This window comes from Triticum urartu, chromosome 4A, assembly GCF_056163025.1.
Source record: "Triticum urartu cultivar PI428250 chromosome 4A, HENAU_Tu73, whole genome shotgun sequence".
In the NCBI taxonomy this organism is placed as follows: Eukaryota; Viridiplantae; Streptophyta; class Magnoliopsida; order Poales; family Poaceae; genus Triticum; species Triticum urartu.
In genome coordinates, this window is record NC_141876.1 from 37,978,180 (window position 1) to 38,050,268 (window position 72,089).

A 72,089-nucleotide genomic window follows, 5' to 3' on the forward strand; every position below is an offset into this window, starting at 1 on the left:
AATAAAGTAAAGTAATTTACATGGCGTTTCTCAATGACACACAGGTCATACAAAAATAAAGACAACTCCTATGGCTCCTGCCGGTTGTCATACTCATCGACATGCAAGTCGTGATTCCTATTACAATAGCATGAACATCTCATACATCACATATATATCATTCATCATTCATCACAACTTTGGCCATATCACATCACTGAACACTTGCTGCAAAAACAAGTTAGACGTCCTCTAATTGTTGTTGCAAGTTTTACGTGGCTGCAATAGGGTTCTAGCAAGAACGTTTTCTTACCTACGTGAAAGCCACAACGTGATTTGTCAACTTCTATTTACCCTTCATAAGGACCCTTTTCATCGAATCCGCTCCAACTGAAGTGGGAGAGACAGACACCCGCCAGCCACCTTATGCAACTAGTGCATGTTAGTCGGTGGAACCGGTCTCACGTAAGCGTACGTGTAAGGTTGGTCCGGGCCGCTTCATCCCACAATACTACTGAAGCAAAATAAGACTAGTAGGGGCAAGAAAGTTGGCAACATTTACGCCCACAACAAATTGTGTTCTACTCGTGCAAAGAGAACTACGCATAGACCTAGCTCATGATGCCACTGTTGGGGAACGTTGCAGAAAACAAAAAAAAATTCCTATGGTTTCACCAAGATCCATCTATGAGTTCATCTAGCAACGAGTGATCGGATTGCATCTACATACCTTTGTAGATCACGCGCGGAAGCATTCAAAGAACGGGGATGAGGAAGTCGTACTCGACGTGATCCAAATCACCGGAGATCCTAGCGCCGAACGGACGGCACCTCCGCGTTCAACACACGTACGGTTAGTGTGACGTCTCCTCCTTCTTGATCCAGCAAGGGGGAAGGAGAGGTTGATGAAGATCCAGCAGCATGACGGCGTGGTGGTGGATGCAGCAGTCACCGCAGCAGGGCTTCGCCGTTCTCTACGGAGGAGGAGGAGGTCTTGGAAGGGAGAGGGAGGCGCCAGGGGCATGGGTGCGGCTGCCCTCCCTCCCACCTCTATATATAGGGTCCCCAGGGGGGGCGCCGGCCCTGGAGATCCAATCTCCCAAGGGGGCGGCGGCCAAGGGGGGTGGAGTGCCCCCCAAGGCAAGTGGGGCACCCCCCACCCTAGGGTTCCCAACCCTAGGCGCAGGGGGAAGGCCCAAGGGGGGCGCACCAGCCCACTAGGGGCTGGTTCCCCTCCCACTTCAGCCCATGGGGCCCTCCGGGATAGGTGGCCCCACCCGGTGGACCCCCGGGACCCTTCCGGTGGTCCCAGCACAATACCGGTGACCCCGAAACTTGTCCCGATGGCCGAAATAGCACTTCCTATATATATTTCTTTACCTCTGGACCATTCCGGAACTCCTCGTGACATCCGGGATCTCATCCGGGACTTCGAACAACTTTCGGGTTACTGCATATACATATCTCTACAACCCTAGCGTCACCGAACCTTAAGTGTGTAGACCCTACTGGTTCGGGAGACATGTAGACATGATCGAGATGGCTCTCCGGTCAATAACCAACAGCAGGATCTGGATACCCATGTTGGCTCCCACATGCTCCTCGATGATCTCATCGGATGAACCACGATGTCGAGGATTCAAGCAACCCCGTATACAATTCCCTTTGTCAATCGGTACGTTACTTGCCCGAGATTCGATCGTCGGTATCCCAATACCTCGTTCAATCTCGTTACCGGTAACTCACTTTACTCGTACCGTAATGCATGATCCCGTGACCAGACACTTGGTCACTTTGAGCTCATTGTGATGATGCATTACCGAGTGGGCCCAGAGACACCTCTCCATCATACGGAGTGACAAATCCCAGTCTTGATCCGTGTCAACCCAACAGACACTTTCGGAGATACCCGTAGTATACCTTTATAGTCACCCAGTTACATTGTGACGTTTGGTACACACAAAGCACTCCTACGGTATCCGGGAGTTACACGATCTCATGGTCTAAGGAAAAGATACTTGACATTGGAAAAACTCTAGCAAACGAACTATACGATCTTGTGCTATGTTTAGGATTGGGTCTTGTCCATCACATCATTCTCCTAATGATGTGATATCGTTATCAATGACATCCAATGTCCATAGTCAGGAAACCAAGACTATCGGTTGATCAACGAGCTAGTCAACTAGAGTCTTACTAGGGACATGTTGGTGTCTATGTATTCACACATGTATTACGATTTCCGGATAACACAATTATAGCATGAATAAAAGACAATTATCATGAACAAGGAAATATAATAATAATCCTTTTATTATTGCCTCTAGGGCATATTTCCAACAATCACTACTCTAAGTACTGTTGAAAACCAATTCATATTTTGTTTTTGCATTGAGTCTACTGTAATATAACTTTTTCATGGCTTAATTCACTGATATAAATCAATAGTTTCATCAAAACAAGCAAACTATACATCAAAAACAGAATCTGTCTAAAACTGAACAGTCTGTAATAATCTGAACATTCACCATACTTATGATACTTGAAAACTTCTGCCAAAATTAGGAAAAATAAACAATTTGTATAGAAAGACAGTGCAAAAAGAATTAGAACCATTTGACGTTCCAGCTAAAAGTGTAAAATCGCGCACTACAGCCAAAGTTTCTGTCCTGCACCGTACAGACCATCAAGCAAATGTAAACATCCTAAAGGCAAACCTGGGAACATTATTTTTATAATACAATGGAATTGTACAAGGGGATAATTATTTTTGTTGAAAAGTTTCTGTAATCAAGATTCACAAAGTTTCAGTGAGCATGAACAAAGTTCAAGGAGCTCCCCACTTCAACAATGCTTGTCTTTCTCACTTTCACTTTCCTTTTTGAAAATTTTTTGGGTTCCCCTCTTTATTTTTGTTGTTTTTAAACTATATGAAAGCACTCAACCGAAATAAATGACTCTCTAAAACTTCCGGGTTGTCTCCCTGGCAGCGCTTTCTTTAAAGCCATTAAGCTAGGCATATAGTGCTCAAGTAGTGAATCCACCCGGATCCCAAGGTATATCAAAGCCAATTTTAATTAGCAATGATTTGTAGTTTAGTAGTGAGCACAAAGTAACATATATCATGTAATGACGAAGTCTAACTCTCTTCCTATGCATCGGCATGTCATAAAAGAACAATTCATGCACACATAGTAAAGGCCAATACATAGTATAAACAGTTTCTTGCAATTTTATCGTATTGGAAACATAGAGAGGTGGAGATATTGTTCCTCTCTCATAATAATTGCAAGTAGGAGCAGCAAGCACATGCATATTATATCTATCAAAATCATCATGTGTAGTAGTAAAACACAACCCATCAATATAATCCTTAATAAGCACAAACTTCTCCGATATAGTGTAGTTTGGAGAATTCAAAAAATATAATAGGACTATCATGTGTGGGTGCAATAGCAACAATTTCATGTTTAACATAAGGGACTATAGCAAGTTCATCTCCATAAGCATAATTCATATTGGCATCTTGGCCACAAGCATAGCAAGCATCATCAAAAAGGGATATTTCAAGAGAATCAAAGGGATCATAGCGATTATCATAGCAATCATCCTTCGGTAAGCACGAAGGGAAATTAAACAATGTATGAGTTGAAGAGTTACTCTCATTAGAAGGTGGGCACGTGTAGCTAATCCGCTCTTCCTCCTTTTGTTCTTCGCTCTCCTCATCATCTTTTTCATCCAATGAGCTCACAGTTTCATCAATTTCTTCTTCCATAGATTCCTGCAAAATATTAGTCTCTTCTTGGACACCGGATTAGTCCTCAATATATGGTTCAACATAGGCATTAGAAGCATAATTATCATAGCAATATTTAAGTATGGCAAAATTCTCAGATTTGTAAAGAGTAGCATCATGCTTTTCAATCAAAGAAGCAATTTCGTAAGCACCCTTAAAAGCAACAAATTCTTCAATTTGTTGAACATCATAGTAACTATAAACACCTTTAGCATACGAAGATATGATTCCATTATCACTAAACTCACATTGATAGGGAAGGTGTTTCTTAGGGTTTTCAGAACAACAAGTAAAATCAAATATTTCACATAAATTCCAAGCATAGCATTGCAAACGATGAATTTGACCCAGTAAAAGTTTCCCTTTTTCAGATATACGGTGTCGCACATAACAAGCATGCTCATCTAAGGATTTGCCCTCAACTAAGCTTGTTGGGGTTTCAGCACGAGCACATAGGGATCGAAGATGATCCAAGTAATAAGCTTCAGGAGTGTGATAGATTTTGAGTGGTTCTTCAACCATTGGTTCAGTAGGTACATTATCAATCTGACGTGAATGCTGGATCTGGTCACCAATTTGTCAAGAAATTAACACTAATCCTTTGTTTCATGTAAAGACCAAGCATCGATCCAGACTTTGCACTTTTTAACAGCATGTCAGCATCAGCAACAGAAGTACTGAACAAGGTACCATTAGTACATTGCCGGAGCACGTACGTACTGCAGAATATTTCGGCCTGATCGATCATGGATTGGCCCGCTCTCACCTGCTACACTGTGGTCCTGATCATTCTCTTCCTGCCATTGCGGGCATCCGACGACCGGCTTGTCCCTGGTGAGCGGCTCTTCCCTGGCACCACCATCATCTCCAATGATGGTGCCTTCACCTTGGGCTTCTTCAACCCCTCCAACTCCACTCCGGCCAGCCTGTACTTGGGCATATGGTACAACGGCATACCGGAGCTCACTGTTGTGTGGGTCACCAACAGGGAGACGTCCGTCACCAACAGCACTTCGTCTGCACCGACACTCTCCCTCACCAACACCTCCAACCTCGTTCTCTCTGATGGTAGCAGCGGCCGTGTCATTTGGACGACTGATGTGGCCGATGCCTCAAGCTCCATTGCAGCAGCAGCAGCAGTGCTTGAGAACACCGGCAACCTCGTTGTCCGGTCACCGAATGGCACCATGCTGTGGCAGAGCTTCAACCACCTCACCGACACATTCCTTCCTGAAATGAAGATACGGATCAGCTATGCCACGCGCAGCACCGGCATCCGCCTGGTGTCCTGGAAGGGGCCCGACGACCCATCATCGGGGTGCTTCTCCTACGGAGGCGACCCGAACACGCTCCTCCAGTTATTCCTCTGGGATGGGGCCCGCCCGGTGGCCCGCAGAGGGCCATGGACGGGGTACCTGGTGAAAGGCGAGCACCAATACCAGCAGGTTAACGGCAGCTTGGCCGTCATCATCTACATGGCCATCGTCGACAATGAGGAGGAGATCTACACCACTTACACAGTCTCTGCTGGCGCCCCACGCACGAGGTATGTGGTGACCTACTCTGGAGATTACCAGCTCCAGAGCTGGAGTACCAACTCCTCATCATGGGTTATCCTCGCCAAGTGGCCATCCCTTGAGTGCAACCGGTATGGCTTCTGTGGTCCATATGGCTACTGTGACCAGACAACAACGCCCATGCTGACATGCAAGTGCCTTGATGGCTTCGAGCCAGCAAGCACAGATGAGTGGGCGGCTGGTGGTTCTCGGCAGGGTGCCGGCGAAAGGAGGCATTGCACGGATGCGGTGACGACTTCTTGGCCTTGATGGATATGAAAGCGCCAGACAAGTTCATGTTTGCTGGAGGGAACATGAGCACAATGGAGGAGTGTGCGACGCACTGCACCTGCAATTGCTCCTGTGTGGTGCACACATTCGCCAACCTGGGCAGTGGCAGGTCTGGATGAAATGTGACAAGGTGCTTGGTGTGGGCGGGGGAGTTGATTGACACTGGGAAGTTCGGCGAAGGACTTGGCAGCACCACATTATATCTCCGGCTTGCAGTACACGAGCCCTGGCCGTACGTATGCACGAGTAGGCGTTCGAGACCCCACCCGTATGTACACATACGTGGCCGTATTTTCTTTCTTGCACCCTGGCCACTGTACGTACGTGTACATGCTACGTGCGCGCCTCTACTACGACACGTGCGCGCCTCTACATCGACCAGTATGTACAACTATTTTTTTTGGTATTTTGCGTTTCCTACCCATAACTGAAGATAGAAAACAACTAAGAACAGTAAATAAAAATTACTTAGTGATAAAGCAAACAACCACACGCGAGAATATTCACCCACGCTATTGCTCCCCGGCAACGGCGTCAGAAAAAGGTCTTGATAACCCACAAGTATAGGGGATCACAACAGTTTTCAATAAGTAAGAGTGTCAAACCCAACAAGGAGCTAAAGGCAGAACAAATATTCACTCAAGTTCTATCGACCACCGATACAACTCTACGCATGCTTGATATTCGCTTTACCTAGAACAAGTATGAAACTAGAAGTACTTTGTAGGTGTTGTTGGATAGGTTTGCAAGATAATAAAGATTACGTAAATAAAAAGTAGGGGCTGTTTAGATAAAGAAACAATATAGTAAATATGGCGAGTGTGGAAAAGTGGTGGTAGGAGTTGTGAAATTGCCCCTAAGCAATTGACTACTTTACTAGACCGACAACAAGTTTTATGTGGGAGAGGCCACTGCTAGCATGTCATCCCTGACTTGGAATTCTATGCACTTATGATTGGAACTATTAGCAAGCATCCGCAACTACTAACGCTCATTAAGGTAAAACCCAACCATAGCATTAAGATATATTGGTCCCCCTTCAATCCCGTATGCATCAATTTCTATGCTAGGTTGAAGCTTCTGTCACTCTTGCCCTCCAATACATAGTCCTATCAACATACAACTAACCCTATGGTGTGATCCACGCGCGCGCTCATATGATGGGCACCAAAGGACATCAACATAACCACAAGCAAATTAAATCAATCATAGCAATTCATCAACCACCGATAGGACAACGAAAATCTACTCAGACATCATAGGATGGCAACACATCACTGGATAATAATATGAAGCATAAAGCACCATGTTCAAGTAGAGGGTACATCGGGTTGCGGGAGAGTGGACCGTTGTAGATAGAGGGGGGAAGGTGATGGAGATGTTGGTGAAGATGGCAGAGGTGTTTGTGTAGATCACGGTGATGATGATGATGGCCACGACAGCATTCCGGCGCCACCGGAAGAGAAGGGGAGAGGGGGCCCCTTCGTCTTCTTCTTCCTTAATCTCCTCCCTAGATGGGAGAAGGGTTTCCCCTTCAGTCCTTGGCCTCCATGGCATGGGAGGGGCGAGAGCCCCTCCGAGATTGGATCTGTCTCTCTGTCTCTCTCTGTTTATGCGTTCTCAGATTCTACCCTTTCACCGTTTCTTATATTCCTGGAGATCCGTAACTTCGATTGGGTTGAAATTTTAACACGATCTCTATCCAGATATTAGCTTTCTTGCAGCGAAAGAAGGGCATAAACCGCCTTACGGGGTGGCCACGAGGGTCAGGGGCGCGCCCCTGCCTCGTGGCCCCCTCGGGCACCGTCTCGCGTGGATTTTTCTTCCCAAAAATCATATATATTCCAAAAAAATCTCCGTCAGTTTTTATCCCGTTTGGACTCCGTTTGATATGGGTATTCTGCGAAACAAAAAACATGCAACAAACAGGAACTGGCACTGGGCACTGGATCAATATGTTAGTCCCAAAAATAGTATAAAAGTTGCCAAAAGTATATGAAAGTTGTAGAACATTGGCATGGAACAATCAAAAATTATAGATACAACGGAGACGTATCAGACACCTCGACACAGGTAGTAGAGGTAAATTCTCTTACAAGATTTGATGAAGGTGATATTCCTTATAATTAATCTGCTAGTCAATGCCTAGATGAATTTGATAACTATATTGTTAGGAAAGAACATTTTAATACGTATGTTAGCAAGCAATTGAAAGATAATGCTTTCATGATTAATCGTTTGAGTGACTTGATGTTTAGAATTGCTAATGGTGATAAGGGCTTAAGTAAGCATTCATCCATGGTTCATACCCAAATAGAACAAGTTACTAAATCACAAAATGATTTGCTTAATGAGTTGAATAATAAAATGAATGATCACACTGTTAGAGTTGTGACTAGAGGGGGTAAAGTGACCCAGGATCCTCTATATCCTGAAGGTCATCCTAAAATAATTGAGGAAGATTCTCAAAGAACTAATCATGACGTGGCTAGTTCATCTAAGAAGAAAAAGAAAAAGAAATGATAGAACTTTGCATGCTTCTAGTGAACCTGAGGTAGAACCCCCCCCCCCCCCCCCGAGAATAGTAATGATGTTTCTATTTCTGATGCTGGGACACAATCTAGTAATGAACATCCACCTAGTGACAATGACAATAATGATGTTGCTCAACAAGATAATGATAAAAAACTTGATAATGATGTAGAAATAGAACCTATTGTTGATCTTGATATAACCCACCTCCTAAGAATATAAGATGTGATAAAAGAGATTTCATTGCCAGGAAACATGGTAAGGAAAGAGAACCATGGGTTCAGAAACCCATGCCTTTTCCATCTAAACCTTGAAAGAGTAAGGATGAAGAAGATTTTGAGTGCTTTGTTGAAATGCTTAGGCATTCTTTCTTGCGTACTCGTTTGACTGATATATTGAAAATGTCTCCTTATGCTAAATACATGAAAGATATTGTCACAAATAAAAGAAAGATACCTAAAGCTGAAATTTCCACCATGCTTGCGAATTATTCTTTTAAGGGTGGAGTGCCTAAGAAATTAGGAGATCCAGGAATACCAACTATACCATGGTCCATTAAAAGTTGTGTCAAAACTGCTTTATATAGAAGACTTGATTTGAATAAGGTTACACCTACTAAAATATCTTTGCAAATGGCTGATAAATCAACTGCTATACCTATTGGAATTTGTGAGGATGTGCCTGTTGTAGTTGCAAATGTTACTATCTTAATAGACTATGTTATATTTGATATGCGCGAGGACGACGCTATGTCGATCATCCTTGGTAGACCTTTTTTGAATACTGTAGGGGCTATTATTGATTGCAATAAAAGCAAGGTTACTTTTCATTTCAATGGTAATAAGCATATGGTTTATTTCCCAAGGAAACAAAGTTCGGTGAATAGTATCAATATTATTGAAAAGGTTTCGACAATCACTATTGGAGGCTTCAAAGTTCCTCCCCCTTCAGTAAAAAGTAAATATGAAACTCGTATTGTTGGGGAGATGCATATCCTTGTTGAGGTAACTTAATGTTAAACGAAGATTCTTCGGTTTCATTTCATTCGGAAATGGTTTGTTAATAAGACTTGATCAACCTTATTAATGGATTATTTTTGAGGGGCATGTGGTTGATGAATTTACTAAGAACAACCTACTATACCTACTTTTTGGTTCTCTATTATTTAAAGTTAATAAAGTAGAAATGCCATATTATCCTGTTTTTCTGAATTTTCCATGCAATAAAAAATGTTCCAAAAATAAAAGTTCTCAGAATGACATGAAAATTTAATATGATTTTCTCTATAATAAATACGATTTTTTGGCACTCGACACACCCCAGGGGGGTGCACCTGTGAGCCACAAGCTCACATGGCACGCCTTCCCCCCGGGCATGCCTAGTGGGGTTTTGTGTCCCACAGGGCCCCCCTCACTTAGTGCACTAGTCCAGACCTTCTCCTTCCTCCAGTCACTAGCTCCTTCAAACCCATGTTCTTTCTTATTTTCCTGCAAATTTCGATCTCCTTGCTGATGTCAACTACACAACCTTCTTCTTGTAGATGTTGCTGGGCCTCCAAGTGCAGAGGTTTGTAGGACAGTAGCAAATTTCCCTCAAGTGGATGACCTAAGGTTTATCAATCCGTAGGAGGCGTAGGATGAAGATGGTCTCTCTCAAGAAACCATGCAACCAAATAACAAAGAGTCTCTTGTGTCCCCAACACACCCAATACAATGGTAAATTGTATAGGTGCACTAGTTCGGCGAAGAGATGGTGATACAAGTGGTATATGGATAGTAGATAAAGGTATTTGTAATCTGAAATTATAAAAACAGCAAGGTAACAAATGATAAAAGTGAGCGTAAACGGTATTGCAATGCTAGGAAACAAGGCCTAGGGTTCATACTTTCGCTAGTGTAAGTTCCCTCAACAATGATAACATAATTGGATCACATAACTATCCCTCAACATGCAACAAAGAGTCACTCCAAAGTCACTAATAGCGGAGAACGAACGAAGAGATTATGGTAGGGTACGAAACCACCTCAAAGTTATTCTTTCCAATCAATCCAGTGGGCTATTCCTATAAGTGTCACAAACAGCCCTAGAGTTCGTACTAGAATAACACCTTAAGACACAAATCAATCAAAACCCTAATGTCACCTAGATACTCCAATGTCACCTCAAGTATTCGTGGGTATGATTATACGATATGCGTCACACAATCTCAGATTCATCTATTCAACCAACACAAAGGACCTCAAAGAGTGCCCCAAAGTTCTACCGGAGAATCACGACGAAAACGTGTGCCAACCCCTATGCATAGGTTCATGGGCGGAACCCGCAAGTTGATCACCAAAACATACATCAAGTGAATCACGTGATATCCCATTGTCACCACAGATATCCACGGCAAGACATACATCAAGTGTTCTCAAATCTTTAAAGACTCAATCCGAAAAGATTACTTCAAAGGGGAAACTCGATTCATTACAAGAGAGAAGAGGGGGAGGAGAAACATAAGATCCAACTATAATAGCAAAGGTCGCGATACATCAAGATCGTGCCAAATCAAGAACACGAGAGAGAGAGAGATCAAACACATAGCTACTGGTACATACCCTCAGCCCCGAGGGAGAACTACTCCCTCCTCGTCATGGAGAGCACAGGGATGATGAAGATGGCCGCCGGAGAAGGATTGCCCCCTCCGGCAGGGTGCCGGAACGGGTCTAGATTGGCTTTCGGTGGCTACGGAGGCTTCTGGCGGCGGAACTCCCGATCTATTGTGCGTTCTGGAAGTTTTAGGGTATATGGAGTTATATAGGCAGAAGAAGCACGTTAGGGGAGCCACGAGGGCCCCACGAGGCAGGGGCGCGCCCTAGGGGGGTGGGCGCGCCCCCCACCCTTGTGGGCAGCTCTCGTATCTTCTAATGTGGGGTCCAAGTCCATCAGGTGTGTTTCCTTCCAAAAATAACTTCTCCAGTTGATTTCGTTCCGTTTTGACTCCGTCTGATATTCCTTTTCTTCAAAATACTAAAATAGGCATAAAACAGCAAATCTGGGATGGGCCTCCGGTTAATAGGTTAGTCCCAAAAATAATATAAAAGTGGATAATAAAGCCCAATATTGCCCAAAACAGTAGATACTATAGCATGGAGCAATCAAAAATTATAAATACGTTGGAGACGTATCAAGCATCCCTAAGCTTAATTCCTGCTCGTCCTCGAGTAGGTAAATGATAAAAAAGATAATTTTTGATGTGGAATGCTAGTTGGCATAATTTCAATGTAATTCTTCTTAATTGTGGCATGAATATTCAGATCCATAAGATTCAAGACAAAAGTTTACTATTGACATATAAACAATAATACTTCAAGCATACTAACTAAGCAATTATGTTTTCTCAAAATAACATGGCCAAAGAAAGTTATCCCTACAAAATCATATAGTCTGGCTATGCTCCATCTTCACCACACACCATATTTAAATCATGCACAACCCCGATGACAAGCCAAGCAATTGTTTCATACTTTTGATGTTCTCAAACTTTTTCAATCTTCACGCAATACATGAGCGTGAGCCATGGACATAGCACTATAGGTGGAATAGAGTGGTGGTTGTGGAGAAGACAAAAGGGGGAAGATAGTCTCACATCAACTAGGCATATCAATGGGCTATGGAGATGCCCATCAATAGATATCAATGTGAGTGAGTAGGGATTGCCATGCAACGGATACACTAGAGCTATAAATGTATGAAAGCTCAACAAAAGAAACTAGTGGGTGTGCATCCAACTCGCTTGCTCACGAAGACCTAGGGCATTTTGAGGAAGCCCGTCATTGGAATATACAAGCCAAGTTCTATAATGAAATATTCCCACTAGTATATGGAAGTGACAACATAGGAGACTCTCTATCATCAAGATCATGGTGCTACTTTGAAGCACAAGTGTGGTAAAAGGATAGTAGATTTGTCCGCCCTTTTTTGTTTGTCCTTTATTTTTTTATTTGGCCTTTCTTTTTTATGGCCTTTCTCCTTTTTTTGGGACAATGCTCTATTGAATAATGATCATCACACTTTTACTTACTTACAACTCGATACTTAGAACAAGATATGACTCTATATGAATGCCTCCGGCGGTGTACCGGGATATGCAATGACTCATGAGTGACATGTATGAAAGAATTATGAATGGTGGCTTTGCCACAAATACGATGTCAACTACATGATCATGCTAAGCAATATGACAATGATGGAGTGTGTCATAATAACCGGAACGGTGGAAAGTTGCATGGCAATATATCTCGGAATGGCTATGGAAATGCCATAATAGGTAGGTATGGTGGCTGTTTTGAGGAAGGTATATGGTGGGTTTATGGTACCGGCAAAAGCTGCGCGGTACTAGAGAGGCTAGCAATGGTGGAAGGGTGAGAGTGCGTATAATCCATGGACTCAACATTAGCCATAAAGAACTCACATACTTATTGCAAAAATCTATTAGTTATCAAAACAAAGTACTACGCGCATGCTCCTAGGGGGATAGATTGGTAGGAAAAGACCATCGCTCGTCCCCGACCGCTACTCATAAGAAAGCCAATCAATAAATAAATCATGCTCCGACTTCATCACATAACGGTTCACCATACGTGCATGCTACGGGAATCACAAACTTCAACACAAGTATTTCTCAAATTCATAACCACTCAACTAGCATGACTCTAATATTACCATCCTCATATCTCAAAACAATCATCAAGTATCAAACTTCTCTTAGTATTCAACACACTCATAAGAGAATTTTATTATTCTTGAATACCTAGCAGATTAGGATTTTAAGCAAATTACCATGCTATTTAAAACTCTCAAAATAATATAAGTGAAGCGTGAGAGATCAATAGTTTATATAAAACAAATCTACCACCGTTCTCTAAAAGATATAAGTGAAGCACTAGAGAAAATGACAAACTACTCCGAAAGATATAAGTGAAGATCCATGAGTAGTAGAATAATTATGCAACTATGTGAAGACTCTCTAACATTTAATAATTTCAGATCTTGGTATTCTATTCAAACAGCAAGCAAAGCAAAATAAAATGGCATTCTAAGAATGGCAAACATCATGTGAAGAAGCAAAAACTTAGGATCAACCGATACTAACCGATAGTTGTTGAAGAAGAAAGGTGGGATGCCAACCGGGGCATCCCCAAGCTTAGACACTTGAGACTTCTTGAAATATTATCTTGGGATGCCTTGGGCATCCCCAAGCTTGAGCTTTTGTGTCTCCTTAATTCCTCTCATATCAAGGTCTCCCTAAATCTCAAAAGCTTCATCCACACAAAACTCAACAAGGACTCGTGAGATAAGTTAGTATAAACCATTGCCAAAATTTTATCATACTCTACTGTAGCAAATCACTAAAATTATTATTCAAAATTTCATACTAAATGCCTCTGCATATTTAATAGTACTATCCTCAAATAGAATCATTAAAGAAGCAAACATATGCAAACAATGCAGTCATAACAGCAATCTGCCTAAACAGGACAGACTGTAAAGAATGCAGCAACATCCATACTTCCCTAGCTCCAAAAATCATGAAAGAAAATTCCCACTGTAGTAAATTTATCAGATCTTAATATGCAAAAGGTTTCAACATTTTATCACATTCTGAATTTTCTATGGAATTATTGCAACAGCGGTAAACTTTCTGTTTTCAAACAGTAACATGTATACTTGTAACATAGGCATAGTAAAGGCTATCAATGCCACTTTTATTGAAATAAAAGATGCAAAACATTGTTCTAAATAACATCAAGCAAATACTAACAAAATAAATTGATGCTCCAAGCAAAACACATATCATGTGGTGAATAAAAATATAGCTCCAAGTAAAGTTACCGATGAACGAAGACGAAAGAGGGGATGCCTTCCGGGGCATCCCCAAGCTTAGGCTCTTGGATATCCTTGAATATTACCTTGGGTTGCCTTGGGAATCCCCAAGCTTATGCTCTTGCCACTCCTTATTCCATAGTCCATCGAATCCTTACCCAAAACTTGAAAACTTCACAACACAAAACTTAAAGTAGAAAACTCGAAGCTCCGTTAGTATAAGAAAGCAAATCACCATCATAAGGTACTGTAATGAACTAATTATAAATTCATATTGGTGTAATATATACTGTATTCCAACTTCTCCATGGTTCATACCCTCCGATACTACTCATAGATTCATCAAAATAAGCAAACAACACATGAAAAACAGAATCTGTCAAAAACAGAACAGTCTGTAGTAACCTGGATCAAACGTATACTTATGGAACTCATAAAATTCTCAAATAAATTGGTGGACCTGAGGAATTTATCTATTAATCATCTGCAAAAAGAATTAACTAAATATCACTCCCCAAATAAAAATGGCAGCAATTTTCGTGAGCGCTAAAGTTTCTGTTTTTTACAGCATGATCAACAAGACTTTTCCCAAGTCTTCCCAAAGGTTCTACTTGGCACAAACACTAATTAAAAGCATAAAACAACATATAAACAGAGGCTAGATGAATTATTTATTACTAAACAGGAGTAAAAAGCAAGGAATAAAAATAAAATTGGGTTGCCTCCTGTCGGTGCACTAGAGTAGGGGTACCCTAATACCCCGAACTTGTGCACGGGCAGTCGCAGCGTCCCACGGCAAGGCTTGCCGAGTGGCCGCCAAGACCCTCCGCGGCTACTTTGAAGACCATTCAAGAACAAAGTACTCAAACTAAGATCCCGGCAAGAGGAGCTTGCCGGGGAGGCCAACCAAGGCCCCGGCAAGAGAAGCTGGCCGGGAAGAAGACAAGATCCCGGCAAGAGGAGCTTGCCGGGAAGGCCACTCAAGGCATACCAAGAAAAGCTTGCCGCGACGCGCCGCGCGTCCCGGCAAGGCCCAGTGAGCGACAAGCTCCCGAACACGACAAGACGGCGACCGCGGCAAGGAGCTTGCCGCGGGAAACCCCCACTTCGTGCCCGCGCTCCAGCTCACCTGCCAACGTGTCGCTCTAGGACTCTCCCAAGCACACGTGGCAGGAGGCCGTGCAGCTAGGGGTGCGCGGTGGCAAGCAGGCGCTGACAAGATAACCATCGTGGCAAGCAGGCGCTGACAAGGTAACCATCGTGGCAAACGGTGGCGTCCCTAGCGGTCCATTTCGGTACTGTTTAGGCGACACAGACGGGCAATTAATGCCCTTGTCCCCTGCCGCCAGGGTTAGGTATGATAACACTGTACAGGTAGCTGTACCAACCACCACTCTTCCATTTCTGCCCTTTACCTCCGTTGCCACCTGTCGGTAACCCCTTGAGCATATAAAAGGAGGCCCGTATGCAACGAGGGGGGGGGGGGGTTAGCCAGTTCGAACCCTCACGCTCGGTCCTGCCAGCCGCCGGTGTGTACTGTAGCACTCCGCGCTCCCGAGCTAGAAATCAATACCAAACCACAAAGCAGGAGTAGGGTTTTACGCATCCGTGCGGCCCGAACCTGGGTAAATCGCTCGCGTGCCCCGCCTTGATCTGCTCTTTGTGCGACCTCCGCCCCCGCCGAACCGAAAGGGACCCTGTCCGCCGGTCCCATAGGTGCCCGGGGATCAGCAACCCCGGCATCTCTGGCGCGCCAGGTAGGGGGCGTCGAAGTTGTGTGAACCAGATCCGGCGTTCTCGCGAGCTAGATCTTCAGCATCTTCATCAACATGCCGCCGAAGAAGAAAGTTTCGGAGGCAGCTGCTCCGTCCGCGCCAAGCCAGCCACCGCCGGAGCAAACGGTTGGTGGGGCAGGCACCGGCGGAAGGGCACACGTCGACGAGGGAACTCACGGTGCTGCCAGGTCCCAGGACAAGGCTGCGCTGCCCATCGGCGGCGTAGCCGGCTCCCACAATGACCGGGCACACTCCAAGACCTCGGCGTCCGTGCATGCACTGCGCTCGTCTCAAGAGGCGCGGGACCGGCAGCGTCATGGTACTCACGGTACCATGCGTTCGCTAGATCAAGATCGAGCTGGTGGATCTCGGAGCGCTCAGGACCACCATGCACGTCAACCTGCTGGCGCGAGCGAGACACGGTCGCCTGGACGAGATACTGCTCCTTCTAACGTAGTTAGAAGTCCGAGCATGTCCCGCTCCTCGCACCGTTCGCCACCGCCACCCGCCACCGCAGCAGAAGCTTTGGCGCGAGATCAACTGCTCCTAGACTACCCTCCAGCGGCGGACAAGGTCGACGACTGGAGGGCCACTATCCAGAGTCTCATCGGCTTCGCCAACGGCGACACTCCACGGCAGCCGAGCGCGTCTCAGCCGCGGCAAGCCAGCCAGGCACGAGCCAGAGATGACAAGACTGGTGGGGGTGCAACTACTGTGCACTCTCCACCCCGAAGGCCAAGGTCGTCGACTCGCCGGGTCCGCCTCGACAGCGACTCCACCGCGTCGTCAGATCCGCGAGCTCGTCGCGATCAGCGCCAAGTTCTTCAAGAACGACAACAAGAAGACGCTCGTACTCGCATCGAGCGCCGGAGAGAAGCGCGGCTTCAATCAGACCAGCGCGCTGGGCCCTCTGTTGACATGCATGCGCCGGAGGAGCCAGGCGACTTGCCGTACGCGGTAGGTTGCCCTGCGTTCACTCGTGAGCTGCGGCAAGTCCAGTGGCCCAGTACGAAGAATTTCAAACCAGATGTACCCGAGAAGTATGACGGCAAGTCGCATCCGTCAGAGTTCCTCAGCATCTACACCATCACGGTGCAGGCTGCTGGGGGGCGGGACGATAAGATCCTTGCCAACTACTTCCCGTTGGTGCTCAAGCCCAACGTCAGGTCCTGGCTCATGCACTTGCCGGACAACTCCATATCCTCCTGGGCTGATCTACGCCATCAGTTTGTCGGCGCCTTCACAGGCGGCCACAAACCTCATGGCCAAGAGAGTGATCTTCATCTGCTCGTCCAGAAGGAAGGAGAGCCCCTGCGCAAGTATATCCAGAGGTTCAGCCGTGTATAGCACAACATCCCAAATATCCACCCTGCTGCGGTAATCAGCGCGTTCCATCAGAACGTGCGTAACCGCAGGATGCGGGAGGAAATGGCGATGTGCAAGATTCGGGACGTCAGCGAGCTATATGCCCTGGCCGACAAGTGTGCACGCGCTGAGGAAGGGAGGAAATTCCCCGGAGAAAGCACTGGAGCAGGGGGATCTGACAGCGAGGATGCCGCCCCGGTAAAGAAAAACCGGCGGCGCAACAACAGGAAGAAGCAGAACAAAGAGGTGCTGGTCGTTGAGCAGTCCAGCAGCGACGGTGGCGCCAAGCGAGCCAAGGTCAGTAGCTCCGGCAAGGAAGTTGCCGCATGCACCAACTGCCAGGCTGTGGCGGCCGCCGACAAGCAGGACGGCTCCGACCACCAATACTGCAAGATTCACCGCACCAAGGGCCATGACCTTCGGAGCTGCAAGAAGGTCGAGCAGCTTGTCCAGCAGCAAAGAGCTGAGTACGAGTGGCGCGACAAGGAGAGGGCCCAAGGGGGTGCTGAAGAATCCGGCAAGAAGCACGCCGGACTGGGAGGACGCCGCGGCAAGGCCAAGCAGCGGCAAGGAGACCGGCCTCCCCACGGCCGCGACGACGATGAAGATGACGACGACGAAGATATGGATGATGTTGAGACCAGTGAACAGGAGTTTCAGAAAGCCACAGAGGTCTTGTGCGTTGACGGCGGTGCTTCTCTTCACACTTCACACCGCCAACTCAAGCAGTGGGCGCGGGAAGTCAATGCAGCAGAACCGCCTGTCGAATCGCGCAAGCTTCTGAAATGGTCCAGCACGCCTATCATCTTTGACATTGAGGACCACCCTGATCGCACAACTGCGGTCGGGTGCCTGCCGATGTTGGTTTCACCAACTATCCGCAACCTCAAGGTCACTAAGATGTTAGTTGACGGCGGGGCCGGCTTGAACCTGATCTCCTCCGCAGTACTCCAGAAACTCCAAATCCCTGACAGCGAGCTCGAAGAGACCGGCACATTCCAAGGAATCAGCCCGGGAAGGAGCAAGCTGAAGGGGAAGGTCACGCTGCCGGTAACATTTGGCAGCGAGCTAAACTTCAGGACTGAGAAGGTCACATTCGACGTTGCCGATATCCCATTGCCCTACAATGGGATACTTGGCCGTCCAGCACTCGCCAAGTTCATGGCAGCCTCTCACTACGCATATAACATGCTGAAGATGCCTGGCCCGATAAGCGTCATTTCTGTCCCTGGCGACAAGAAGGATGCTCTTATCTGTGCCGACAAGATCTACCGGGAAGCAGCAGCAACGGCAGATCGCAATCCACTTGCCGCTGAAGCTCCCGGGGGGAAGAAGACCAAGTCCGGCAAGAGTTCTGATGCCCACTCCGGCAAGCGCACCCCTTCGGAGTGCTGCGCTGCCGTTGAGGACGCACCATCGAGCTCCACCGGCAAGTACAAGAAGACGATGGCAGCTCCGCCAGAGACGAAGAAGGTATCCGCCAAGGAGTACGGCACTGGTGGTACCTTCACCATCAGTGCCACGCTCGGCCCTAAATAGAAAAGCGCGCTCGTTGCTTTCCTGCGGGCGAATGTCGACGTGTTTGCATGGCAGCCGTCTGACATCCCCGGTGTTCCCAGGAAAGTGATTGAGCACCACCTTGCCGTTTGTCCTCATGCGCGGCCCATCAAGCAGAAAGTCAGGAAGCAGGCAGTGGAGCGCCAAGAATTCATTGCAGAAGAGATCAAGAAACTAGAAGCAGCAGGCCTTGTCAGAGGAGTGCTCCATCCCACATGGTTGGCCAATCCTGTAGTCGTGCGCAAGGCAAACGGGAAATGAAGACTTTGCATCGATTTCACCGATGTTAACAAAGCTTGTCCCAAAGACCCATTTCCTTTGCCGCGCATTGACCAGATTGTTGACTCCACAGCCGGATGTGATTTGCTTTCATTTCTTGACGCATACTCAGGATATCATCAGATCTTCATGGCAGAAGAGGATGAGGAGAAGACCGCATTTATTACTCCATGTGGCACGTACTATTTCGTACGGATGCCTTTCGGATTAAAAAATGCTGGTTCGACATTTGCAAGGGTAGTCCACATTGCTCTTGAGTCACAAATGCACAGAAATGTGGAAGCCTACATGGATGATATAGTGGTCAAGAGCAAGGACAGAGCAACCCTGATTCAAGACTTAGACGAGACCTTCGCAAATCTGCGCAAGATCAGCCTCAAGCTCAACCCAGAGAAGTGTGTGTTTGGAGTTCCCTCCGGCAAGCTTCTCGGGTTCTTCGTGTCTCAGCGGGGAATTGAAGCCAACCCCGACAAGATCAAGGCCATTGAGCAGATTGAAGCACCAAAGCGCGTCAAGGATGTACAGAAACTTGCCGGTTGCGTGGCTGCTCTCAGCAGGTTTATCTCTCGGTCTGCTGAGCGCGCCCTGCCGTTTTTCAAATTATTGAAAAAGGCAGGTCCAATGAAATGGACTCCGGAAGCGGAGGCTGCGCTGCAAGACCTGAAGAAATACCTGTCCTCCCCTCCAATACTTGTCGCACCTAAGCCACAAGAGAAGTTGCTGCTGTACATAGCGGCAACCAATCAAGTGGTTAGTGCTGTGTTAGTAGCAGAAAGGGAGGCAGATGATGAGCCAGCAACCGCGGCAAGCGCATCCAGCGACAAGCAGGGGGCTTCCCCGACAAGCTTTGGTCCCGACAAAGATGGATCTGTGCAGATGCACGAGGAGACACGGAAGAAAATGGTGCAGCGCCCAGTTTACTTTGTCAGTTCCCTGCTGCAGGGGGCTAGGTCAAGGTATTCTGGTGTGCAGAAATTGCTTTTTGGCCTTCTCATGGCCTCGAGAAAGCTGCGCCATTACTTCCAAGCACATGAGATCACAGTTGTCACTCGCTTTCCGCTGAAGAGGATACTGCAGAATCCAGAAGCGACAGGCAGGATTGTTGAGTGGGCACTGGAACTGTCAAGCTTTGGCCTCAAGTTTGAAAGCACTTCAACTATCCAGAGCAGAGCATTGGCAGAATTTATAGCAGAGTGGACGCCAACACCAGATGAAGAAATTCCAGAAACAAGCATCCCCGACAAGGAAGCAAGCAAAGAGTGGCTGATGTACTTTGATGGTGCCTTTTCGCTGCAAGGCGCCGGCGCTGGTGTGCTGCTTATCGCACCCACCGGAGAGCACCTCAAGTACATAGTCCAGATGCACTTTCCCAAGGAGCAAGCAACAAACAATACTGCAGAGTATGAGGGATTGCTTGCCGGTCTCAGGATCGCGGCAGACCTTGGGATCAAGAAGCTCATTGTCAGGGGTGACTCACAGCTTGTCGTCCGCCAAGTAAACAAGAATTATCAGAGTCCATTGATGGAAGCTTACGTTGACGAAGTGAGAAAGCTAGAAGAGCGCTTTGACGGCCTACAAATGGAGCACGTTCCAAGAGCTCAGAACGCCATTGCTGACGGCCTGTCAAAGTGCGCCGCACTTAAGCTACCTGTGGAACCAGGGATCTTTGTGCTCAAGCTGACTCAACCGTCCGTAACACCATCAACTGGACAGAGCAAGAAGAGGAAGTTGATTCCTGGTGACTGCCTGCCGGCAGAGCTTCCCGAAGCCGCCGCCAAGAAGGCCCCTAGGATCAACGCCGAAGGCGCTGAGGAGCAGTCTGCTCCGGCAAGCCCTAGGGTTTGTTCCGTTGAAGCAGAAGCTCCCGATAAGTTTTGCTCCGGCAAGCTTGTCGGGGAACGTCAAGCTCCGGCAGAGGTGCAGCTCCTCGCCGTAGAAGCGGACGTTCCCGCAGCAGCTGAGAACAACACCGAGAACGCTGAGGAGCAAGATGCTCCGGCAAGCCCTAGGGTTTGTTCCGTTGAAGCAGAAGCTCCCGATGAGTTTTGCTCCGGCAAGCTTGTCGGGGAACGTCAAGCTCCGGCAGAGCCGCAGGTTCTTGCCGTAGAAGCGGATGTTCCCGCAGCGGCAGATTTGCCTTTAGTCCTTGTTGTCGAGCCACAAGCTCCAACATGGGCGCAGCAGATTGTCCGTTTCCTTCAGATAGGAGAACTTCCCGAAGAGCAAGAAGAAGTGGAAAGAGTAGCCCGGCAGTCAAGTATGTACCAGTTTGTCGACAAGACACTGTACAGAAGAAGACTCAACGGTGTGAAATTGAAGTGTATTCACCGGGAAGACGGACAAAAGCTGTTGGCAGAGATACACGGAGGCATATGTGGTCACCACATTGGCGCAAGAGCCCTTGTCGGCAAAGCGTTCCGGCAAGGTTTCTTCTGGCCAACAGCCCTCCAGGATGCAACTGCACAAGTAACCAAGTGTGAAGCGTGCCAGTTCCATTCCAAGCAGATACACCAGCCAGCTCAAGCTCTCCAGACGATCCCTTTATCCTGGCCATTTTCGGTCTGGGGGCTCGACATCCTCGGCCCCTTTCCCCGAGCTGTCGGGGGCTTTGAGTACTTGTACGTTGCAATCGACAAGTTCACAAAATGGCCGGAAGTGGAACCAGTGAGGAAGGTGACCGCACAGTCAGCAATCAAGTTCTTCAGGTCGATTGTTTGCCGCTTCGGGATCCCTAACAGGATAATCACCGACAACGGTACGCAATTCACGAGCCGCACCTTCATGCAATACGTCCAAGATCTTGGCGCCAAGATCTGCTTCGCTTCTGTTGCTCACCCGAGAAGCAACGGTCAAGCGGAGAGGGCAAATGCTGAAGTGCTGCGCGGGCTCAAGACCAGAACTTTCGACAGGCTGCACAAGTGCGGAAGTAACTGGATCGAGGAGCTGCCGGTGGCTCTTTGGTCGATCAGAACGACGCCAAATCGAGCCACTGGACAGACACCCTTTGCTCTAGTCTATGGAGCAGAGGCAGTTACCCCCTAGTCTACAGACTGTAAAGAATGCAGCAACATCCATACTTCCCTAGCTCCAAAAATCATGAAAGAAAATTCCCACTGTAGTAAATTTATCAGATCTTAATATGCAAAAGGTTTCAACATTTTATCACATTCTGAATTTTCTAGGGAATTATTGCAACAGCGGTAAACCTTCTGTTTTCAAACAGTAACATGTATACTTGTAACATAGGCATAGTAAAGGCTATCAATGCCACTTTTATTGAAATAAAAGATGCAAAACATTGTTCTAAATAACATCAAGCAAATACTAACAAAATAAATTGATGCTCCAAGCAAAACACATATCATGTGGTGAATAAAAATATAGCTCCAAGTAAAGTTACCGATGAACGAAGACGAAAGAGGGGATGCCTTCCGGGGCATCCCCAAGCTTAGGATCTTGGATATCCTTGAATATTACCTTGGGTTGCCTTGGGAATCCCCAAGCTTATGCTCTTGCCACTCCTTATTCCATAGTCCATCGAATCCTTACCCAAAACTTGAAAACTTCACAACACAAAACTTAAAGTAGAAAACTCGAAGCTCCGTTAGTATAAGAAAGCAAATCACCATCATAAGGTACTGTAATGAACTAATTATAAATTCATATTGGTGTAATATATACTGTATTCCAACTTCTCCATGGTTCATACCCTCCGATACTACTCATAGATTCATCAAAATAAGCAAACAACACATGAAAAACAGAATCTGTCAAAAACAGAACAGTCTGTAGTAACCTGGATCAAACGTATACTTATGGAACTCATAAAATTCTCAAATAAATTGGTGGACCTGAGGAATTTATCTATTAATCATCTGCAAAAAGAATTAACTAAATATCACTCCCCAAATAAAAATGGCAGCAATTTTCGTGAGCGCTAAAGTTTCTGTTTTTTACAGCATGATCAACAAGACTTTTCCCAAGTCTTCCCAAAGGTTCTACTTGGCACAAACACTAATTAAAAGCATAAAACAACATATAAACAGAGGCTAGATGAATTATTTATTACTAAACAGGAGTAAAAAGCAAGGAATAAAAATAAAATTGGGTTGCCTCCTGTCGGTGCACTAGAGTAGGGGTACCCTAATACCCCGAACTTGTGCACGGGCAGTCGCAGCGTCCCACGGCAAGGCTTGCCGAGTGGCCGCCAAGACCCTCCGCGGCTACTTTGAAGACCATTCAAGAACAAAGTACTCAAACTAAGATCCCGGCAAGAGGAGCTTGCCGGGGAGGCCAACCAAGGCCCCGGCAAGAGAAGCTGGCCGGGAAGAAGACAAGACCCCGGCAAGAGGAGCTTGCCGGGAAGGCCACTCAAGGCATACCAAGAAAAGCTTGCCGCGATGCGCCGCGCGTCCCGGCAAGGCCCGGTGAGCGACAAGCTCCCGAACACGACAAGACGGCGACTGCGGCAAGGAGCTTGCCGCGGGAAACCCCCACTTCGTGCCCGCGCTCCAGCTCACCTGCCAACGTGTCGCTCTAGGACTCTCCCAAGCACACGTGGCAGGAGGCCGTGCAGCTAGGGGTGCGCGGTGGCAAGCAGGCGCTGACAAGATAACCATCGTGGCAAGCAGGCGCTGACAAGATAACCATCGTGGCAAGCAGGCGCTGACAAGATAACCATCGTGGCAAACGGTGGCGTCCCTAGCGGTCCCTTTCGGTACTGTTTAGGCGACACAGACGGGCAATTAATGCCCTTGTCCCCTGCCGCCAGGGTTAGGTATGATAACACTGTACAGGTAGCTGTACCAACCACCACTCTTCCATTTCTGCCCTTTACCTCCGTTGCCACCTGTCGGTAACCCCTTGAGCATATAAAAGGAGGCCCGTATGCAACGAGGGGGGGGGGGGGGTTAGCCAGTTCGAACCCTCACGCTCGGTCCTGCCAGCCGCCGGTGTGTACTGTAGCACTCCGCGCTCCCGAGCTAGAAATCAATACCAAACCACAAAGCAGGAGTAGGGTTTTACGCATCCGTGCGGCCCGAACCTGGGTAAATCGCTCGCGTGCCCCGCCTCGATCTGCTCTTTGCGCGACCTCCGCCCCCGCCGAACCGAAAGGGACCCCGTCCGCCGGTCCCATAGGTGCCCGTGTATCAGCAACCCCGACATCTCCTCCCAACAAGCGCTATCGTTTAACGCCCCTAGCTAGGCATGATGATTTCAATGATGCTCACATGAAGGATAAGACTTGTAACATAAAGAGAGCATCTTGAAGAATATGACTAGCACATTTAAGTCTAAACCACTTCCTATGCATTGGGATTTTGTGAGCAAACAACTTGTGGGAACAAGAATCAACTTGCATAGGAAGGTAAAACAAGCATAACTTCAAAACTTTAAGCACATAGAGAGGAAACTTGATATTATTGGAATTCCTACAAGCATATATTCCTCCCTCATAATAATTTTCAGTAGCATCATCAATGAATTCAACAATATAACCAGCACCTAAAGCATTCTTTTCATGATCTACAAGCATAGAAATTTACTACTCTCCACATAAGCAAAATTCTTCTCATTCGGAATAGTGGGAGTATCATAAGAGACTTGAATACTATAAATTGTTTCCACATTAAAAGAGTAATGTTCAGAGAAAGGGTACTCATAATCATGAAAAGTTTTATAAATATAATCACTACTTTTTATAGCATAAGTATCATCACAATAATCATCATAAGTAGGAGGCATGCTATCATCATTATAAACTTGCATATCAAAACTTGGGAGACTAAAAATATTATCTTCATTAATCATAGCTTCCCCAAGATTGGGAAAAACATTAATTGCAGCAAATATATTCTCAAATATGTCATCCTCATCAAACATAGCTTCCCCAAGCTTGGGCCTTTTCATATCATAAGCATAATCACTCTCATCATTAATAGTATAGATAGCACCGATAGTATAGCAATTATTATCTTCTTCCAAGTAAGTACCAAAAAGATTTTCAAGATCATAAGAAGTATCATTATCTTCCCAATCATAATCATCACAACAAGCAATAGGCATAACGAGATCATCATCAAGTGTATCATCTTCATTTTCATGAGGCACAACAATAATAGGAGCAACTTTATTTGGGAGAGATACCTTTTTACCTCTCTTCCTTTTTCTTTTCTTCTTCTTAACCACATCATGTGTGGGTTCAATCCTCTTTTTGGAGCTCCTTATTAATGAGATTGGTTGAATAGGAGGCTCCTCCTCGTTACGTGATTCATCATAAGAAATAATAGGAGGATACTGGGAAGTCTCTTCCCTTTCAGTAGTATTCTCTTCATCTTCTATTTGTTTTCTTTTCTTTATGTAATTGGCAATGTAAGGATTTTCAATGCAATTCACCGCACAATACATATAAATCTTCTCTAGATCAAAACCAAGAAGTTTTTCGAGATTAAATTTTGGAATACCCTCAGTTATACGTTTCATTTCTTCATAACCCAAGAGCAAACTAAGTTCATTATGATGTGCAAGGGAAATCAAGTCATCACAATTTTTGGACACGATACGGTCATGGAACAATTTGCATTTGATATTTAAATGACCATGTTCATTGCAAAGTTCGCAAGTATGGGTAAGATATCTTAATTTTTCAGCACATTCATCTAGCTCTTCTTGCAAAAATTTGGTTTCTAAGTACTTATGCCTCTTGCAATATCTATCTTCCCTATTTGGTTTGTACTTGCAAACCCAGTCTACTCCACAAAAATTGACATGTTTATAGGAGGCATTTCATCATAACTAGTGCAATCATCATTAGCATAATGGATATTCAAAGAATTTGTACTAACAACATTGCAATCATGCTCATCATTCAAATATTTAGTGCCAAACATTTTATAGATTTCTTCTTCTAGCACTTGAGCACAATTTTCCTTTCCATCATACTTACGAAAGATATTAAAAAGGTGAAGCATATGAGACAAACTCAATTCCATTTTTAATAGTTTTCTTTTATAAACTAAACTAGTGATAAAACAAGAAACTAAAAGACTCAATTGCAAGATCTAAAGATATACCTTCAAGCACTCACCTCCCCGGCAACGGCGCTAGAAAAGAGCTTGATGTCTACTACACAACCTTCTTCTTGTAGACGTTGTTGGGCCTCCAAGTGCATAGGTTTGTAGGACAGTAGCAAATTTCCCTCAAGTGGATGACCTAAGGTTTATCAATCCGTAGGAGGCGTAGGATGAAGATGGTATCTCTCAAGCAACCCTGCAACCAAATAACAAAGAGTCTCTTGTGTCCCCAACACACCCAATACAATGGTAAATTGTATAGGTGCACTAGTTCGGCGAAGAGATGGTGATACAAGTGGTATATGGATAGTAGATAAAGGTATTTGTAATCTGAAATTAGAAAAACAGCAAGGTAACAAATGATAAAAGTGAGCGTAAACGGTATTGCAATGCTAGGCCTAGGGTTCATACTTTCGCTAGTGTAAATTCCCTCAACAATGATAACATAATTGGATCACATAACTATCCCTCAACATGCAACAAAGAGTCACTCCAAAGTCACTAATAGCGGAGAATGAATGAAGAGATTATGGTAGGGTACGAAACCACCTCAAAGTTATTCTTTCCAATCAATCTGGTGGGCTATTCCTATAAGTGTCACAAACAGCCCTAGAGTTCGTACTAGAATAACACCTTAAGACACAAATCAATCAAAACCCTAATGTCACCTAGATACTCCAATGTCACCTCAAGTATCCGTGGGTATGATTATACGATATGCATCACACAATCTCAGATTCATCTATTCAACCAACACAAAGGACCTCAAAGAGTGCCCCAAAATTCTACCGGAGAATCACGACGAAAACGTGTGCCAACCCCTATGCATAGGTTCATGGGCGGAACCCGCAAGTTGATCACCAAAACATACATCAAGTGAATCACGTGATATCCCATTTTCACCATAGATATCCACGGCAAGACATACATCAAGTGTTCTCAAATCTTTAAAGACTCAATCCAAAAAGATTACTTCAAAGGGGAAACTCGATTCATTACAAGAGAGAAGAGGGGGAGGAGAAACATAAGATCCAACTATAATAGCAAAGCTCGCGATACATCAAGATCGTGCCAAATCAAGAACACGAGAGAGAGAGAGATCAAACACATAGCTACTGGTACATACCCTCAGCCCCGAGGGAGAACTACTCCCTCCTCAACATGGAGAGCACCAGGATGATGAAGATGGCCATCAGAGAAGGATTGCCCCCTCCGGCAGGGTGCCGGAACGGGTCTAGATTGGCTTTCGGTGGCTACGGAGGCTTCTGGCGGCGGAACTCCCGATCTATTGTGTGTTCTGGAAGTTTTAGGGTATATGGAGTTATATAGGCAGAAGAAGCACGTCAGGGGAGCCATGGGGGCCCCATGAGGCAGGGGGGCGCGCCCTAGGGGGGTGGGCACGCCCCCACCCTCGTGGGCAGCTCCCGTATCTTCTGACGTGGGGTCCAAGTCCATCAGGTGTGTTTCCTTCCAAAAATAACTTCTCCAGTTGATTTCATTCCGTTTCGACTCCGTCTGATATTCCTTTTCTTCAAAATACTGAAATAGGCATAAAACAACAAATCTGGGCTGGGCCTCCGGTTAATAGGTTAGTCCCAAAAATAATATAAAAGTGGATAATAAAACCCAATATTGCCCAAAACAGTAGATAATATAGGATGGAGCAATCCAAAATTATAGATACGTTGGAGACGTATCACTTGCTCGGAAATCCATTTCCGAAACTGTTTTGGGGGATTACTCCTTGGTATGTGACTCCTCCAATGGTCCAATTAGTTTTTGTTCCAGTGTTTTATATTTCACAAATTTTTGCTGCTATGTTGACCATGTTTTTTATCTTGCATGTTGAATTTATATGGTTCAAAGTAGTTTTGACGCATGATATAGCCTCTAGACACTTGTGGGAGTAGTTGTTACAATTTGGTAGTTTTGTTCACGTTTATTTCGAGTCACTAAAAATTTCAAAGATTTTCAAAAAAAGAAAATGCACAAGTGGAGGTTGAGAGGTTCTTCGAGCCGGGGTCCTAAGGAAGCCCTGAAGCCCAAGTAAAATCCTCCACGCGCGGCTGAGGTGCGGCTGTGTGAATGGCCGTATGACACGTTCTTGAGGGATGCAAGAATTTTCGAGGATTTCTATCATTTGGCGATCAATGCCGACATTATCCCTTCCTCGAAGATAAGTGTGTCCAGTACCTCCTCCTCAGAAATACTTTCGTGCAAAACTTTCATTTTCACTCTAGGAGCGATATATCCACTATTTCATTCCATTTATATGATATTCCTAGAGAGATGTCACTTGAGGAATTTTGTGAAGTTTACATGATTCCTTATGAGGGCAGCCCTATAGAGCCACATCCTAGAGACGTCTCAGATTTCAAATTTGAGGTAACTGTGGGGGAGCGAAGAGGAGTTTCTGAAGTTAGGGTTGCTAGTTTACATTTCCCGGTTTTGCGTTACTACTCACTATTTGCCGGGAGGTGTTTGACTGGATGGTGGTAGAGTGGATCACTCATCTCATCTGATCTTGCTATTTTGCGCCATGCTCTTTATCATTATAGAACTTTTAGTTTGGGTGCTATGATTGCTCGACAGTTACACACTAACCATTCGAAGGGCGTTATCTATGGTGGTATTTATGCTTCCCGCCTCGCTAAACATTTTGAGATTCCTATTAGGCATGACGAGGCAGAAGAGAAGCTTTTACCCATTAAATATCTTGATTATGCTAGTATGGTTGAGCACAATTATATTGATAGTGGCCTGAGGTGATTTTGGTATAATTTGGTGTTCGGTTAGGACACCGGTGAGATTATTACCATGGCTGCATTGTCTTTGTTTGACGTTTCTTCAGGCAGGTACACAATTATGCCGGAGGACATTTATGCTTATTGGGTCTTGACACCACCCCAAGCAGCTGAGCCAGAGCTAGAGCCAGAACCTGAACCTGAGCCCGTCGAGGAGCCCATCTATCGGTTGGAGCCGCAGGAGCCCGCTTACCAGTGGGAGCCTCAAGAGCCTCAGTATTATCGTGGAGGAGGATATTTTGACCCATGGCCATAGAACAACTTAGGCCTAAAGCCTAAACTTGGGGGAGTACGTATTTCTCATCGACATTACATTCATGTACCACACATTCATTCCAGTCGTCAGTGTTCATCCTCTTTCATTTTACCATGTTAGTTTTATTTTCCGCTTTCTTCTTGTGTGTTTGAAAAAAAACTTTGAAAATCCAAAAATATTTCTCGCTTCTTTTCGGGTTTTCTTTCTTGTTTAGTTAGTTTGTAGTATTGAAAGAAAAACCGAAAAAGATTTCTCACTCCTCTTTTGTTTGTTGGGAGCTTTCCCATGTAAATAGTTTTTCTCGTTTTTTCCTTTGTTAATCTATTTTCTTTAGAAAAACTAAAAACCCTAAAAATATTTCAGTGTATTTCTCTGAAATTCTTTTCTTTTCTTTGAGTTGTCATAAGGAGAAGACGACGATGAAAATGTTGAGTGGCTCTCATATGCATTATTGTTTATCTAACAAAGAGACCATATTACCTTGTCTTCTCCTTTAAATAAAATGTTTGCAGATTCCAGCTTAGTCCATGTCACACTTGCACTATTATTATCATTTTCACATGATTCTGCCGTGCAAGTGAAAGGCTGTAATGGTGATGATTTGATGAAGTGATTGCGGTAAAGGAAAGCTGGTGTGAGCTCTTCTTGTTTTTGTTTTTGTGAATATGTTTAGCTCGGTCGATCTTGATTCAACATATTATGATTAAACAAATTTGTGATGACAATTAGAGATTATAGTTACTCATGCCATGCTTAAATAGCTAGGAGTGGATAATGATTTGTCTTGAGTGTCAACATGAATTAAAATGGTTATGATGTAGTATGTTAGTATGGTATCCTCACTGAACAATTCAAGTGGCTTGACTTGGCACATGTTCACACATGTAGTTGATTCAAAACTAACATAGACTCCACGATACTTATGTTCATGGTGTTTATATCCTAATCATGCTTGTATTCAATGTTAATTATTCTCAATGCATGTTTATGACCATTTTTGCTCTCTAGCTGGTCGCTTCTCAATCTATTTGCTAGCATTCGCATGTACTAAGCGGGAATGTTGCTTGTGCATCCAAATCCTTAAACCCAAAGTTGTTCGAGATGAGTCCACTATGTCTACCTATATGCGGTATTACCCTGTCGTTCTAAGTAAATTTGCACGTGCCACCTCTAATCATTCAAATAATCATCTGTTTTGTGTGCCCATATTTCTCATGGAGTGATAGGGGCGGTCGGTATCTTCCATGCTAAGCGTGTTATTCTCACGATGGGTGTCTATTGCTACTTCTTGAGCTTGCATTGGTTTTCCCTTGAAGAGGAAAGGGTGATGCAGCAAAGTAGAGATAAGTATTTCCCTCAGTTAAGAACCAAGGTATCAATCCAGTAGGAGAAACACGCAAGTCCCCAATATATGCACCTACACAAACAATCAAACACTTGCACCCAACGCGAAAAGGGGTTGTCAATCCCTTCATGGTCACTTGCAAAGGTGAGATCTGATAGAGATAGATATAAAAGATTACTAAAACGTAAAAGTAAATAAATTTCAGCAAGGTATTTTTGGTATATAGATCTGAAAATATATGAAAGAAAATAGACCTAGGGGCCATAGGTTTCACTAGAGGCTTCTCTCTGGAAGGCAAATAATATGGTGGGCGAACAAATTACTGTCGAGCAATTGATAGAAAAGCACAAAGTTATGACGATATCCAAGGCAATGATTATGCATATAGGCATCATGTTCGTGTCAACTAGACCGACTCATGCCTGCATACTACTATTACTCCACACATCGACCGCTATCCAGCATGCATCTAGAGTATTAAGTTCATAAATGTCAGAGTAACGCCTTAAGTAAAATGACATGATGTAGAGGGATAAACTCAAGCAATATGATAAAAACCCCATCTTTTAACCCTTGATGGCAACAATACAATACGTGTCTCGCTACCCCTACTATGTCACGGGTGAAATCATGCAAGATTGAACCCAAAACTAAGCACCTCCCATTGCAATAAAGACCAATTTAGGTGGCCAAACCAAACCGATAATTTGAAGAGAAACACAAAGATATCAAATCATGCATATAAGAATTCAAAGAAGATTCAAATAATATTCATAGATAACCTGATCATAAAGCCACAATTCATCGGATGTCGACAAACACACCGCAAAAGAAGATTACATCGGATAGATCTCCAAGAACATCGAGGAGAACATGGCATTGAGAATCAAAGAGAGAGAAGAAGCCATCTAGCTACTAGCTATGGACCCGTAGGTCTGTGGTAAACTATTCACGCTTCATCGGAAGGGCAATAGAGTTGATGTAGATGCCCTCCGTGATCGAATCCCCCTCCGTCAGGGTGCCGGAAAAGGTCCCTAGATGGGATCTGATAGGTATAAAACGTTACGGCGATGAAAAAGTATTTTGGTGGATGCATCTGTTGATAATAGAATATTTGAGGATTTATAGAACTTAGAGGGAGGTTGGTGGACTCCTGAGGGGCCCACAAGCTAGGGGGCTCCCCCCTAGGGGACTAGCAAACAATTTCATAAGTTCATCCATCTTTCCACTCAAAACATTAATCTCTTCAATCGCATGCACTTTTTTTACTAGTAGAAGATCTTTCCGTATGCCATTGAGAATAATTAACCATAATATTATCTAGGAGTTTAGTAGCTTATCCTAAAGTAATTTCCATAAAAGTACCTCCCGCGGCCGAATCTAAAAGATTTCTAGAAGCAAAATTCAATCTGGCATAAAAATTGTATGATCATCCATAAATTTAAACCATGAGTAGGGCAATTTCATATCATCAATTTCATCCTTTACCAAGATTGTGCAACATGTTCATGATCAAGTTGCTTAAAATTCATAATATCATTCCTAAGGAAGATGATCTTAGCAGGAGGAAAATACTTGGAAATAAAAGCATCTTTACACTTATTCCATGAATCAATACTATTTTTAGGCAAAGATGAAAACCAAGTTTTAGCACGATCTCGTAATGAGAACGGAAATAGCTTCAATTTAACAATATCATTATCCACATCGTTCTTCTTTTGCATATCACACAATTCAACTAAATTATTCAGATGGGATGCGGCATCTTCACTAGGAAGGCCGGAAAATTGATCTTTCATAACAAGATTCAACAAAGCGCCATTAATTTCAAAAGATTCCGCACTAGTGGCGGGAGAAATCGGAGTAATAATAAAATAAATATTATTAGTATTGGAAAAATCACACAACTTGGTATTTTCTTGAGACATTGTGACAAAGCAAGCAACCTACACACGAGCAAACAAAAGGCAAACAAAAAAGACAAACGAAAGAAGGGCGAATAAAAAGGCAAATATTTTTGTATTTTTCTGAAAACGTTTTAGAAGTGGGGGAGAGGAAAACGAGAGGCAACTGGCAAATAATGTAATGCAAGAGATGAGAGTTTATGATGGGTACTTTGTGGGCTTCATGTAGATATCCCCGGCAACGACGCTAGAAATTCTTCCTGGTACTTCTTGAGCTTGCGTTGGTTTTTCCCTTCAAGAGGAAAGGGTGATGCAGCAGTGTAGAGATAAGTATTTCCCTCAGTTAAGAACCAAGGTATCGATCCAGTAGGAGAAACACGCAAGTCCCCAATATATGCACCTACACAAACAATCAAACATTTGCACCCAACGCGAAAAGGGGTTGTCAATCCCTTCACGGTCACTTGCAAAGGTGAGATAAGATGGAGATAGATATAAAAATTACTAAAACATAAAAGTAAATAAATTTCAGCAAGGTATTTTTGGTTTTTTTGGTATATAGATATGAAAATATATGAAAGAAAATAGACCTGGGGACCATAGGTTTCACTAGAGGCTTCTATAAGTGCATCTAGTGCCCCTTAGTGATTTTGGTGTACTGAAGACTTATAGGTTCAGGGACTAATGAGTTTGTGAGTGTACACAGGTCTATAAGTCTATGAGGAGTTTGATATTTACGATGAAAGTCGACCCCTAAAAATGAATGTCTTCAGCAGAAGACTTTGGTTTTCTTGAAGACTTTGAAAGTGAAGAAATTGGTGTGACCGTGAAGACTTGATATTCATGTGAGGAATATGAAGCATGAAGACTTTTGTTTTCGTAGTTTTGTTTTCTCCTTCTTGAGTCATAGGAAACACCGTACTGTTAAAGGGGGTCGAGGTAAAACTAAGGAAAAGTTTCCAAGTGATGCTCATCTCAAAATCCTACACCTACAAATCCTTCCGAGTGAAGCCATTGGAAATCTCATACAGTTCAGTAAACTTCTTCAGTGACAGAGACGAAGATCTTCTGTTCTCTAAGGAATTTGTTCTGACTGAGGACTTAGGAATTCATCAGTGTGGATTGCCTACAAGTGAGAAACATGATAGCCCTAAGGAATTTGATAGCCAAATTTCCGCCCGTTGCTGTGCTACGCGCCAGCTGTCTCAAAATATCTACCCACCTAACGGTCATAGCATTGAAGGGCATTTATGTCTTACCATGTCGGGCTGCTCCCTAGGCTATAAATAGCCACCCCCTACAACCACTAGCTGGTTGGCTGCTCTGGGAGAAACTGACACTTGCCATTGAGTGATTGCGCGAGGTCTGTGTGACCTTATCTCAAGGAGAATACAGTGAGGATTGTGTGTCCTCGGGTTTAGTTACCTAGCCGATCCAACTAGAAGTATGACTGTGACAACAGTTGGAACTGGTCTACCAAATCACCGTCACCAAGCTACTGGTTCTATTTCCTCAACCCTTTCATTTCCTCATTTCTGTGTAGATGTACTTGATCGTTACTATTTGAAGACTTTGACTGAAGACTTTCTCAATTTCCTCAATCCTAATTCTTCAGTCACTTTGTCTTCAGCCTGCTTATCCTGTGTTTACGCTACTTGTACTCTATGCTTTTTTTCCTTTCATCATGATGACGGTGCTACTACTCTGTTATGCTTGCATCTGAGTACTTATTCCGCTACTAAGTAGTTTGTTGCTTAGGAATTTCCTCACCCTGAAATTCCTTAGTGATGAATTTGAAAAAATTGCCTATTCACCCCCCTCTAGTCGATATAACACACTTTCAATTGGTTTCAGAGCAAGGTACTCCCTTGTTCTGTGTGATTTTGGTTTAACCGCTTGGAGTTTTAGTTATGTCTACTGTAGGTATGATTAAGGTCTCTGCTGGGTGTCCTACCTTCGATGGGACGGACTACCCCTACTGGAAGAATAAGATGTGAATGCATCTTGAGGCAATTGACAATGATCTCTGGTATGTTGTGGAAAATGGTGTTCACTCCGTCACTCTTACCATTAACGCTACTGATGTGAAGAGATTCAAGCAACTCGACTCTCAAGCGAAGAACATCTTATGTGTCCATCCGAGCAAAGGGCAATATGGCAGAGTGAGTGCTTTGGAGACAACAAATCTTATCTGGGATAGGTTGTCCAAGGTCAACGAAGGACTCTCAACACAACATGACTCTCGAGTTGACGTTCTTCGCAATCTCTTCAACTGCTTCAAAAGACTCGACAATGAAAATGTTCAGCAAACCTTTGATCGCCTCACTGACATCTCAAAGGAGCTTCAAGCACTTGGTGCCACTGACATCACCGATCATGAGGTGGTGAAGAAATTGCTGAGATCGCTTGATTCCTCATTTGACACTCTGGCACTGATGATACAAGAACATGGAGACTACAAGTCACTTGATCCCACTGATATCCTCGAGAGGCTAAACATTCATGAGTTCCAACTTGCTGAGAAGAGAGATCTTTATGGACCGAGCTATGGCAGATCACGTGCACTGAAGGCCAAGGCAGTCTCTGAATCTGAAGGTGAGGATTCTGGTAGCAGTATTGGTGATCCTGAGGAACTGAGTCAGGAGCTAGCAATGCTCGTGAGCAAATTCCAGAAGTTCTCAAGGCGTGGTCGCTTTGGTAAATCCTCAATAAGTTATGACATGAGATCAAATTCCTCATCTCGTGACTACAAGAAAAGAACTTGCCACAAATGCAAGAAACCTGGTCACTACATTACTAATTGTCCTCAGTGGGAGAAGGAATCAAAGAAGAAGAAGTACAAGGATTATAGTTCTGATGACTCAAAGAAGAAGAAGAAATCTTCAAAGTCTTCATCATCAAAATCTTCGAAGTCTTCATCTCACAAGAAGAGCAGCTCTAAAAAGGCCCGGGCATTCATTGGCAAGGAAATGGACTCTGAAGCCGAATATGAGGAAAATGAGGAAGAAGAGGCATCTGAGGAGTCAGACTCTGGTGTGGCGAGCCTAGCCCTCACTACTGCTTTCGTCAGCAAATCCATCTTCAACTCTGAGGAAAATGACTTCCCCAACACTGCTGACGACGGGGATGATGACTATGCACCCACCTATTGCTTCATGGCAAAAGGTGCCAAGGTACTCAAATACCCCTCCTCTGAATCAAGTGAGGATGAATCTAATGAAAACCTCAAGCACAGCTATTCTAAACTTGCTAAGATTGCTGTGAAACAACAAAAGGCTTTTGAAAAGGTTCAAAATATGCTAGACAAAAGCGATGACCTGTTGGGTGAAGAAATGGATCGAACTCAAACTCTGACTGATAATCTTCAGAGACTTCAGTCTAAGTTTGACAACCTTCAGAGTCATCATAACACTCTCTTATCTGATCATGAGAAACTTTCTTATGAATTTCTTCAAAGAAAGCAAGATCTTGAGCAGCTAAGGGTGAGTTATGAAGATCTTCAGAAGGAATGTGATTCATTGCTTGCTCAACAGATCAGTTCCGCTCAGGTTGAATTCATTCCACCATGTTTGAAATGCATTGAACGAGAATCTGCTAATTCTTCACCTGAAAGTTCAAATGCTTCTATTGCTGCAAATTCTTCAACTGTCTCTGCTATCACAAATTCCTCATTTGAGGATGCTACTAGTATCACTGACAATGCAAGGTTGAAGGAATTGTATGTGACAGGCATGTAAAAAAGCCTCAAAGGGCATCAAGCTCTTTGTGATTTGCTTAAAAAGCAGATTCTCAACAGGAACCCTAGGAAAGAGGGTATTGCCTTTGAGAGGAAACTCAATGCTGATGAGACCTATTGGAAACCTGAGCAGTATACCAAAACCTCATGGGTTGCTACAAAGGGACCTCCCGTATATCCATCCACTTTATCTGGCTTTACCTTTGAATCTTCATATTCTTCTGATGAGTCATTTGACTCCAACTATAAACTGTTCAAAAATCAAAATGGTGAAGTATTTGCTAGATATGTTGGCACTAAATGCAGGAACAGTCCCCCTATGAAGAAAATCTGGGTTCCCAAAAGGTGTGTTGAAAGTCTTCAAGTGAATGTCATCATGACACCACCTGTGAAAAATAGGAACCCCAGATCAAATTCTTCATATGGATCCAAGTCCTCATATGGACCAATGTAACACCCTCGATGCGACTATATCTCCCACGTGTCAAGGCACGACTTAGAGGCATAATCGCATTGAAGGCATATGTCGCAAGTTAGGCAATCTTCACAACATCCCATGTAATATAGATAATAAAAGGGGAGATAACATAGTTGGCTTACACTCGCCACGTCAATCCAGTACATAAATAACATTACATCAACCAAACACTCATGGCCCGACTACGACGCCAAAATAAAAGATAACCCAACATGCGACACGGTCCCGATCACCCCCAACTGGGCAGCACTACTGATCATCAGGAAAGGAAACATAGTAACATTGAGAGTCCTCATCGAACTCCCACTTGAGCTCGAGCGCATCACCTGGAGCGGAATCATCAGGCCCTGCATCTGGGGTAATAGTAATCTATGAGCCACAAGGACTCAGCAATCTCGCACCCTCGCGATCAAGACTATTTAAGCTTATAGGTAAGGCAAGGTAAATATGTGGAGCTGCAGCAAGCGACTAGCAAATATGGTGGCTATCCTGTTTGCAAAAGAGAGCGAGAAGAGAAGGCAAAGCGCGAGCGAGAAACTAGAGGACAACCTGCGCAAACATTACTCCAACACCGTGTTCACTTCCCGGACTCCGCCGAGAAGAGACCATCACGATAACTCACACTGTTGATTCATTTTAATTAAGTTAAGGTTCAAGTTATCTACAACCGGACATTAACAAATTCCCATCTGCCCATAGCCGCGGGCACGACTTTCGAAAGTTCAAAACCCTGCAGGGGAGTCCCAACTTAGCCCATGACAAGCTCTCACGGTCAATGAAGGAATAGACCTCCTCCCGAGACGTTCCGATCAGACTCGGTACCTTGGTTCTTCAAGACACTTCGACAGGTTAAAACAAGACCAGCAACACCGCCCGAATGTGCCGACAAATCCTGATAGGAGCTGCACATATCTCGTTCTCAGGGCACACCGGATGAGCAAGACGTCGGGTAGGCCAGCCCAGAGTTGCCCCTGGTGGCCCCGGACATCGCTCGGTTGGACCAATACTCAAAGGAGCACTGGCCTGGGGGGGGGGGGGGCTAAAATAAGATGACCCTCGGGCTCCGGAAACCCAAGGGAAAAAGAGGCTAGGTGGTAAAAGGTAAAACCAAGGTTGGGCATTGCTGGAAAAGCTTTAATCAAGGCGAACTATCAAGGGGTTCCCATTATAACCCAACCGCGTAAGGAACGCAAAATCCGGGAACATAACACCGATATGACGGAAACTAGGGTGGCAAGAGTGGAACAAAACACTAGGCGAGAGGCCGAGCCTTCCACTCTTTACCAAGTATATAGATGCATTAAGATAACAAGATAATATAATGATATCCCAACAAGTAAATAAATGTTCCAACAAGGAACGGTATCCAATCTTCACCTGCAACTAGCAACGCTATAAGAGGGGCTGAGCAAAGCGGTAACATAGCCAATCAACGGTTTGCTAGGACATGGTGGGTTAGAGGTTTGACATGGCAATTTGGGAGGCTTGAAAGCAAGTGGTAGGCATCGTAGCATTGGCATAGCAAAAGAGCAGGCATCTAGCAAAGCAAAGATAGTACTGATTTCGAGGGTATGATCATCTTGCCTGCAAAGTTGTCAGAGTTGACTGGATCCTCGAAAGCAAACTCAACGGGCTCCTCGTTAGCGAACTCGTCTCCTGGCTCTACCCAAACAAGACAAACAAGCAATAAGGACACAATCAACCACGTGCAAGGATCAAACAATATGATGCAAGGATGGTATGCCATGCGGGATGCGATGCGGGATGCATATGCAAGATTTGACAAAGGATGCATGAACCTGGCCTCAACTTGGAAAACCAAGTATGCCACTGGAAAGATGAGATGAAATCTCTTGAAAACGATATAAAGAACGCCAGAATCGGAGTTACGGTTTGGAAATGGCAAGCAATTCAAATATGACACCGGTCTGCGATTTACAGCAAGTAGCCATCTAAATGCAAAGAGATGAACAAGCTACAACACTCAAACATGGCATAAAAATACATGGAAGGGATGCATTCATGATGCTTAACAAAAGTCCCTTAGTGACCTTGAGCCAAAAGGGATCAGAAAATACATTTGCAAGCCTGTGAACATGGCAAAAACATAATCAGTTCTCAGACTTAGTGAAAACCGGAGCATGCTGAAAACAGATATCAAGTAGGCATGTTTACGGGCTCGATGCACTCACTACAGAGCAAGTCATGACAATCTAAGCATACACCCATCAAGAATACACAAAATGCAAGCTAGACATGGCAAGAACAATAGCATAGCATGCACGGATCAACTACAACATCCTCGGCAAAATCGCTAACAAGTAGACAATCTGCCCAGATTCACAAAGTAGCAAAAGCAGAGCTCGATTGACTCAAGCTAGGTTGCTCCATAATTGCAAACAAAGACATGGATGGATAGAGCACTACAAGATTAACAAAACATCCTTATTGATCATCCTCAAAAGAGGCACAGACTAGGAAACTACATGAACATATGGCCATATGAGATAAACAGCTCAAGGACTTAGTGGAAATGCTAAGTCCCTGAAATCAGCACTAACAAGTGCACCACTTTGCAAGCTTGTACTGGTCACCACACACATCACAAAATTACATGGGTTGCACCTCTGGAAAGATGGCAAAACCCTTAACAAAACATATGTAGAGCTCATGGGCATATCATGCACACAATAATCATGGCAAAAATGACAAATATCTAAATGGAGCAGAAGATTTGACAAATATCTCAAGTAGCACTATTCTAACAGCATTTCGGGAATCAATATGAACTCAAATGAAAATGATGCAATGGAATGAAATGATGTACTCTCTAAGACGAACATTTTGATATGCTATATGCCCAAAACGGAGCTACGGATGCGGAGTTATAGCACGATGAAATATGCAAAATGATTAGGGTTTCGGGCAAAAGTCAACCCGAGATATTTTCCCAGATCTGAATCCGGATCGGCGCGGACTTCGAGGACGACCGGAACAGTGCTCGTCGGAGGAGGGAGATGGCCGGAGGAGGGAGAGCTCGCCGGAGGACTTGCCGGCCGGGGAGAGGACGGCGTGGCGGCGGCGGAGGGCGGCGTCGGCGGGGGCGGCGGCCACCGGAGCTGCCGGGGCGGCGCGGTCGAGGCGTCGTCGGGCGGTGATCGCGAGGAGGCGCGGCGGCCGGCGACGAGCTTGGGCGGTGGCGCGGAGGGTGGCGTCGGCGAGGAAGGAGCCGGTGCGGGGAGGCGGCGGCCGGGCCCGGGAGGGCCTCCCGCGGGCCGGGCGGGCTGCGGCGGCTGAGGCGGTGGCCGGGCCACATGGCGGCCTGTGGTTCGCCGCGGGCGGCGGCGGACGTGTCCGGCCGCGCGGAGAGGGTGGATCTAGGGTTTCGGGCGAGGGGATCCGCGAATTTTGAGGAGGGGTTCTATATATATGCATAGGAGGAGCTAGGAGAGTCCAAATGAGGTGCGGTTTTCGGCCACGCGATCGTGATCGAACGCTCTAGATGATGGAGAGGGTTTAGGTGGGTTTTGGACCAACTTGGAGGGGTGTTGGTCTGCAACACACACGAGGCCTTTTCGGTCCCTCGATTAACCGTTGGAGTATCAAACGAAGTCCAAATGGTACGAAACTTGACAGGCGGTCTACCGGTAGTAAACCAAGGCCTCTTGGCAAGTCTCGGTCCACTCTGGAAATGTTTAATCCCCACACACGAAAGAAAGGTAGAAATGACCACCGGAGGAGAACGAAGCGCCGGAATGCAAAACGGACAACGGGGAAAATGCTCGAATGCAAGAGATGAACACGTATGCAAATGCAATGCATATGGTGACATGATATGAGATGCATGACAACGACAACAACACACGGAGACAAAAACCCGAACCCGAGAAAATAAAATAACTTACAGCTGGAAACGGCAAGAGTTGGAGTACAAATTGGGTAAGTTACATCCGGGGTGTTACAACCAAATTCCTCGCGTGGATTAAATTCTTCATATGGATCCAGATCCTCATATGAACATCATCGTGCTAACACTTCTGTTTCGCAGGCAAAGCATAAGGGCTATGAATATGTGCATTATTCTTCAAATCATTATGTTCATAAGTCCTCAAAGAATTTCTCTGCTTATTCATATGCTTACTCTAACCCCTCTTATGCGAAATGAAGTGGATTGGCTTCTATGCCACCTTTCTCTTATGGAGCTCGCAGAATGATGAACTCTTTGCCACCCCTCCAGATGTGGGTGGTGAAGAAAAAGAACTAATCTCTTATGCAGGGTCAGGTCTCCAGACGAACTTAAACGTTTGAAGAATTTGTTGGAGACCTAAATTCGCTTGAAAGGACGCAAGATTATCATGAAGAAATGAATTTTCATTTCTCACCTCCTCATACTGCTATATCTGTTCTATTGCTTGATGAAATTGATCTGATGAATTTGATGTCATATTCTTCACTGATGAAGTATATGAGTTCGTAAGGTGCACTAATTTATCTGCAGGATGATCAACCCAAAGCCACTGAGTGGGTCCTCGACAGTGGATGTACAAATCACATGACTGGTGACAAGAACCTATTGATGGACATTGTTTTATCTCCATCGCATCTGAAGCATATCACCTACGCTAACAAAGGCGAAAGCAAGGTATTGGGTCTAGGTAGGGTTGCAATCTCAATGGATCGACACATGGACAAAGTCATGCTTGTCGAGTCCTTAGGGTTCAACCTCATGTCTGTTTCAATGCTTTGTGATCTTGATATGGTTGTTGTCTTTGACAAGTATCGTTGTGTTGTGATCATGGAAGCTGGCAATTCCAAAGTCTTCGAAGGCTTTAGGAGAGGAGACTTTTATATTGTTGATTTCTCTTCAGGACCACAACCTGCTACATGTCTACTTGCAAAAGCTTCAGAAGGCTGGCTATGGCATCGACGACTTGGACATGCTGGCATGAGGAACTTGCACACGCTCGCGAAGAAGAAGCATGTCATTGGCATCAAGGGTGTCAAATTCCTCAAGGATCACCTGTGTGGAGCTTGTGAAGCTAGAAAGATGACCAAGGCCAAGCATTCCTCAAAGACTATCATGACTACCACTCGTCCATTTGAATTGCTTCACATGGATCTCTTCGGCCCTACTCATTATGCCACATTCACTAATGTTGCATCTTTATATGGCTTTGTTATTGTTGATGACTATCTTGATGAACTTGGTATTACTCACGAGTTATCTGCTCCTTATACTCCTCAACAAAATGGCGTCGTGGAGCGCAAGAACAGGACTCTTGTTGAGATGGCTCACAGTATGCTTGATGAATACAAGACGCCTCCTCGCTTCTGGCCTAAGCCAATTGATACTGCATGCCACATCATCAACAGGGTATATCTTCACAAATTCTTCAAAAATTCTTCAAAAAGACCTCACTGACAAGAAACCCAATGTGAGTTATTTCAAAGTCTTCGGTGCTAAATATTGGATTAGATATCTTCATCACAATTCTAAATTTGCACCGAAAGCACATCAAGGTTTTATGCTTGGTTACGGAAAGGACTCGCACACCTACAGAGTCTTCAACACCTATCACCACAAGGTTGTTGAAACAGTAGATGTGCGGTTCGATGAAACTAACGGCTCGCAAAGAGAGCACCTACCTCCTGTGCTAGATGAAATGTCACCTGAGGAATCCGTTAAGTTCAAGGCTACTGAGGATGTCATTCCTACCGAAGAATCTGCTGAAGAAGTCATTCCAGAATGTGAAGAACTTCATGTTGATGCACCTAAAGAAAATGGCTCTGAAGAAAATGCCGAGCCCACTCAACCTCGTCAACCCGCTTGCCGGGGTACTGATCCACGAGCACCTATGGGACCGGCGGACCGGATCCCTTTCGGTTCGGCGGGGGCGGAGATCGTGCAAAGAGAAAATCGAGGCGATACACGCGAGCGATTTACCCAGGTTCGGGCCGCACGGATGCGTAAAACCCTACTCCTGCTTTGTGGTTTGTATTGATTTCTTGCTCGGAAGCGCGGAGTGCTACAGTACACACCCGCAGCTAACGAGACCGAGCGTGAGTGTCTTCCAAATAGCTAACCCCCCTCTACGTTGCGCATGGGCCTCCTTTTATATGCTCAAGGGGTCACCGACAGGTGGCAACGGAGGCAAAGGGTAGAAATGGAAAGGTGCTGCGGTAGGCACATCTACCTGCTACAGTGTGTCATACCTAACCCTGACGGCAGGGGACAAGAGCCTTAAATGCCCGTCTGCGTCGCCTAAACAGTGTAAAAGGGACCGTCAGGGACGCCACCGCTCGCCACGATGGCAAACTTGTTAGCGCCGCTTGCCATCACACGCCGCTGGATGCACAGCCTCCCGCCACGTACGCCTGGAAGGGCCCCAAAGCGACACGTTGGTGGATGTGCTGGAGCGCGGGCCTAGAGAGGTGGCTTGCCGTGGCAAGCGCCTTGCCGCTGTCGTTGTCTTGTCGCGTCCGGGATCTTGTCGCTCACCGGGCCTTGCCGGGACGCGTGGTGCGCCGCGGCAAGTTCCTTGAAATGCCTTGGGTGGCCTTCCCGGCAAGCTCCTCTTGCCGGGGTCTTGGGATGCTTTTGTTAACCTTCCCGGCAAGCTCCTCTTGCCGGGGTCTTGTCTCCTTGGCTTCGATACTTTGTTCTTGAATGGCTCCAAGGGAACCACGGAGGACCTTGGCGGTCACCCGACAAGCCTTGCCGCGGGATGCTGTGACTGCCCGTGCACAAGTTCGGGATACTAGGGTACCCCTACTCTAGTACACCGACAGGAGCCCCCGGGCCTGGGCCATACTCGGTGCCGAGCGCTGTTGGGCCAGGCCCAAAACAGGGCACGGGCACGCGCGGCCTAGGTTACGCCGTATCTCACTCCGTATCCACCGCGCCCTCCCCGAATGGCACGTGTTGAATGCGGCGTCGTGGGAGAGATCGTGGGTGGTTTCTTTATTCCGAAATACGGAACGTCCGCCCCTCCCTCTTTATAAGCAGGGGAAACAGGGGCAGTTCGCCCACTCGCCCGTTGCTGTTCCAATCTCAGAAATCTCCGCCGCTCCCTCGCCTTCCCAGAGCTGAGAGAGAGAGAGAGAGCAGCGCTCCGCCCCCCATCGCCACCAGCACCACCAACGCCGTCGACCTCCTCCACTACTTCCGCCATGGCTCCAAAAGCCGACAAGGGGAAGGTCGTGAAGTCGACCGAGGCGCAGCGGCTCGCGGCCCTGCGGAAGGAGCGGGCCGTCTTCCCCCCAAGCTTGGCGCGAAGGAGCTGAGGGAGAACTACTACCTTTTCTGGTCGGCGGAGACGCGAGCGCATCCGCGCACGAAGGTACTCCCCGCCGCCGCTTAGAAGAAGGCTCCGAATGGATACCCCTTCTTTGCTCTGTTCTTCTACTGCGGGCTCTGCCCGCCTTTCTCTGAATTTTTCTGCGACATCATGAATACCTACGGATTCCACCTCCTTGACTTCACCCCCAATGCCATCCTGACCATGGCAGTTTTCGCACATCTCTGCGAAAACTTTGTTGGAGTCCTTCCCAACGTAGCCCTCTTCCGCCATTTCTTCATACCCCGAGTAGAGAGAGGAGAGCCTCTATCCGGCGGAATCGCCTGGATCTCAAGGGCTGGCAAGAAAGAAACCTATTTGGAGGGAGAGTTCCGCGGCAAGTGGGAGGAGTGGAGAGCAGATTGGTGCTGGATTGACGAGGAGAACCCGCAGCCATTCACCACCCGGCGCCAAACCCCAGTAGCACGCGGCAGCAATTGGAGTGACGTGGCCCCGAAAGACGACAGGCTGAAGATTGCCGTCACCAGGATCCTGCGCCTCAGGCTTGCCGGGCTTACTGTAGGCGCTGTTGGCGCAGACTTTCTTCGCCGCCGCATCGCCCCCCTGCAGGAACGGGGGAGGCCCACTTGGGAGTTCAAGAACGCGGCAGACATCATGAGGCTGCGGCCGGGCCTCAATTTTAACTTCACAGTTCTGGAGCTCAACGCGATGCTGCAGGAGCTGTTCAAGTATGACCCCCAACATCCCGAGGCGTTCAGGTTGCCGGGGGGCGTCGTTCTGTTGTGCAACAATTCCTCGCTCGACCGCATCCGCACAATGATGCCGGAGTGCGACTCGCATGGAATTGTGCCAACTTGGCAGGAGCCTGCAGACGACGTCGTGCAGCAGTTCTTCGATGACTTGGTGGAAGTGCCAATCCGCTCCGACGAGAAGGACAGCCTCACCCGCGACACCACCGATGCAGAGATGGCGCTCATTGCCACTAGGCTGGAAGAGGCAGGGGCAGCCGCAGCCGCGGGCGAATTTGGATTCACTGTGGAGGAGGCAGATGCAGCAGAAGCGGCAAGCCGTGCCGAGCGAGGGGAGCCTGCCGGCAAGAAGGAGCTTGCCGGGCGTGACGCCGAGCCGAGCGAGCCCGCCAAGGACACGAGCGGCTCGTTAGAAATCAACTTCTGTTTCTCCTCATCTTCGGGCAGCTCGCCGCAAGCAGAGCCTCCATCCCCACCAAGAAGGCGTCTCCGCAAGGCCGGTGACGTGGCAGAGCGGCAAGCGGGTCAACAGTCGCCACGCCGCATGACACGCTCCACCGTGACAAACACCGTTGCCGCGGGAGCGCCTCATGCCGCGACGGCAACTGGAGCAGAGTCTAGCCGGACCACCGCTTCAGTTCCTGCCGCTGCTCACGCCGCGCCGACAGCCGGAGCGGGGTCGTCTCAGACCACCGCCACTGCTCCCGCCAAGCGGCCAAGGGAAGCTTCACCTCCGCCTCCTCGCGCCGGGCGCGCGTCGGACTTCGACTTCTCCGCGTTCAGCTCCGACCATGAAGAAGAAGAAGAGTAAGCTTCTCTTGCTGTACTTGTAGTTCTTCAATTCTTGCTGTTTATCTTGTATCTCATTTGCTTTTCTTTCTGAACTTGTTCCTCTTTAGAACTCTGGCCCAGAGAGCGGCAAAGAGGGCCAAGGTCCCGGTGATTGTCATCGAGGACGAGCCCACCGCGACGACAGGGGGTGCGCCCGAGACAACCTTGCCGGACCCGGCAACCTTTCTCCAGAGCAGCCCCCAGCGTAAGTATACGATTTACTTTCCGCTGCGAGGTGCGCATGAGTACTTGTCTTTGCTGATATCTGCTTGCTAATTTGTGTAGGAGCCGAGCAGCCCCACCAGGAGCCAAGGGAGAGTCCTCCGACGAGGGAGGGATTTCCAGTAAGGGAGAAGTCTCCGTCAAGGGAGGATTCTCCGGCAAGGGACAGCGCCAGCGGCCCTCCGATGGCGGAGAACTTGACTGCAGAAACTGGCTCAGGTAATCCTTTTGCTGCAAAACTTCCCTTGGGTCCTTCTTATTTTGATCTTCTGGGTTTTTGCTGGATTTTTCTTGACTCTTCTCCCCTTGCCGGCTGTCAGACCCATCTGCTGCGGAGCAGATGGAGACCGAGGTCGCCGCCGAAGACGTAGCCGGCGCTGGTGATCCCGCCGGCGCCGAGGCCGCCAAGGCTGCCGCCGCAGCAACTGGCGAGGGGTCTGGCGATCGTACTGACGGCCCAGAGGCCGCAGGAGCGCCAGGCGCTACGCCGACCGTCGACCCGTCCGCCGAAGCCGCAGCGCCAAGCACCGAGGAGCCCCAGCCGGGCGTCTACTTGAAGGCTGGCGATGACGTCTTTATCAAACTCCCCTGGGCGTCAAGCTCCAGGGCGCCGGTCGAGGGAGAGACCTTCGACGGGGAGGTGCTCGCCACCGCTGGGTTGACGGTGGTTGACGCGCCAAGCAGCAGCAGCAGCGAGCCTGAGGAGGAACGGCTGCTGCGGAAGTTGCTGTCGCTCTACCGCGCGCGGCAAGCCAAGCTGGAATCCCGCGAGGCGCTTGTCGCGAAGGCGGGAGCAGACATTGAGAAGCGCGTAGAAGAGCTCTGGGGCTTCCACCAGGAAGCTCGTCGGTCCTTGGCAGAGGAGCGGGAGGATGCTGAAATCGAAGAGCAACAGCGGCTTGCCGCCATGAAGCTATCCGTGGAGGAGGGCGAGCTGGCACAGCGGAAGGTTAATCTTGATGCCCACGAGGAGGAGCTTGCCGCGCGCGAGGAGAAACTTGGCGGAACCCTCAAGCAAGCGGAGGATGCTGTCGCAGCCGCCGAGGCCGCCAAGAGGGAGCTGGGGACGAGGGTGGCGCAGCTGGAGGCCGATCTCGCCGAGAAGGGCAGAGAGCTCAGCGCCGCCAAGGTCTCCAACGTGGATCTTGAGTTGAAGCTAACCACTTTGACCAAGACTCTGGACAGCGCCAAGAAACGGGAGGCGGCCTTGAAGGAGGAAATCAAGGCCGACAAGGCGCTGCTGGAGAGTGCTGGCGCCGCCCAGAACGCTTTCAGGGAGACTGTGACGCACTGGACGGAGAGTCTTGTGAATGCCGCCACAGACATCGACAAGGAGCTAGCGCAGCTGGGGATGGAGGATCTCGGGTATCCCTCCGATGAGAACCTCCAACCTAGCGCCAAGCTCGTCTTGTTCTTCAAGGGCGTGGCGACGGCCCTGCAGCGGCTCCGGGAGAAGATCCTGAAGCAGCTGGCCGACGAGTCGCGCAAGATCTGCGCAGGAGCCCTTCAGAGAGTGTTGGTGAAGGTGGCCTTCCGCAATCCGGGCCTCAACCTCACCACCGTCCTCAAGACCTTGCCGCCAGATGCCGATCTGGAGGCGCTCAAGGCCCTTGTCGCACCCATTGTGGACAAGGTGAGCGGGATCAAGAGGATTGAAGGCGATCGCGTAGATTAGGTCGCCCGTTTCTTCTTTTCTTGTCGCTGTTTATCATGTTATGAAAACAATCTATTAGAGCTGCGACAAGCTATCTTTGTAATATAACTTTTATTCTGGGCAATGATTGCAACGTTATTCCCTTTACTTGATTCCTCCCTTTGTATGTCTTCGCCCTACGCTTTTAGGGAACTTGCCGGAGCAGGCACCTGAGCCGCGAGCGCTGAGTGCGGGACGTCAGCAGCCTGCTGGCGGTGCCGCTACCGACAAGAAACCTTGTCGCAACTAGTTGCAGCTCACTTAAGTTGTTGAGCGGACTCGAAACAAAGTAAGGGCGCAACTAGCTACGGGTTGGTTCCTCCGCACACAGGTTTTCCATACAAAGTGCGGTCGTTCAAGGGAGATAACTTAAAATTTTTAAAAATCTGATTGCTCAAACTTTGGCAACTTAGCTTTTCTGTTGTTTGTTTCCCGGCAAGGCGAAACTTTCTTGAACGACGCCTGGTCCATACCATTATCTTCTCCTTTCCCCCCCGGCAAACTTGTGGGCGAGGGAACCTTCCTTTCCTTGAGAAAAAAGAAAGAAGAGAAAATAAAGATATGGAGCCTTACGGCTCGTTATTGCTTACCGTGGGGTAGGTGCTGCACAAAGTGTCAGATAACACATGCATAAAATAGAAAGCATGAAATTGACAAGATGTGCGAAGCACATGAGCTTTACTTATGCATGGGGTCTGCGCCCGGCTTTGTACAAAGGATTACATGCAACAGTGGCAAGACTTGGACAAAAGGTGGTTGCCGGAACAGGTTCCGGCAACTGCGCCTTACGGGTAAAACTTACGAAGATGCTCAATGTTCCAGGAATTGCTCACCGGAATGGCATCTTCGGTCTCAAAGCGGACAGTGCCAGGCCTAGTGACTCGTTTCACCCGGTAAGGGCCTTCCCACTTCGGCGTCAACTTGTTGGAATTCTTGGCGGACTGAACGCGCCGAAGAACAAGGTCGCCTTCCTCGAGACTTCTGGCATTAACTTTGCGGTATGGTAGCGGCGCAAAGCTTGCTGGTAGCGAGCAGCTCGCACAGCAGCCTGAAGACGGTCTTCCTGAAGGAGCAGCGCGTCATCTTGTCGCAGCTGCTCTTGCTCGAGCTCATCATAAGCGAGCACTCGAGGTGACCCGTATAGGAGTTCCGTGGGGAGAACTGCCTCTGCTCCATAGACTAGAGCGAAAGGTGTCTGGCCAGTGGCTCGATTTGGCGTCGTTCTGATCGACCAAAGAACCACCGGCAGCTCCTCGATCCAGTTTCTTCCGCACTTGTGCAGCCTGTCGAAAGTTCTTGTCTTGAGCCCGCGCAGCACTTCAACATTTGCCCTCTCCGCTTGACCGTTGCTTCTCGGGTGAGCAACAGAAGTGAAGCAGACCTTGGCGCCAAGATCTTGGACGTACTGCATGAAGGTGCGGCTCGTGAATTGTGTACCGTTGTCGGTGATTATCCTGTTAGGGATCCCGAAGCGGCAAACAATCGACCTGAAGAACTTGACTGCTGACTGTGCTGTCACCTTCCTCACTGGTTCCACTTCCGGCCACTTTGTGTACTTGTCGATTGCAACGTACAAGTACTCAAAGCCCCCGATAGCTCGGGGAAAGGGGCCGAGGATGTCGAGCCCCCGGACCTAAAATGGCCAGGATAAAGGGATCGTCTGGAGAGCTTGAGCTGGTTGGTGTATCTGCTTGGAATGGAACTGGCACGCTTCACACTTGGTTACTTGTGCAGTTGCATCCTGGAGGGCTGTTGGCCAAAAGAAACCTTGCCGGAAAGCTTTGCCGACAAGTGCTCTTGCGCCATGTGGTGTCCACATATGCCTCCATGTATCTCTGCCAACAGCTTTTGTCCGTCTTCCCGGTGAATACACTTCAATTTCACACCGTTGAGTCTTCTTCTGTACAGTGTCTTGTCGACAAACTGGTACATACTTGACTGCCGGGCTACTCTTTCCGCTTCTTCTTGCTCCTCGGGAAGTTCTCCTGTCTGAAGGAAACGGACAATCTGCTGCGCCCATGCTGGAGGCTCGACAACAAGGACTAAAGGCAAATTTGCCACCGCGGGAACATCCGCTTCTACGGCGAGAACCTGCGGGTCTGCCGGAGCTTGACGTTCCCCGGCAAGCTTGCCGGAGCAACACTTGTCGGGAGCTTCTGCTTGAACGGAACAAACCCTAGGGCTTGCCGGAGCAGACTGCTCCTCAGCGCTTTTGGCGTTGATCTTGGGGACCTTCTTGGCGGCGGCTTCGAGAAGCTCTGCCGGCAAATAGTCACCAGAAATCAACTTCCTCTTTTTGCTCTGTCCAGTTGATGGCGTTACGGACGGCTGAGTCAGCTTGAGCACAAAGATCCCTGGTTCCACAGGTAACTTAAGTGCGGCGCACTTTGACAGGCCATCGGCAATGGCGTTCTGAGCTCTTGGAACATGTTCCATTTGTAGGTCGTCAAAGTGCTCTTCTAGCTTTCTCACTTCGTCGACGTAGGCTTCCATCAACGGACTCTGATAATTCTTGTTTACTTGGCGGACGACAAGCTGTGAGTCACCCCTGACAATGAGCTTTTTGATCCCAAGGTCTGCCGCGATTCTGAGCCCGGCAAGCAAGCCTTCATACTCTGTAGTACTGTTTGTTGCTTGCTCCTTGGGAAAGTGCATCTGGACTACGTACTTGAGGTGCTCTCCGGTGGGTGCGACAAGCAGCACGCCAGTGCCGGCGCCTTGCAGCGAAAAGGCACCATCAAAGTACATCAGCCACTCTTTGCTTAATTCCTTGTCGGGGATGCTCATTTCTGGAATTTCTTCATCTGGTGTTGGCGTCCATTCTGCTATAAATTCTGCCAATGCTCTGCTCTGAATAGTTGAAGTGCTCTCAAACTTGAGACCAAAGCTTGACAGTTCCAGCGCCCACTCAACAATCCTGCCTGTCGCTTCTGGATTCTGCAGTATCCTCTTCAGCGGAAAGCGAGTGACAACTGTGATCTCATGTGCTTGCAAATAATGGCGCAGCTTTCTCGAGGCCATGAGAAGGCCGAAAAGCAACTTCTGCACGCCAGAGTACCTTGACCTAGCCCCCTGCAGAAGGGAACTGACAAAGTAAACTAGGCGCTGCACCATTTTCTTTTGTATCTCCTCTCGCATCTGCGCAGATCCATCTTTGTCGGGACCAGAGCTTGCCGGGGAAGCCTCCTGCTTGTCGCTGGATGCGGTTGCCGTGGTTGCTGGCTCATCATCTGCCTCCCTCTCCGCTACTAACGCAGCACTAACCACTTGATTGGTTGCCGCTATATACAGCAGCAACTTCTCTTGTGGCTTAGGTGCGACAAGTATTGGAGGGGAGGACAGGTATCTCTTCAAGTCTTGCAGCGCAGCCTCCGCTTCCGGAGTCCATCTCATTGGACCTGCCTTTTTCAATAATTTGAAAAATGGAAGGGCGTGCTCAGCAGACCTAGAGATAAACCTGCTGAGAGCAGCCATGCAACCGGCAAGTCTTTGTACATCCTTGACGTGCTTTGGTGCTTCAATGTGCTCAATGGCCTTGATTTTGTCGGGATTGGCTTCAATTCCCCGCTGAGACACGAAGAACCCGAGAAGCTTGCAGGAGGGAACTCCAAACACACACTTCTCTGGGTTGAGCTTGAGGCCGATCTTGCGCAGATTTGCAAAGGTCTCGTCTAAATCTTGAATCAGGGTTGCTCTGTCCTTGCTCTTGACCACTATGTCATCCATGTAGGCTTCCACATTTCTGTGTATTTGTGGCTCAAGAGCGACACGGACTACTCTTGCAAATGTTCAGCCAGCAATTTTTAATCCGAAAGGCATCCGTATGAAACAGTACGTGCCACATGGAGTAATAAATGCGGTCTTCTCCTCATCTTCTTCTGCCATGAAGATCTGATGATATCCCGAGTATGCGTCAAGAAATGAAAGCAAATCACATCCGGCTGTGGAGTCAATAATCTGGTCGATGCGCGGCAAAGGAAATGGGTCTTTGGGACAAGCTTTGTTAACATCGGTAAAATCGATACAAAGTCTCCATTTCCCATTTGCCTTGTGCACGACTACAGGATTGGCCAACCACGTAGGATGGAGCACTCCTCTGACAAGGCCTGCTGCTTCCAGCTTCTTGATCTCTTCTGCAATCAATTCCTGGCGCTCCACTGCTTGTTTCCTAACCCTCTGCTTGACGGGCCGCGCATGAGGACAAACGGCAAGGTGGTGCTCAATCACTTTCCTGGGAACACCGGGGATGTCAGACGGTTGCCACGCAAACACGTCGACATTCGCCCGCAGGAAAGCAACGAGCGCGCTTTCCTATTTAGGGTCGAGAGTGGCACTGATGGTGAAGGTACCACCAGTGCCGTCCTCCTTGGAGGACACCTTCTTCGTCTCTGGTGGAGCTGCCATCGTCTTCTTACACTTGCCGGTGGGGCTCGATGGTGCGTCCTCGACGGCAGCGCAGCACTCCGAGGAGGTGCGCTTGCCGGAGTGGGCATCATAACTCTTGTCGGACTTGGTCTTCTTCCCCCCGGGAGCGTCAGCGGCAAGTGACTCGCGTTCTGCTGCGGCTGCTGCTTCCCGGTAGATCTTGTCAGCACAGATAAGAGCATCTTTCTTGTCGCCAGGGACAGAGATGACGCTTATCGGGCCTGGCATCTTCAGCATGTTATATGTGTAATGAGAGGCTGCCATGAACTTGGCGAGTGCGGGACGGCCAAGTATCCCATTGTAAGGCAATGGAATATCGGCAACGTCAAATGTGACCCTCTCAGTCCTGAAGTTCAGCTCGCTGCCAAATGTTACTGGCAATGTGACTTTCCCCTTTGGCTTGCTCCTTCCCGGGTTGATTCCTTGGAATGTGCCGGTCTCTTCGAGTTCGCTGTCAGGGATCTGGAGTTTCTGGAGTACAGCGGAGGAGATCAGGTTCAAGCCGGCCCCACCATCAACTAGCATCTTAGTGACCTTGAGGTTGCGGATAATTGGTGAAACCAACATCGGCAAGCACCCGACCGCACTTGTGCGATCAGGCTGGTCCTCAATGTCAAAGATGATAGGCGTGCTGGACCATTTCAGAAGCTTGCGCGACTCGACAGGTGGTTCCGCTGCATTGACTTCCCGCACCCACTGCTTGAGTTGGCGGTGTGAAGTATGCAGAGAAGCACCGCCGTCAACGCACAAGACCTCTGTGGCTTTCTGAAACTCCTGCTCACTGGTCTCAACATCATCCATGTCTTCGTCGTCGTCGTCTTCATCGTTGTCGCGGCCGCGGGGAGGTCTATCTCCTTGCCGCTGCTTGGCCTTGCCGCAGCGTCCTCCCCGGCGGGCGCGCTTCTTGCCAGATTCTCCAGCGCCTCCTTGGGCCCTCTCCTTGTCTCGTCACTCGTACTCAGCCTTTTGTTGCTTGACAAGCTGCTCGACCTTCTTGCAGCTCTGGAGGTCATGGCCGTTGGTGCGGTGAATCTTGCAGTACTGCTTGTCGGTGCCGTCCTGCTTGTCGGCGACAGCCACAGCCTGGCAGTTGGTGCATGCGGCAATCTCCTTGCTGGAGCTACCAGCTTTGGCTTTCTTGGTGCCACCTTCGTGCCGGACTGCTCAATGACTAGCACATCTTTGCCTTTTTTTCTTCCTGTTGTTCCACCGCCGGTTTTTCTTTGCCGGGGCAGCATCCTCGCTGTCAGATCCTCCTGCTCCTGTATTCTCTCCGGGGAGTTTCCTCCCTTCCTCGGCACGTGCAAACTTGTCGTCCAGGGCATACAGCTCACTGACGTCTCTGATCTTGCACATCGCCATCTCCTCCCGCATCCTGCGGTTACGCACGTTCTGATGAAACGCGCTGATGACCGCGGCAGGGTGGACATCTGGGATGTTATGCTGTACACGGCTGAACCTCTGAATGTACTTGCGCAGGGGCTCTCCTTCCTCCTGGGCGAGCAGATGAAGGTCACTCTCTTGGCCATGAGGCTTGTGGCCGCCTGTAAAGGCGCCGACAAACTGATGGCATAGATCTGCCTAGGAGGATATGGAGTTGTCCGGCAAGTGCATGAGCCAGGATCTGACGTTGGGCATGAGTACCAGCGGGAAGTAGTTGGCAAGGATCTTGTCGTCCCGCCCCCCAGCAGCCTGCACCGCGATGGTGTAGATGCTGAGGAACTCCGACGGATGCGACTTGCCGTCGTACTTCTCTGGTACATCTGGCTTGAAATTCTTCATGCTGGGCCACTGGACTTGCCGCAGCTCATGAGTGAACGCAGGGCAACCTACCGCGTACGGCAAGTCGCCTGGTTCCCCTGGTGCATGCATGTCGACAGAGGGCCCAGCGCGCTGGTCTGATTGACGTCGCGCTTCTCATTGGCGCTCGATGCGAGTACGAGCGTCTTCTTGCTGTCGTTCGTGAAGAACTTGGTGTTGATCGCGGCGAGCTCGTGGATCTGATGACGCGGTGGAGTCGCTGTCAAGGTGGATCCGGCGAGTCGGCGATCTTGGCCTTCGGGGCGGAGAGTGCACAGAGGTTGCACCCCCACCGATCTTGTCGCCACCGGCTCGTGCCTGGCTGACTTGCCGCGGCTGCGACGTGCTCGGCTGCCGTGGAGTGTCGCCGTTGGCGAAGCCGATGAGACTCTGGATGGTGGCCCTCCAGTCGTCGATCTTGTCCGCCGTTGGAGGGTAGTCTAGGAGCAGCTGAGCTCGCGCCAAAGCTTCTGCTGCAGTGGCGGGTGGTGGTGGCGAACGGTGCGAGGAGCGGGATATGCTCGGACTTCTAACTATGTTAGAAGGAGCAGTATCCCGTCCAGGCGACCGTGCCTCGCTCGTGCCAGCATGTTGACGTGCATGGTGGTCTTGAGCGCTCCGAGATCCACCAGCTCGATCTTGGTCTAGCAAACGCATGGTACCGTGAGTACCATGACGCTGCCGGTCCCGCGCCTCTTGAGGTGGGCGCGGTGCATGTACGGACGCCGAGGTCTTGGAGTGCGCCCGGTCGTTGTGGGAGCCGGCTACGCCGCCGATGGGCAGCGCAGCCTTGTCCTTGGACCTAGCAGCACCGTAAGCTCCCTCGTCGACGCGCGTTCTTCCACCGGCGCCTGCCCCATCAGCCGTTTGCTCCGGCGATGGTGGGTTCGGCGCGGACGGAGCAGCCGCCTCCGAAACCTTCTTCTTCGGCGGCATGTTGATGAAGATGATGAAGATCTAGCTCGCGAGAACGCCGGATCTGGTTCACACAACTTTGACGCCCCCTACCTGGCGCGCCAAAGATGCCGGGGTACTGATCCACGAGCACCTATGGGACCGGCGGACCGGATACCTTTCGGTTCAGCGGGGGCGGAGATCGTGCAAAGAGCAAATCGAGGCGATACACGCGAGCGATTTACCCAGGTTCGGGCCGCACGGATGCGTAAAACCCTACTCCTGCTTTGTGGTTTGTATTGATTTCTTGCTCGGAAGCGCGGAGTGCTACAGTACACACCCGCAGCTAACGAGACCGAGCGTGAGTGTCTTCCAAATAGCTAACCCCCCTCTACGTTGCGCATGGGCCTCGTTTTATATGCTCAAGGGGTCACCGACAGGTGGCAACGGAGGCAAAGGGTAGAAATGGAAAGGTGCTGCGGTAGGCACAGCTACCTGCTACAGTGTGTCATACCTAACCCTGACGGCAGGGAACAAGAGCCTTAAATGCCCGTCTGCGTCGCCTAAACAGTGTAAAAGGGACCGTCAGGGACGCCACCGCTCGCCACGATGGCAAACTTGTTAGCGCCGCTTGCCATCACACGCCGCTGGATGCACAGCCTCCCGCCACGTACGCCTGGAAGGGCCCCAAAGCGACACGTTGGTGGATGTGCTGGAGCGCGGGCCTAGAGAGGTGGCTTGCCGTGGCAAGCGCCTTGTCGCTGTCGTTGTCTTGTCGCGTCCGGGATCTTGTCGCTCACCGGGCCTTGCCGGGACGCGTGGTGCGCCGCGGCAAGTTCCTTGAAATGCCTTGGGTGGCCTTCCCGGCAAGCTCCTCTTGCCGGGGTCTTGGGATGCTTTTGTTAACCTTCCCGGCAAGCTCCTCTTGCCGGGGTCTTGTCTCCTTGGCTTCGATACTTTGTTCTTGAATGGCTCCAAGGGAACCACGGAGGACCTTGGCGGTCACCCGACAAGCCTTGCCGCGGGATGCTGTGACTGCCCGTGCACAAGTTCGGGATACTAGGGTACCCCTACTCTAGTACACCGACAGGAGCCCCCGGGCCTGGGCCATACTCGGTGCCGAGCGCTGTTGGGCCAGGCCCAAAACAGGGCACGGGCACGCGCGGCCTAGGTTACGCCGTATCTCACTCCGTATCCACCGCGCCCTCCCCGAATGGCACGTGTTGAATGCGGCGTCGTGGGAGAGATCGTGGGTGGTTTCTTTATTCCGAAATACGGAACGTCCGCCCCTCCCTCTTTATAAGCAGGGGAAACAGGGGCAGTTCGCCCACTCGCCCGTTGCTGTTCCAATCTCAGAAATCTCCGCCGCTCCCTCGCCTTCCCAGAGCTGAGAGAGAGAGAGAGAGCAGCGCTCCGCCCCCCATCGCCACCAGCACCACCAACGCCGTCGACCTCCTCCACTACTTCCGCCATGGCTCCAAAAGCCGACAAGGGGAAGGTCGTGAAGTCGACCGAGGCGCAGCTGAGCTCGGCAGGGGACAAGAGCCTTAAATGCCCGTCTGCGTCGCCTAAACAGTGTAAAAGGGACCGTCAGGGACGCCACCGCTCGCCACGATGGGAAACTTGTCAGCGCCGCTTGCCACCGCACGCCGCTGGCTGGATAGCCTCCCGTCACGTACGCCTGGAAGGGCCCCAGAGCGACACGTTGGTGGATGTGCTGGAGCGCGGGCCCAGAGAGGTGGCTTGCCGCGGCAAGCGCCTTGCCGCTGTCGTTGTCTTGTCGCGTCCGGGAGCTTGTCGCTCACCGGGCCTTGCCGGGACGCGTGGTGCGCCGCGGCAAGTTCCTTGAAATGCCTTGGGTGGCCTTCCCGGCAAGCTCCTCTAGCGGGGGTCTTGGGATGCTTTTGTTAACCTTCCCGGCAAGCTCCTCTTGTCGGGGTCTTGTCTCCTTGGCTTGGATACTTTGTTCTTGAATGGCTCCAAGGGAACCACGGAGGACCTTGGCGGTCACCCGGCAAGCCTTGCCGCGGGATGCTGCGACTGCCCGTGCACAAGTTCGGGATACTAGGGTACCCCTACTCTAGTACACCGATACCGCTCATCCTTGAATCGCAAATGAAGTGCAAATTGAGAGAATTATCAACAACATCAAAGCACCAGGTCCTCTCACATGCTCAAAGGCTTCACATTTGTCTAGCTTTTGTGGGCACTTTGGTTTGTCTCTATCACAGAGCCCACCAAAGTAGATGAGGCATTTCTGGAGCCCGAGTGGATTCAAGCGATGCAAGGGGAACTACATCAATTCGAGCTCAACAATGTGTGGGAACTTATCAAGCGACCAGACCCACGCAAGCACAATATCATCAGCACCAAATGCATCTACCGCAAAAAGCAAGATGAAAATGGCCTTGTGGTGAGGAATAAGGCACGACTTGTAGCTCAAGGCTACACATAGGTTGAAGGAATTGATTTCGATGAAACTTTTGCACATGTTGCTAGACTTGAGGCTATTTGCATATTGCTTGCTTATGATAACCATCATAATATCATCTCATATCAAATGGATATGAAAAGTGCATTCCTCAATGGTAAGCTTGAGGAAGAAGTATATGTTGCCCAACCCCTAGGTTTTGAAGATCCAAAGCATCCCGACCAAGTCTTCAGACTCAATAAGGCCCTCTATGGCCTCAAGCAGGCCCCTCGGGCGTGGTATGATACTTTGAAGGAATTCCTCATGAAGAAAGGCTTCAAACCCGGTTCACTTGACCCAACTCTTTTCACCAAAACCTATGATGATGAATTATTCGTGTGCCAAATATATGTTGATGATATTATCTTTGGTTGTACTAACTAACATTACAGTGACGAATTTGCCTATATGATGAGTGAGGAATATCAAATGTCTATGATGGGAGAATTGAAATTCTTCTTAGGTCTTCAAATTCGTCAGTAGCGCAATGGTATCAATGTGAAGAATGTGCCACTCTTCTTTGACGATGAGAGTGCCATCAAGATTTCTCATAACCCAGTTCAACACTCAAAGACAAAGCACATCCAGATTCGTCATCATTTTCTTTGAGATCATGTGTTGAAGGGTGACATCTCTATTGAGCACGTGAAGACTGAAGAACAGCTAGCCGACATCTTCACAAAGCCCTTGAATGAGAAGAGATTTAGCAAGTCGTGGTGTGAGCTAAATATCTTAGAATCTTCTAATGTTCTTTGAAAAGGACACACATCCTAACACTTATCTAAAATTGATGACTTAGATGTGAAACACATGAAGTGATGTTTTTCGACTAACCCTCTAAGTGTAAAGAAATTAACGAAGAATTTGATTCTCAGAGCCCTAAGACAATTGTACGCACTGTTTGAAATCATCATTCTTATACGGTGGGTCACGCCACCAACAAAAGTTGAAAATCTTCAATTTGAGTTTTTCTTCATTTTTGAAATTCCTCAGTTGTTCAAATCCTTCAACTTTGCAAAGTCTTCACTCTTTCCAACTGTGTTCTTCATTGACTATATATATATTTGAGTTTTCAGTCCTCTACAACATTCACTTATTGCTAATTCTTCAAGTTGACTTTTACGCTAAGTGAATGTGATCGGACCCGTCCCCCTCTATGCTAAACTCAACCCAGTCTGTTCAAAAATTCTTCATGTGCATTCTATTTGAAACTCATTCAAAATCTTCACTGTGTCCTTGTCAGCTGAAGAATCTGCTAACAAAACTTTAAAATTTTCTTATCTGAATTTTTGGCTTTTGCCGCTCAAACCGTTCTGCTACCTCTTGAGCACTGCGTTGGTTTTCCCTTCAAGAGGAAAGGGTGATGCAGTAAAGTAGCGTAAGTATTTCCCTCAGTTTTTGAGAACCAAGGTATCAATCCAGTAGGAGATCACGCACAAGTCCCACGCACCTACACAGACAAATAAGAACCTCGCAACCAACACGATAAAGGGGTTGTCAAGCCCTTCTCGGTCACTTACGAGAGTGAGATCTGATAGATATGATAAGATAAGATTTTTGGTATTTTTATGATAAAGAGAAATAAAGATGCAAAGTAAAATAAACGGCAAAGGAAATAAATAAGTATTGGAAAATTAATATGGTGGAAGATAGACCCGGGGGCCATAGGTTTCACTAGTGGCTTCTCTCAAGAGCATAAGTATTACGGTGGGTAGACGAATTACTGTCGAGAAATTGATAGAATTGAGCATAGTTATGAGAATATCTAGGTATGATCATGTATATAGGCATCACGTCCGAGACAAGTAGACCGACTCCTGCCTACATCTACTACTAATAATCCACACATCGACCGCTATCCAGCATGCATCTAGAGTATTAAGTTCAAGAGAACAGAGTAATGCTTTAAGGAAGATGACATGATGTAGAGGGACAAACTCATGCAATATGGTATAAACCCCATATTTTTATCCTCGATGGCAACAATACAATACGTATTGGTTCCCTTTCTGTCACTGGGATCGAACACCGCAAGATTGAACCCAAAGCTAAGCACTTCTCCCATTGCAAGAAAGATCAATCTAGTAGGCCAAACCAAAATGATAATTCAAAGAGACTTGCAAAGATAAACCAATCATACATAAAAGAATTCATAGGAGAATCAAATATTGCACATAGATAATTTGGATCATAAACCCACAATTCATCGGATCTCGACAAATACACCGCAAAAGAAGATTACATCGAATAGATCTCCAAGAAAATTGAGGAGAACTTTGTATTGAGATCCAAAGAGAGAGAAGAAGTCATCTAGCTAATAACTATGGACCCGTAGGTCTGAAGTAAACTACTCACACATCACCGGAGAGGCCATGGAGTTGATGTAGAGGCCCTCCGTGATCAATGCCCCCTCCCGCGGAGCTCCGGAAAAGGCCCCGAGATGGGATCTCTCGAGTACAGAAGGTTGCGGCGGTGGAATTAGGTTTTCGTGGTGCTCCTGGATGTTTGGGGGGTACGTGGATATATATAGGAGGAGGAAGTACGTCAGTGGAGCAACGGAGGGCCCACGAGGGTGGAGGGCACACCCAGGGGGGTAGGCGTGCCCCCCTGCCTCGAGCCTTCCTCCCTTGTTTCTTGACGGCCACTCCAAGTCTCCTGGATCACGTTTGTTGAGAAAATCACGTTCCCGAAGGTTTCATTCCGTTTGGACTCAGTTTGATATTCCTTTTCTTCGAAACCCAAAAATAGGAAGAAAAAACAGCAATTTGGGCTGGGCCTCCGGTTAGTTGGTCAGTCCCAAAAATGATATAAAAGTGTAAAATAAAGCCCATTAACATCCAAAATAGATAATATAATAGCATGGAGCAATCCAAAATTATATATACGTTGGAGACGTATCACGTTCCACATCCCACGATATGATTATTCTATTCACCGACGATCTCACACGATCTTCACCTCACTGTACGTGGGTGACACATGTCGATAGGATGAGAAGGGTCAGGGGCGCGTTTGTCCATTTTCCTCGGACGAGCAGTTTTTCACCTCGGCTATAAATACCCCTCACCCTCCTCAGACTGCATTTTCCCTGCTCGACCTCTCTCCCTTGCTCGAACTCTCCGACCTAGCACCGCCGCTACTCTCCATCGTCACCGGTGAGAAAGAGCTTCACTGCCTCGACCTCGTCGCCGTCGTACTCGCACTGACCACGGAAATCTTCACCCCGCCGCCGCCGTAGCTATCTTCCATCGCGAAGTTAGGGCGTGGAAGATCTGAACGGACGAACTTCCCATCTTCAACTCCCAGTTCGTCGTGTTCTTCATCAAGGGTAAATAAAATCTATTTTTACTGCCCTTGTTGATTCTGATGATTTCCATAAAATCTTCAAAAGGTGTTTATTCTTGAACTTCCACATTCTTAAACACCACACTTGCATCTGTTTCTTGATTTGGTTCTCTAAGCAACATTTTTATTCAAGATTGCTCAATTGTGTGGATTTTCAATCTATACAACTCTGGAACCTAAGTCAAAGACCGCTTAGTGAAATTCCTCAAGACACTCCTAGTCAAATTCCTCAAACTTGTTTCTTTTGAAAAACTTCTGAGAACAGATGTGACCTCTCCAAATTCTTTGCATCTATACTCTGTTCATAGGTACACATGTCCGCTGCTGAATCTCTAGGTTCTCACCAACTTAACTCATTTGTAGCGTTCCTCAAAGACAAATTGCATACCTCGTCAAAGAATTCTATTGTTCAAATTCCTCAGCTGAAGAAAGTGGCTGATGGCAAGAGACCTCAGAAGGGAGGCAAGAGACCAGAAGTGAACACAGCTTTTGAGATCCCAGATGACATCTATGAGGACTATTGCACTCCTGATGAAGCCAAACATGGCAAGGAGAACAAGAATCAACGCAAGGTGCGCATACAAAGGATAGAGAGGATATGGGAAGGGGAATGGAGGGAGTACAAATATGTAACTCCAAAGTACATGAAGAAATTCGCTTTACACCCTCCTTGTCCAAGACCTCCATTGGCACCTGGCCAAATTGCTGATCCCACTAGCCTCAAGCACGGTGAGGATTTTCTAGATGAATGGGCCAAGCGGCAAGCCAAGTTGGCCAAAGAAGCACTGAGGAAATTCAATGAAGATTATGCTGCTGCCGCTACTGAGGCCTCTGCTAGCATGCCCAAGAAGGCTATGCCCAAGAAACCCGCGCACAAGCCCAGTTCCTTTGCAATGCCATCACGGCCAAGCTCATCAAAGCCCTCACGGCATATTCCTCAAGCAGCTCCAGTTCCCACTATTGCAAAATCTTCAGCTGCTACTGCAAAGTCCTCGGCACCAACGCATCTCGCCTCATGCCGAAGGACAACTGGTATCTCTATTGCTTCAGGAGCATCTACAAGTTCTTCAGCTCCTCCTCAGTCCTCAACAGGCCCAACTTTGCTGAAGAAAAAGGCCACTGCTGGATGAGGCACCAGGCCAAGTCCTCACAGCAGGCAGGTTGCCTTCCAAGTGGCGTCGAGTGAAGATGAGGCTGATGATGAGGAATTGGCAGAAATCATCAAAGACAGACAACAACGGGCCGCTAGAGCCAAAGGCAGTAATGTGCCATTGATGCTGGATCCAAAGTTGATCCTAGACTTCATCGCCCTATGGCATAAGGACCCCAATACTCCTTTGCCTGAGCTGAACCTCACTCCTGGCCAAAGTCATGTGTTGACGGCCTTCATTGATGAGGAGAAATGGAAATTTGAACAGGGGAGGAAGGTGAAGAAAGCTCAGTACAAGAAAGAACTCTTTCTGAAGCAAAACGTTTTGAAGCTATCACCTAATGAACTTGTATCTCTACAAACAGAAATCAAGGGTCTAAGTGATGAATTTGGTCGATACTATACTGATTGGCTGGGAGCCAATGCCAGATTCGTCAAGATGACCAAGGGATTCACCTCAAATGTTGTAGCCCCAACGCAACATGAAATTCCTCAGGTTGAAGCATCTACTCAGCCTACTGAAAAGCATGCCAGCACCGTTGATGAAAATCAGGCTGCTGAAGAAAATGAGAGCACTAGTGCCGATGAAGATATTCCAGCCGATGAAGAAACTGCCAGGGCAACCTCTAGTGTTGCGCCTGAAGATTAAGCCAGGCCATTCGAAGCATCTGCTACTACGCCTGAAGGAACTGAACCTACCAGGGCAACTACATCAGTTGCGCCTGAAGAAATTGAACCAATTTCCTCTGCTCCTCCTGCATAGACGACAAGTTCTAACCTTCCTTTTGCATCAGAAGCGAAGAAAACCAAAGCCATGGAGCGAGCAGCTGTGAAGAAAAGGAAAGCATCTGCTTCCTCGGAGTCTTCATGCGTACAAGAAATAGATGATGAAGATGAAGATGTGGACATTGGGTGTACAACGCCTATTCTGAATGATGACTAGTGTAAAAGTCATCACCCCAATTCACCACTCTACACCTCTCCACAGCAGATTCCTCAGTCCCTAGTCCAAACTAAAGAAATTCACACGGGCTCTGAAGAGCATCAAGCTTCTCTTCTCACTATTCCTGAAGAAGTTCCAGCCACTAGTGCTGATGCAAATGTTGCTGAAGAAATGGAGTGCAAGGCTGCTGATGATGATATTGCTCCTGAAATTCCTCTGCCTGTGGCTCCAGAGACTGTGATTCAAGAGGTTGTGAAGACTTCAACTGCAAATCTTCAGCCCAAGCCACTGAATCCTCTCACCAAGAAGCAGAAGTTCAAAGCTGGAGACTTCTTCAATGAGCATATCTTCTTCACTGACTACAATCCTTATGGCGCTGCTCGACTTCGTCGCAAGCGCTTTTGGACTGCTAGCCAGATGAACTTCCATTCGTCGTTGTTGTTTGATAAGGAGAAGATCTTTGACCATGAGCAGATTCTTCATGTGGACATGGAGTCTCTATCGTGCTTCACCCCAGTCCTCAGTGTTCTTCATGACGCTGGGCTGCTAAACCTCGGCACCGACATCTGCGACTGGAATGAAGAACTCATTCTTCAGTTCTATGCCACGTTGCACATCACTGGCAACGTCGAAGATGTGAATTCATGGGTATTGGACTGGATGATAGAAAATACTCACTACAAAGCTCCGGCCTCTGAATTGCTTCACGTTGTCCCAGTCAGTCCTCCCACTGAAGGTGCAAGGCGCATCTATGATGAACCTGAGCTCTCCAACCATCTGATGTAAGTTCTGATGAAGCCTTTGAAGCTAGGCCAAGCTCCTAGAACCAAATTCATCGTCAAGGAATTGCTTTATGTGCCAAGGACTATATATAGGATATTGACCAAAACCCTCAGTCCAATCAAGGGCCACAACTCTGATGATGAAGAAGTTGTTGGCATCATGAAGAAATCTGTTTTCAACATCATACATGGTATTCCTATCAACTACCACGATTTTTTCATGAGGACTTTGGCCATTGTAGCCCTCTCACTATTTGAATTGAAGCCATACGCTCCCTGGATCATGAGATTCATCAGATCAAGGTCTTCAATGAACTATAAGGCTGATTGTCAAAATCATCTCAGCTACTTGCCGCCAATTGAAATCCTCAAAAGGACTATTTCCTCAGCTGACCGGAAGGGCAAGGCTGCTGTTATAGATGAAGGCATTCGTCCATTGGATGGACAGTTTCACAAAGGTGCATCTTGTTCCACCAATGATGACTCTGCCACCGATGAAACTGCCGCAAATGATTCAAAGCACTTTCCTCAAGCCATTGCTCCAAGGGTGATGGCTGAACATGAGCTTCTCCTCAGTCTTCACCAGAAGGGTGGATCGCAATCACAAGTGGGCCAAGCGTTAGTTTGGTTCAATTCTTCAGAACATTGCAATCACGCAAAACACTATGAAGAAGAACCACTACTACTTGCATGAAGTTTTTGACCGCACTTGGGCTGTACTGTCTCACCTCTACAGTGATGACGATCTCAAGCAGATGGGCTTCCAACGGGACATTGACTGGTCTCAGCCACCTTCGAAGAAATTCAAGAAGGCCAAAGTTCCTCACTTGGTGGCCAGTTCATATTCTTCATCGCGCGAGACGAACAAAGCTGAAGATTTGAACGACACTGCTGCAGGCCCTACATCAATGGACGACCCCAACAACGCTGGCGCTCCTCCATCGACATCGTGATGATATTCTTCAGGGGCGTTAGTGCTACCTCTTCAGCACTGCGTTGGTTTTCCCTTGAAGAGGAAAGGGTGATGCAGCAAAGTAGCGTGAGTATTTCCCTCAGTTTTTGAGAACCAAGGTATCAATCAAATAGGAGACTACACGCAAGTCCCTCGTACCTACACAAACAAATAAGAACCTCGCAACCAACGCGATAAAGGGGTTGTCAATCCCTTCATGGTCACTTACAAGAGTGAGATCTGATAGAGATAATAATAATAAGATAAATAATTTTGGTATTTTTATGATATAGATTGAAAGTAAAGATTGCAAAATAAAATAGATTGGAAACCTATATGATAAAAGATAGACCCGGGGGCCATAGGTTTCACTAGTGGCTTCTCTCAAGATAGCGTAAGTATACGGTGGGTGCCGGGGTACTGATCAACGGGCACCTATGGGAACCGCGGGCCGGGTCCCTTTTGGTTCGGTGGGGGCGGAGATCGTGCAAAGAGCAAATCGAGGTGAAGCACGCGAGCGATTTACCCAGGTTCGGGCCGCACGGATGCGTAAAACCCTACTCCTGCTTTGTGGTTTTGTATTGATTTCTAGCTCGGGAGTGCGGAGTGCTACAGTACACACTAGCGGCTAGCAAGACCGAGCGTGAGTGTTCGAACTGGCTGACCCCCCTCTACGTTGCACACGGGCCTCCTTTTATATGCTCAAGGGGCTACCGACAGGTGGCAACGGAGGTAAAGGGCAAAAATGGAAAGGTGCTGTGGTAGGCACAGCTACCTGCTACAGTGTATCATACCTAACCCTGACGGCAGGGGACAAGGGTCTTAAATGCCCGTCTGTGTCGCCTAAACAGTGCGAAAAGGGACCGCCAGGGACGCCACCGTTCGCCACGATGGCGATCTTGTCAGCGCCGCTTGCCACCGCACGTCCCTAGCTGCACAGCCTTCCGCCACGTACGCCTGGAAGGGCCCCAGAGCGACACATTGGTGGATGTGCTGGAGCGCGGGCGCAGAGAGGTGGCTTGCCGCGGCAAGCGCCTTGCCGCGGTCGTTGTCTTGTCGCGTCCAGGAGCTTGTCGCTCACCGGGTCTTGCCGGAACGCGTGGTGCGCCGCGGCAAGTTCCTTGAAATGCCTTGAGTGGCCTTCCCGGCAAGCTCCTCTTGCCGGGGTCTTGTCTTCTTGACTTGGACACTTTGTTCTTGAATGGCTCCAAAGGAACCACGGAGGATCTTGGCGGTCAACCGGCAAGCCTTGCCGCGGGATGCTGCGACTGCCCGTGCACAAGTTCGGGATACTAGGGTACCCCTACTCTAGTACACCGACAGGAGCCCCCGGGCCTGGGCCATACACGGTGCCGAGCGCTGTTGGGCCAGGCCCAAAACAGGGCACGGGCACGCGCGGCCTAGGTTACGCCGTATCTCACTCCGTATCCACCGCGCCCTCCCCGAACGGCACGCGTTGAATGCGGTGTCGTGGGAGAGGTCGTGGGGGTTTCTTTATTCGGAAATGCGAAACGTCCGCCCCCTCCCCCTTTATAAGCAGGGGAAACAGGGGCAGTTGGCCCACTCGCCCGTTGCCGTTCCCAATCTTAGAAATCTCCGCCGCTCCCTTGCCTCCCCAAAGCTGAGAGAGAGAGAGCGGCGCTCCGCCCCCCATCGCCACTAGCACCACCAACGCCGTCGACCTCCTCCACTACTTCCGCCATGGCTCCAAAAGCCGACAAGCGGAAGACCGTGAAGACGACTGAGGCGCAGCGGCTCGCGGCGCTGCGGAAGGAGCGGTCCATTTTCCCCCCCATGCTCGGCGCGAAGGAGCTGAGGGAGAACTACTATCTGTTCTGGTCGGCGGAGACGCGCGCGCATCCGCACACAAAGGTTCTCCCCGCCGCTGCTTGGAAGAAGGCTCCGAATGGGTACCCCTTCTTCGCATTGTTCTTCTATTGCGGGCTCTGCCCGCCCTTCTCTGATTTCTTCTGCGACATCATGAACACCTATGGATTCCATCTCCTTGACTTCACCCCCAACGCCGTCCTGACAATGGCAGTTTTCGCACACCTCTGCGAAAACTTTGTCGGAGTCCTTCCCAACGTAGCCCTCTTCCGCCACTTTTTCATACCCCGAGTAGAGAGAGGAGAGTCTCTATCTGGCGGGATTTCCTGGATCTCAAGGCCCGGCAAGAAAGAGACCTATCTGGAGGGAGAATTCCGCGACAAGTGGGAGGAGTGGAGAGCTGATTGGTGCTGGATTGACGAGGAGAGCCCGCAGCCATTTACCATCCGATGCCGAACCCTAGTAGCACGCGGCAGCGATTGGAGTGACATGGCTCCGGAGGACGCCAGGCTGAAGATTGCCGTCACCAGGATCATGCGCCTGAGGCTTGCCGGGCTTACTGTTGGCACTGTTGGCGCAGACTTCCTTCGCCGCTGCATCGCCCCCCTACAGGAACGGGGGAGGCCCACTTGGGAGTTCAAGAACGCGGCAAACATCATGAGGCTGCGGCCAGGCCTCAATTACAACTTCACAGTCCTGGAGCTCAACGCGATGCTGCAGGAGCTGTTCAAATATGACCCCCAGCATCCCGAGGTGTTCAGGTTGCCGGGGGGCGTCGTGCCTTTGTGCAACAATTCCGCGCTCGACCGCATCCGTGCAATGATGCCGGAGTGCGACTCGCACGGGATTGTGCCAACTTGGCAGGAGCCTGCAGACGAGGTCGTGCAGCAATTCTTCGACGACTTGGTGGAAGTGCCAATCCGCCTCGACGAGAAGGACGGCCTCACCCGCGACACCACGGATGCGGAGATGGCGCTCATCGCCACTAGGCTGGAGGAGGCAGCGGCAGCCGCAGCCGCGGGCGAGTTCGGGTTCACTGTGGAGGAGGCCGATGCAGCAGAAGCGGCAAGCCGTGCCGAGCGAGGGGAGCCTGCCGGCAAGAAGGGGCTTGCCGGGCAAGACACCGAGCCGAGCGAGCCCGCCAAGGACACGAGCGGCTCGTTGCAAATCGACTCTTCTTCCACCTCGTCTTCAGATAGCCCACCAGAAGCAGAGCCTCCATCCCCACCAAGAAGGTGTCTCCGCAAGGTTGGTGATGTGGCGGAGCGACAAGCGGGCCAACAGTCGCCACGCCGCGTGACACGCTCGACCACGGCGAACACCGTTGCCGCGGGAGCGCCTCATGCTACGACGGCAACTGGAGCGGAGTCTAGCTGGACCACCACTTCAGTCCCTGCCGCTACTCACGCCGCGCCGACAGCCGGAGCGGGGTCGTCTCAGACCGCCGCCACTGCTCCCGCCAAGCGGCCAAGGGAAGCTTCTCCTCCGCCTCCTCGCGCCGGGCGCGTGCCAGGCTTCGACTTCTCCGCGTTAAGCTCCACGAGGAAGAAGAAGAAGAGTAAGCTTCTCTTGTTGTACTTGCATTTCTTCAACTCTTGCTGTTGGTCTTGTTTCTCACTTGCTTTTCCCTGAATCTGTTCCTCTTTAGGACTCTGGCCCAGAGAGCGGCAAAGAGAGCTAAGGCCCCGGTGATCATCATCGAGGACGAGCCCACTGCGACAACAGGTGGCGCGCCCGAGACAACCTTGCCGGAGCCGGCGACTTTCCTCCATGGCAGCCCCCAGCGTAAGTGTGTGAATTATTTTCCGCAGCGAGGCGCGCACGGGTACTTGTCTTTGCTGATATCTGCTTGTTGACTTGTGTAGGAGCCGAGCAGCCCCACCAGGAGCCAAGGGAGAATCCCCCGACAAGGGAGAATTCTCCGGCAAGGGAAGGCTTCCCGGTGAGGGAGAAGTCTCCGGCAAGGGAGGGTTCTCTGGCGAGGGACAGCGCCAGCGGCCCCCCGACGACGGAGACCACGACTGCAGAGCCTGGTGCAGGTACTCCCCTTGCTTCAAAACTTCTCTTGGATCCTTCTTTTCTTGATCTTTATGGGTTTCTGCTGGATTCTGTTTGACTCTTCTCCCCTTTTCCGGCCGTCAGATCCATCCGCTGCGGAGCAGATGGAGACAGAGGTCGCCACCGACGAAGCAGCCGGTGCTGGAGACGTCACCGGCGCAGAGGCCGCCAAGGCTGACGCCGTAGCAACTGGCGAGGAATCTGGCGATCGTACTGACGGCCCAGAGGCCACAGGAGCGCCAGGCGCTACGCCGACCGCCGACCCATCCGCCGAAGCCGCAGCGCCAAGTTCCAAGGAGCCCCAGCCGGGCGTTTATTTGAAGGCCGGCGACGACGTCTTCATCAATCTTCCCTGGGCATCAAGCTCCGGAGCGCCGGTCGAGGGGGAGGTCTTCGACGGAGAAGTGCTCGCCTCCGCGGGGCTGAAGTTGGTCGACGCGCCAAGCAGCAGCAGCAACGAGCCCGAAGAAGAGCGGCTGCTGTGCAGGTTGATGTCGCTCTACCGCGCGCGACAAGCCAAGCTGGAGTCCCGCGAGGCGCTTGTCGCGAAGGCAGGAGCAGACATTGAAAAGCGCGCGGAAGAGCTCAGGGGTTTCCACCGGGAAGCCCTCCGATCCCTGGCGGAGGAGCGGGAGCAGCTCGCTGAAGCACGGAAGGTCTTTCTCCTCGAGAAGGCTGAAGCCGAAGAGCGCCAGCGACTTGCCGCTGTGAAGCTAGCCGCGGAAGAGGGCGAGCTAGCGCAGCGAAAGGTCAATCTCGACGCCCACGAGGAGTATCTTGCCTCGCGCGAGGAGAAGCTTGGCAGAGCCCTCAAGCACGCGGAGGACGCTGCCGCCGCCGAGGCCGCCAAGGAGGAGTTGAAGACGAAGGTGGCGCGGCTGGAGGCCGATCTCTCCGAGAAGGGCAAGGAGCTCAGCATCGCCAAGGCCTCCAACATGGATCTTGAGTTGAAGCTAACCACTTTGACCAAGACTCTGGACAGCGCCAAGAAGCGGGAGGCGGCCTTGAAGGAGGAAATCAAGGCCGACAAGGCGCTGCTGGAGAGCGCTGCCACCGCCCAGAACACCTTCAGGGAGACTGTGACGCACTGGACGGAGAGTCTGGTGAACGCCGCCACAGATATCGACAAGGAGCTGGCGCAGCTGGGGATGGAAGATCTTGGGTATCCCTCTGACGACAACCTCCAGCCCAGCGCCAAGCTCGTCCTATTCTTCAAGGGCGTGGCGACGGCCCTTCAGCGACTCCGAGAGAGGATCCCAAGCAACTAGCTGACGAGTCGCGCGAGATCTGCGTAGGAGCCCTCGAGAAAGTGTTGATGAAGGTGGCCTTCCGCAATCCGGGCCTCCGCCTCACCAACATCCTCAGGTCCTTGCCGCCAGAAGCTGATCTGGAGGAGCTCAAGGCCCTTGTCGCACCCATTGTGGACAAGGTGAGCGGGATCAAGCGGGTCGAAGGCGATCGCGTAGATTAGGCCGCTCATTTCTTCTTTTCTTGTTGCTGCCCATCATGTCATGAAAACAATCTGTTAGAGCTGCGACAAGCTATCTTTGTAATGTAACTTGATTGTGGGCAATGATTGCAACATTACTCCCTTTACTTGATTCCTCCCTTTGTATGTTTTTCCCTATGCTTTTAGGGAACTTGCCGGTGCAGGCACCTGAGCCAAGAGCGCTGAGTGCGGAACGTCAGCAGCCTGCTGGCGGTGCCGCTACCGGCAAGAAACCTTGTCGCAACTAGTTGCAGCTCACTTAAGTTGCTGAGCGAACTCGAAACAAAGTAAGGGCGCTAGCGGCTCACTTAAGTTGCTGAGCGGACTCGAAGCAAAGTAAGGGCGCTAGCAGCTCACTTAAGTTGTTGAGCGGACTCGAAACAAAGTAGGGGCGCAACTAGCTATGAGTTGGTTCCTCCGTGCACAGGTTTCCCATACAAAGTGTGGTCGTTCAAGGGAGATAACTTAAAATTTAAAAAAAAATTGATTGCTCAAACTTTGGCAACTTAGCTTTTCTGTTGTTTGCTTCCCGGCAAGGCGAAACTTTCTTGAACGACGCCTGGCCCATACCATCCATCGTCTTCTCCTTTCCCCCCCGGCAAACTTGTGGGCTAGGGGAACCTTGCTTTCAAAAGGAAGAAGAGACAATACAGATATGGAGCTTTACGGCTCGTTATTTCTTACCGTGGAGTAGGTGCTGCACAAAGTGTCAGATCATATATGCCAGAAAATAGAAAGCATAAAATTGACAAAATGTGCGGAGCACATGAGCTTTACTTATGCACGGGATCTGCGCCCGGCTTTGTACAAAGGATTACATGCAACAGCGGCAAGACTTGTACAAAAGGTGGTTGACGGAACAGGTTCCGGCAACCGCGCCTTATGGGTAAAACTTACGAAGATGCTCAATGTTCCAGGAGTTGCTCACCGGAATGCCATCTTCGGTCTCAAGGCGGACAGCGCCAGGCCTAGTGACTCGTTTCACCCGGTAAGGGCCTTCCCACTTCGGCGTCAACTTGTTGGAATTCTTGGCGGACTGAACGCGCCGAAGAACAAGGTCACCTTCCTCGAGACTTCTGGCGTTAACTTTGCGGCTATGGTAGCGGCGCAAAGCTTGCTGGTAGCGAGCAGCTCGCACAGCAACCTGAAGACGGTCTTCCTCAAGGAGCAGCGCGTCATCTTGTCGCAGCCGCTCTTGCTCGAGCTCATCATAAGTGAGCACTCGAGGTGACCCGTATACGAGTTCCGTGGGGATAACTGCCTCTGCTCCATAGACTAGAGCAAAAGGTGTCTGTCCAGTGGCTCGATTTGGCGTCGTTCTGATCGACCAAAGAACCACCGGCAGCTCCTCGATCCAGTTTCTTCCGCACTTGTGCAGCCTGTCGAAAGTTCTGGTCTTGAGCCCGCGCAGCACTTCAGCATTTGCCCTCTCCGCTTGACCGTTGCTTCTCGGGTGAGCAACAGAAGCGAAGAAGACCTTGGCGCCAAGATCTTGGACGTACTGCGTGAAGGTGCGGCTCATAAATTGCGTGCCGTTGTCGGTGATTATCCTGTTAGGGATCCCGAAGCGGCAAACAATCGACCTGAAGAACTTGACTGCTGACTGTGCTGTCACCTTCCTCACTGGTTCCACTTCCGGCCACTTTGTGAACTTGTCGATTGCAACGTACAAGTACTCAAAGCCCCCGACAGCTCGGGGAAAGGGGCCGAGGATGTCGAGCCCCCAGACCGAAAATGGCCAGGATAAAGGGATCGTCTGGAGAGCTTGAGCTGGTTGGTGTATCTGCTTGGAATGAAACTGACACGCTTCACACTTGGTTACTTGTGCAGTTGCATCCTGGAGGGCTGTTGGCCAGAAGAAACCTTGCCGGAAAGCTTTACCGACAAGTGCTCTTGCGCCAATGTGGTGACCACATATGCCTCCATGTATTTCTGCCAACAGCTTTTGTCCATCTTCCCGGGGAATACACTTCAATTTCACACCGTTGAGTTTTCTTCTGTACAGTGTCTTGTCGACAAACTGGTACATACTTGACTGCCGGGCTACTCTCTCCGCTTCTTCTTGCTCTTCGGGAAGTCCTCCTGTCTGAAGGAAATGGACAATCTGCTGTGCCCATGCTGGAGCTTGTGGCTCGACAACAAGGACTAAAGGCAAATCTGCTGCTGCGGGAACATCCGCTTCCACGGCAAGAACCTGCGGCTCTGCCGGAGCTTGACGTTCCCCGACAAGCTTGCCGGAGCAAAACTTGTCGGGAGCTTCTGCTTCAACGGAACAAACCCTAGGGCTTGCCGGAGCATCTTGCTCCTCAGCGCTCTTGGTGTTGATCTTGGAGACTGCTGCTGGAATATCCGCTTCTACGACAAGAACCTGCGGCTCTGCCGGAGCGTGACGTTCCCCGGCAAGCTTGCCGGAGCAAAACTTGTCGGGAGCTCCTGCTTCAACAGAACAAACCCAAGGGTCTACCGGAGCAGACTGCTCCTCAGCACTCTTGGTGTTGATCTTGGGGACCTTCTTGGCGGCGGCTTCAGGAAGCTCTGCCGGCAAATAGTCACCAGAAACCAACTTC

The 72,089-nt window shown here is 48.6% G+C and overlaps 1 pseudogene; it reads left to right on the forward strand.

The window, feature by feature from the left end:
* The first annotated feature begins 4,428 nt into the window (after nucleotides 1-4,428).
* Nucleotides 4,429-39,891, forward strand: LOC125554568 (S-locus-specific glycoprotein S13-like; annotated as a pseudogene).
* Nucleotides 39,892-72,089: the final 32,198 nt, after the last annotated feature.